Below are 70,000 nucleotides of genomic sequence, written 5' to 3'. Positions count from 1 at the left end.
CAACGATATTTGTGGTAACTCAGTTTTCCTTGATTTATTGTTCCCCCTTTTCCCACAAATTCATGACACCCAGGTTTGAATTACACATGAAAGGTGAAAATAACAAACAGTGATCAATCTCATAATACCAACAAAAAAAAAAAAAAAAAAAAGAGTTGGGCATACACAGACCCCTATCTTTGCTAGCCAAGGGTTTACGATCCGTTCCGCTTCTCTACAAACCCTTGGCAGATTTAGTGCGATGTTCGTAGCCTCAACTTTCAGCATATGATTGGACACAGGGAAAGTCCCCTGCTCAATCAGAGAACGTGTTACGTTAGATCACGTGCAAAACAAAGGAATGTGTAAATACCTACAACTGTCACTCGGCCGTGTATCAAATACATATTAATTAAGATCATGGTTAAGACCCGCTTACTTTGTTTATCATTATTCATGAAGGAGTACCATGGCGAAAACTGCTTGTTATGGGGTTTGAAAATCAATTGCTATTTCGACATTCCCCATGACCAAAAACAAAGGGAACTATTGAAACTATTCAGAAACCATCGTCTGAGGCGTCTATGTATGAAATTTTAACTTTTGTACAGTAGAATTGCTTTTATTGACCATGGAATAGCTGTTTCACCTCATCCTTTAAAGTTTCAATATGGTTGACGCGTTTGAACTCGCCAGTTGGTGAATCAAACATTACATGTACCAGTAACATATAACGGTCTTTAAATGTAAAATTAACAGAAAAATAAACTATGCTTGGGGGGATGGGGGGGGGGGTGAGATCCCCTCCCTTCTACCTCTTGCAACATGCCTGATTTAGCCTAAGATACTTCATGGAAATATTCTTCGGTTTCCCAATTCTACAATTTCTTTTCTGCCGATTTCTAATGATGAACGAAGTAATGACAGTCTAAACAGTACCAAAAGTTCAATGCATTAGCACATATAATATCGCGGTCAAAGATTGTTCAGCAAAATGGAGAAAGGTGTAAAATGTAAGTACGTCGAATCCTAATTTATCATCTAGAGTAAATCATCGAGTGTAAAGAGAAAAGCATGGTCGTATTTCAACACGTCGGTCGATCCTCTGTATATTGAAAATGCAAGGTGACATTAAAAACAGGCCCACATATTTTTCTGTTCACATGTAAGTTGAAACTGTGATAAATTCACAGGGAATAATAACGTATACAAAATAGTACTGAAGTAGGCGTTGACATATATTTTGAAGGATGTTTTTTCTTTTATTTCCGGAGACCTATTGAAAAAGGGTGCGCTAAGGAAGACGACTTCGATAATTAATCTAATTTTGAGAAAATACAAAAAAAAAAAAAAAAGGCACACACTCTCTCTATCACCTTCCCATGTAATTCAAAGATCCACGACATTAAATAATTGAAGATATCTTTACTTATTTGAAGATATCATCAATTCGCGCAATAATTGATTTTTAATGCGCGCATTAATTCAAATGATGAGAGTAATAATTGATTTGATGCGCTTATTGATTCAATCATTTCTAGCATCAATTCAATGGATGAGCGCGTTAATGTGGTGGAATTATTGCTCGCAAAATTGCATTTGGTGCTCGGTATAAATGATCCGATGATCGCTTTAATACAATTGAAGATATATTTAATCATTTTATAACCTTTTTTTGTATAGGAATTAATGCATGTATCAATTCTTTTAAAAAGAGCTTCAATTATATTAAAGAGATCATAAATTCAGTTGAATAGGTATGTTAAATTGAAGATATTTCTAATTATATTGTTGCTCTCCTTAAAAGATTTATTACTCGCATCAATTGAATCAATGAAATCATTAATTCAATTATTGCGCTCATTGACTGAGTTGATGCGTGCATCAACTCATTTATTGATATCAATTTATTTGAAGAGAGCAACATTTCAATTATAGTGTTCACCAATTGAGCCGAGTAATCATTGCTATCAATAATTCAATAAATGCAGTGCAATAATTCAGGATTAAAGATATCTCTAATTTTTTTTAAAAGATATCTTTAATTGAATTGTTGCACGTCAATTGAATTGATGATATATTCAAACAATTAAAGATATCTTCAATTATTTGAATTTATGTTGATTTGGTGCCCTATATACAATCTGTATCACCTTTCCAAGTAAAGAATTTATGATCCATCACATTTCTTACAAAACAGATTACATCGCAGTCGGAACTTTCATTCTAGCAGAGAGAGAGAGAGAGAGAGAGAGAGAGAGAGAGAGAGAGGAAATTCTCGACTTCACGGAAAAGTTTTTTTTTCTAAACTGGGTTGTTAACGAAAAAAACCAAAAACCTATGTAACAAAACATGGTCTAAGTAGTAATAGAATTACATGCTTCTAAGTCGGTCGGAATCATACTTCAAGGTATATTTAGTTTGTATCTAGATATCCGAAAAGTGTTTGAATTTAGAATGTTACTGGTGTCTGTCCATAATCAGCTTTGTTCTATATCATTCATTCCTCTCTTATCCATAACTGTTCATACTGTAGAAATTGCCAAATAATTTTGAGAATATTTGAACAAATTTTGGTTAAAGGACACATCGCATAATTCTAAACTTTTAAATTTTTCAGCAAAATTAATTTATTTCATGCCTAGAACTACTTTACATGTGTTTTAGATAAAGCAGTTTGCGTAGTTTTCGAGTTTGAAAGCGATGAAAATCAAATCTTGCGATATGCATATTTTCTTCGATATTTTACATGACGTCATATGCGACCTCAAGCGAGAAGAATTGAAAACAGTTGTTAGCCATTTCATAAACAGATTAGATTTAATTGACAACAAAATAATTATCACCTCAACAGCTTGTAAATAACACTGCATTAGGGTGTTTTGTGTCGTTTAAGGGTGTACTTGCTGTCAGTAGAGAGGAATTTGAACTGTGTTTTTTTTTTTCAATTTTCGAAGAAAAGTATGAGGGACAAGACGTGAATATTTTTTGTCGGCACAATGACTTTGCCATAAAAAAAACCCAGTAGAATTTGTCCCTGTACCTTTTCTAACAAGCACTTGGACAAAAACGTAGATAAACTGCGAGAAAATGGTTCTCTCGAAGCTACGCACAGTTACATATAGGGCTACGGCATATGCTTTCCGTTCTGCTCTCGAATTCAATACACACTCGAACCAACTGATCTTCACCTTGTAACAACATATAGGCAGAAACTGTGAATCGCAGTTTCTACCAACTGCTAGTTTTAAAAAAGAAATTTAAAGATAAAAGATAATTGAACTTTCAATTATGAATAATAAAATATGATATTTTTCCAAACTTTGAATTGAATTATAATGCTTTCATTTTTTTAAAGCTGCATACAGTATGACCCGATGTGTATTATTTTTGTACATAATTACTTTAAAGCAGATTCATTACTTTATAAAGTTATTAACTTTCCCTTAATTACATGCTTGAAAACATCTGCATGTAAAAGAAAACAGTGCGAATATTATTAGAAAGTAAATATGGTGGCTACATATATAAATCATCCCAGAATAGACGTCTATAAATAGACCCACGCGCGTCAGGGGAATCCCAACATGATGTATTACTGTCTAGTTTCACAGGTGCTTGTGGACAGGACTTCCGGTACCCCCCTTCTTTTATTTTTAAATGTTCAATTCCTTGGGTATTTCGGACGTATTTTTGATAAAATATGTAACTTCAGAGTTTATCTATTTCAATGGAATACACAAATTTCGCATAGAAACCGTTTTTAAAAATGTCATATCACCGATCATAATATATATAATATATATTTGTTCAAATACGTCATCGTATGAACTGGAATGTCTACAGATCTGATGCTGCTATTTAATTGCTTAGGGAATGTTACCTTATACTGAAGTAAGTTTTTTTTTTTTTTTTACCGTTTCCCATCTGTTAAGCATCTATAAGTCGTTGAAAAACGTCGGAAGATATTGGTTCTGCTTTTCTCGTTTTATTGCCAAGTCCACAGGCACTTGCTTCTGTATATAAGTTTTGACGTCTGTATACTAATAATAACTATATTATTATTAGTATACAGACGTCAAAACTTATATACAGAAACAAGTGCCTGTGGCCAAGTCCTCGGGATTTTAGATTTCAGAGATCGTTTTAAAGCAGTTTTCTACCTCAAAATTGCCGTAAATTAACATTTTGATCTCCATTAGGACCGGGAATTTCTAATAATGCTTCAGTATCACCCTCCATAATCCTCCTACTGTTTTCTGTCGCCATGAACGTTGATTGTTTTTTTTAAATGAAGTTAAACGTGTTATTGTTCTAAATAGACAATTATTACTTGGGTTACCCCCCTTTGCTTAAATGTTTTTGAAAACGTTTTTATTTAATTTTTCTGCTTAAATTAAATTTTGTCGTGAAAGAAAGTATTATATTTGAAAAAAATTGTGTCTAACATCATTTTTTCATGTAGTTATGTTACATTTCAAAAGATTAAAGAAGAAATAGCCATTTGAAATTTGAGGGCGAGACAACCCCTTGACAACGGGCCAAGACAGAGATATATCGAACCTTAGGGCGAGACAGCCCTACCTACTTGCAGCTGTCTCACCCTAGCCAAGATAGGTGTATCAGGGCTGATACACTACTAGGTATATGATTTACTTTGAAAACATGAGATGTGTCCTTTAAGCATGGAGAACTTGCAATTTACCGAACAGTTTTCAGCCCAATGTGTCAGCGAATAAGTACATAGGACAGGGGAGGGGGAGATGTTAATAGCAATGGTAAAGAAATATGAGGTCTTTGTGAATAATTCTCTTTATTCAGTAAAATTTAACAACAAATAACAACACAGAATATAAATAAAAACAACATGAGATTGATATATTTCTATTATAGCCTGATTCCCCTGCGAGAAAGTAAAGTCATTATGCAAATACACGGGCGCGATGCTGATTGATACTGTAAGCTGGTGGATGCAAAGCGGTCAACTTTTTATCTTTTACTCACATCCACACTCTTTCGCTACCATATTTTTGTGATGTTTCACGATGATTTTACCGGCTTCTGCATAAAGCATACTTAGGGGGGTTAGAACCTTCGGCACACAACAGGGCAGGGGGATTTCCCCCTTTCTATACTGTCGCAGGAGGCTTTGCATCATGGCGTGGTTCGTCACTGCCTTCACTTCCGCTACTCTCGCGGCACAGATACCCTTACACACCCTGGCGTTGAAAGCATCTGGGAAAATGATATACTTTCCCCACCCAAGATGACTGAAATTGATATGCATATTGGACAAGTGACAATCTTTTCTGCGTCGTCGGGTTGATCGTCTGCTCCGTGAATGAAGTTCATTCTCTACTTCTGAGGATACATTACTGATGGCCGAAAGTTTGTTAAGATGTGATTTGTCGTTTGAAAATATCAATAATATACCATTTTCTTTCGGAGTTGAAGTTTGTTTGACCTCAACATGCAATTTGTCCTCGTTTTTAGACACCCAGGGTTGTATGACCGAGGTGATGTCGCTGTTATTTGAAACACGGAATGTATGTGTTCGAATAGTTTTGTTACTTCGCTTGATCTCTATTTGTAACCATCTCCCGCGAGCTGTATTGGAATTAAAGCGAAGTTCGATGTGGTGGATATCTTCCTCTGGCTGAAGCGCTGGAATCGTAAAAACGGCAGTCCTTAAATCACCTACAAATTAAGATCAACGCCAATTATCGTTAGCTATATTCCAGTAATTGTCATACCGTACAGCTTTGGGGGGGGGGGTGTCATTGAATTGTTGTAATATGTATGTATGTATATATATATATATATATATATATATATATATATATATATATATATATATATATATATATATATATATCCAAAATTGAAATAGAGTCTCCGTAATCGGATAATAATATTTTTTTTTAAAATATGAAAAGAAAACACAGAAATCCTCCGTAAAACTTTTTCATTACAACTTCAGAAGCTTTACAAAAATGTATACATTTGTGTAAAGCTTCTGAAGATGTGATGAAAGCGCTAAAGCTTTAGCGATGGTTTAATTAATCTGTACCAAAAATTGCACTCACCAAAAGAATTGGGGTGGGGTAGACTCATAATGTCTAGACTTGAGACCAGCTGAATGATTTTATCATTTGGCAATTGGTTTATTATAGCACACAATTATATGAAAATTTGCACAATTTTCTTCATTTCTACGATAGTGTATTTGATGCAAGTCGCCGGATGTTTGTGAAGGTTGGCTGCGACACAGATTAATAAGATTACAATGTAGAGGTATTAGATTTATATTGTATATACAATCGCCCGAATTAAGACTGGATTGATGACAATAAAAGCTAAAAGGCGACGAGTGGACAGATCAAAGATTACAGGGGCGTCTGATTACCTTGCGCTGAGCATATTGATACGGAGTAAGAGGATTACTAGAAAGAAAAATGAGCTGTCTCGCGCCCTGAAATCGTGCGAAAATTTTCAAAATCGCAAACTCATTAATAGCTCATTAAAGTGTTTGACATTTATGTAATCTTAAATATCATTTTTTCTGTATATATTGCTAATCCTACAAATGTGCAATGCATTTCGACATGATGGAAAACGGTACGAACATTTTATATTCATATTTTATATGTCTATCATTTAGACTTGTTTAAATCCTCAAGAACATACATGTTAATTACACATGATAATGAAATTATCACAAGACACGTTCTCCACATATATATACACTTTCGCTTGAGCTGGAATAGTAACGTAATTAATGGAGCGGATCCATGAGTGTGGATATGAGGAAATTGGAACTACCAATAACTATCCAACGCAGTGATCATTTTGTGTTTTATGACAGTATTTCCAAGATGTGCATTCTACTTCCAAAATATGACATTCATTCACACTTCTAATCCTGCATGTAAAAAGCTTACATTCTTGATTATGTTGGAGTAGTCCGACATTTGGACCGACACGCTTACCCCCCCCCTTTTTTTGTTAATGTGTAAAATAAAACTAATGACGGGTATTTCCTGTAAATGCATGGATTCTATGTCTATTATAACTATTCAGTTATTTTTAAATTCCTAATGTTATTTTTCGCTTTTAGTAAACTCTTCAGATATACAGGATTACTAAATATTGCTTATTATTTTTACCCAGTGAAACATGGAATTTGGTTTAAGAAATGTCCATGGCAGTGAAATTGGTATGAAGCCTTGCCATCCATTCAGAAAATCAAACTCAGAATATTAGAATGAAAATTTTTCCACACAACAGTTGAGCTAATACTAGTCTGTCCTCCAACCCCTCCGCCCCGTTTTCTAATCAAAGAGCAAAATAAATAAATAAACAAAGGGGTAGTGTGGCGGGAATCAAATTATCTTATAACTTCCAACAGAAATGAATTTTTTTTTTGGTCCAACACCTTAGCATATTTTGTTTCATTGCAAATATTGCAAAATCGCTAAATGTATTCCAAAATAGAAGTTAGAGCTCTTCCGTATAAGTGTCTTGCATTCCGCGGTGCATTCAATATGAACTGATCAAGTGATCGCAAACTTACAACAGATTTAATGGAAATTCGAATTTTCTATTTTTTTCTAGAATATTTCATTAATATGAGCATTTTTCTCGGGAAATAAATCGTGTTGACCACCCTTGTTTTAGCAGGATTTAGGTCAGCTTGTTACACTTTTCAGTTGTTGTTTTTTTTTATTTTGTATGTTGTTGTTTTTTTTTAAATTTATATTTTATCCTATTTTTGAAAAATTATATAAAAATACAAGTCTAGTTGTAGTAGCTTGAATAAATAGTCGATTTTTTGTCGTAAAAACTATGTTGTGCGTATAAAAGCATCCGATGGTTTCCATTTAAAATGAAATGATACAACATATCATAGTTCATTGTTTTAAAAACAAACCAGATTAAATATTCTAAACGCATCTTACAGCAGATTTAATGGAAATTCGAATTTTCTAATTTTTCTAGAATATTTCATTAATATGAGCATTTGTCTCGGGAAATAAAGAACACACGCAGATGCATTGCAGGTCTTTCACAGCTACATCATAGCAAAAAAGTGATACAAACATGCAGCTTATTTTCCATAGTATTCAAAACATATGTTTAGGATAATATACCAGATATACTTATGAAAAATTAGAAATGTATTTAATAGATACACTATTTTAATATTTATTTAATCATTCACTTACTATCATTATTTGTTTTTCCTAAACGTTTCAGTTTTGATTCTATTTTGATTTTTAAGTGGAATAGGGACCAAATATGACTCTTAACCCGTCTTGTCTTTTTCATGTGAAAATAAACATTAAAAAAATATTGATATAAAATTTATCTGATATATTATCTAGTATATTTAAAATTTCTGAAACTAACCTGTGGGTGCAATAGCTCGTATGGTGTTGACGTCTCCTAAGTTGTTTCTCGTCTGGGCAGCCTGTGACAGCGAATGTCCATCCAGCAAATTCTGGTAAAAAGTGGAAATAAATTTGGTGGAAGTGCTCGACAATTGTGCGGTTCCATCCAAGTGTTCATCCAAAGGAAAGGGCTTAGCAGACGACAACAGTGAAACGTGCGGGGAGAAATCCTCAGAAAAATGTTCTTTTACAGTGGCACCACATACAGAATGTAGAAATAGTGTAAAGTTAGTCAGGAAAAAGAGTTTGGCCATGACAGAAATTTTTCGTATCCAACACACCCAATTCAGATAAATTTCAAACTGAAGTGAAAGGGGTTAGGAGGAATTACTGGGGATCACAGTCGTTCCTCTATCGCCGTCGCTTTTGGTGTCACTCCGATTCAGGGCCCGTCGACCTAATCCCGCTGATCCACTTCTGTTGTTATTGGCATTAAATTGTGTAAAAGATACATCGATGTGGACTACCGCTTCAGCTCTCGAAGTAAAGGGGTTTTATATGCTACGCTAACAGGTAAGATGATGCGCGGACGAGATTGGCTCATCGAAATCTACTTTCTCAGCTGTAATTATTCAACTGACGTAAAACATCTTATCGAACTGATTGGTCATGCAGTGTTTTATCATAAGGCGGATTTTAAGGTGGATTTTTCTCATATCTGTTGAACATATTTTAATTAAATCTCATGACATATAGAAATTTGTGTTAAGGAGGTACGCTACACCAGAGAAATTTGATGAAGATGAAAAGTGGAGAATATGTACAACAATATTTTGAATTTTCAAATTTTCAAATTTACTTTATTTTTTCAAAAAATACAGTTTTAGTACAAGGTAATCTGAAATTTTTTTAAAACCCCTGCTGGACTCGAACCTGCGATCTACAGTTCAGCAGTCGGTATTTTAACCTACTGAGCTACTCGACTAGGTATTTAAATGGAAAAGGAAAAGTCCAATAGTCCTGATATCGATTTTTTCATCCATGTTTTTAAAGGAAGTCAGCCATTATGACAATGTAGAGTACTACCTTAAGGTTAATTCTAGGTCACAATTTTCTTTTACCAGAGGACCTTGAAATTCCATAAAACAGACGTAAATTGAATATAGTTTTGTAATATACAGTGTGATCGTTGAGTTTTATAGTGCTGTGCCTGCACCCTGCATCACAGTACAGACACTGAGAATTTGTGTACTATATTTAAGGAAAGGCCGTGCTTTTACGTATCCGGTTTTAAATTTTAAACACCGACTAAAAAGTTCCGGTTATAACTTCTTGGTCGATATTGGGTGAAGGGGATAAAAGAAGGACCATATCCTTTTCAAAGGGAAGATAATCACAAAAATGCAAAAATATGGCGAGTTCATTAAAACAAATTCTTCTCAAGAACCACTGGGCCATAAAAGCTGAAATTAACAATAGTGGAGATTCAGGTTTACTCAAATCATGAGCATCACGACCGGAGGTATGTTGGGGCCACAATAGGTGATCAAAGTTATGCATGCGAATATATAAAGAAAATCTTTAAAAGTCTTCCCAAAAATCACTGGGCCATAAGAGTGGGTACTTACCTAAAAGCTACCTGGTATATAGTAGTTTTAAGTTTGTTCAGATCATGGCCCCGGGGGTAGGGTGGGGCCACAATAGTTGGGTCAAATGAAGGGTCATGCCCCTTCAAAGGGGAGATAATCACAAAAATGCAAAAATAGGGTGGGTCATTTAAAAATCTTCTTCTCAAGAACCACTGGGGCAGAAATTTCATGAAAGCTTTCAGACAAAGTGGAGATTTAAGTCTGTAAAAAACATGACCCCTGGGATTAGGGTGTGGCCACAATAGGGAATCAAATTTTACATGTGATGGGAGCCAAGCACAAAAAATCTTTAGATGAAATTTGTTAATATGAAAGGCCATACCCGTCCACAATGGCATATGGTATCTAATGAATTTGTTGTCAAGTTTAAAAATTAAGTTTGATAATTACTGAATTTTTAGTCATTATAATTGAAAAGATTTTTATAAAACAAGCTGTTTGAATAAGAATAGTTTTGATCAAGCTTGTTTATTGCTAGGAACTGCTGCTCAGGTGAGCGATGTGGCCCATGGACCTCTTGTTGTTATTTGTTTTACATATGGGCAATATAAACCATTACTTGTTTGATGTGTTGCGCCATTTAAGAATTTGAATTTGTGAAACAAATTTAAGTGATATCTTTAGGCTACTTGTGATAATATCAATACGTGAAACCCTTGTACTATATAATAAGCCTGCAAAATAAGAATCAGATATAGCTACCTGTAAATTATTTTATTATTCTTTAAAAAGTTAATCATCAGGGATATCATCTTCGCTAGCCAAGGGTGACGATACACGGTGAAAGAGGAACACCGTGTATCGTCACCCTTGGTTAGCGAAGATGCATAACTACATACGTGCGATGATTTATTTGCGAGATGGAAAAAAATTTTGTAATTCGGACCATACAGCTTTAAAATAGAATTGAAATGAGACTATAAAGTATTTTATAAATACATGAATTGGTGACCTTTACATTCAACTTTCCCACTCTTAAGTCTAAGGTTAAACGCGGTCTTTTCAATTATATCATTTAATAACTTTTAAAGTGATGACTTTTCGTCCGGAATATTCAGGCACGCGGGACTACTTTTCTCTGGAATGTTTTCCCTGTTCTAATTCTAGCGCTATTTATAGAACGGGAATTTCCAAACAAGCATTGTAAACGAAATGTATTCGGTTGATGCTACCAAATATAAACACAACCAAAGATATGAATAAAATACAAATTACTAACAACACACATACATATATAGGCCTAGTGATGACGTGGCAGAATAGTCAACTTGATGACGTAGCAGGACACTGACTGGTAGAAGTAGACATATTGTAAACACCACGGGCACTGGAAGTGAATGTAAATATATAGTATGTGCATGCATAAAAAAGGAAGGGTAGGACACTCTTTTTGAGGCAAATTCGGGTTTGGGTTATTGTGGGCGTTTCTCAAACGGCCTGACGCGATGAATCGTTCACATATACCTTACTTTCAATATATGTACGGTTTCTTTCCGTTCCAATGCCGTTCATTCGAAGAAAAAGATGTTTTTACACCTCCAAGTGCCTAAGAATTTCGCTAGACTGTCTTACTGCCGGTTTAATCGCACTGAATCAAAAGGTATGTTCTGATTGGTCAATGTGATAAACATTTATAAGTTTATGTCATATTGTTATTGGTTCTGAAATAATAATAAGAATTTTTGAACTATAAAAACAAACATGGCTCATGTACTTAACCACTAATCTCTAATACCATCATGAAGTAATAGTCATGAGAATTATTGTCTCTACATATGTATTTATGGATTAGATAACGTGTGTCAATTCAGACTTCAATTTTATTATTGACCTATCAGAACTTATCTTTCGATTCAGTGCGATTAAACCGGAAGTAAGACAGTCTAGCGAAATTCTTAGGCACTTGGAGGTGTAAAAACATCTTTTTCTTCGAATGAACGGCATTGGAACGGAAAGAAACCGTACATATATTGAAAGTAATTAAGGTATATGTGAACGATTCATCGCGTCAGGCCGTTTGAGAAACGCCCACAATAACCCAAACCCGAATTTGCCTCAAAAAGAGTGTCCTACCCTTCCTTTTTTATACATGCACATACTATATATTTACATTCACTTCCAGTGCCCGTGGTAAACACGAGTTCCCGGTATGTATCGTCTGCTTTACGAGTTTGATAACATGACAGATCAAGCAGCGACTTTTGATCTGCGATATATTAATGAACTGCGTTATATGGGGCTCAGTCAACGAGGGCAATTTAGATGAAGAGGTGTTGAGCTTTTTACTTCATGGTAAAATGGAGCCGAGTCGCATTCCACCGTCCCTACGACACAACCAGTGTTAAACGTCTCCTCAAACGCAAAGCAGCATACATCCAGTCATCACTTGTTCTTTTCCTTTATATCCAATTCAGCGTTTAACCATTGCACCTTTAATTTTGGTGTATAATCCATTTAAGGATGTTAGTTCCTGAGCTTTTGAGTACAACTGCGCAGGATGCTACAACTAAGTATTTACTGATTCAATACTGATCCCATTGGTGCAAATATATTACACATCTATTGCTGAACCCTATCCTGTTGAATTTTTTTGTGTCAATTCAAATTTTGACAGGGACTATATTTTGTGGCGGAATTTTAAGGATTCATTAATCAAAAGTTCTAATTCTGCATGATATTACAGTTTCTGTTTCATCCAATGTATCGTCTAATTTTATACCTCTATAGATCTACGTGTATTTCAGTTTTATAATTTATGATACAGGTAGTTGAGACTTGGAACTAGTTCAAATGTTGCGTCCAAATTAAATGATATTCCTCAAAATTCTTTCATATGGTGTATACTTCCATAAAATGGTTATGATGTCTTCATATAAAGCTTTACTTATGTATAATACATATGTAAATACAGTATAATTTACGATAACGTTGTGCCATTTTGATGTTACTTTATGCAACGTCATGAACAAGAAAACTATGTCATGAACTCAATATGAAAATGATCCAATTTATGTCGCCGTATGCTCAAAGTTTTATTAAACAAATGTACACTATGATTTTTATTTGAAAAGTTTAATTGACTATTTTCGAAAGTTTTAATCAATTGTAGATAATTCGATGCGGCGGATGCTGTGATTTGAAGGACGATTAGTGTAATTGTATCTAAAAATTGTAGAGCAACCCATATATATTCATTCAATTTTAACATTGTATTTACATTTGCATCCAATTTGCATTGTTTTATTCTAAATTAAATGAATAACCTAACAAAAAATAATCTTGTCGGTATTATATTCAATGTTTTAGCATATACACTTGCATCTATTAATTACACTCTTTATTTGAAAAAAAAAACCGTACAGGCTCCTGACAATTATCTTTAAATAACAAATCTTTCAATGCATTATTATTTACGCAAAGGAAAAAAGTTTGAATCATAAATCATATCATTGTCTCAAACCACGTCCGAAGTCCGCATGGGAGAGGATCGTATATTTTTTAACCCCCCCCCCCCACTCCCCTTCTACCTTTTGATACATGCCGATTCAGTCAGAGATATGAAAACAACTTTGGTTTCCCTATCTAATAAATCATTCAACAATTCCTTTTCTGCCAGTTTCTAATGATGAATGAAGAGAAACTGTCTATTAACAGTACCAAAGTCAATCACTATGACAATGCATCAGCATACATGTATATAATGCCGTCAGTCAAAGATATTTATATTTTCCAGCAATTGTCAAAATAATGAAAGGTGTAAGATCTAATCAGTTTTTGACGCTAAGTTTTTTCACTATACTAGTGAAAAGGACTACTTGAATCTATAATTTACTAGTCCTGCTGATTTGTGACTAGTCCGGCTGCTAAAAGTGGACGGCCGAGTCGCGATGCGACGAGGGGAAGAGTGCGAGAGGGGCTTGTCCCCTCTTAAAGAGGGTGGGAGTCCGGGGAAAAAATCTAGATGCAAATTGTTCATTTGAGACACATAAATGAAAATTTTATGACCAAATCTAGCCTCTTTTTCCTGAGTCTCTCATCAAACCATCATATTTATGCTTGAATATCATGAAGAATACGTCGATGTGTAACATAGTACCGTATTTTGTCGAATATGATATGCACTATTTTTCAGGGATTTTTGGTGTAAAAAAGGGGTGCGCATTGTTTACCAAATAGTTTTTTTTTTTCAGGTGAAACTCGGCGGTTAAGTAATGTTTTACTCGGAGACATATCGTATGCTTGTTCACGTTTTTCACCTAATCGATCTCAAGAAAATTACTACAGAACGTAAAATTGTAGAAAATATTATACTTAACAATATGTAAATAATTAAATTATTATAAAACAGCCAATTAAGTTTTATTCGATCTTACATGCACACGTTTTTCGAAGCCATCGTTGTGTACAAGGACCTCGTCACTTGATTTTGTCAGACACCTATTCAGGGTACTTTCTGCATGCTGCACGATTTCCATGGATCTGGGAATATGTGATTTTCTTTTGTAGTAAATGACATGCGACTGACGTACTTCATCTATTTAAATGCAGCGAAATTTCGGAGAGTTGTTTGAATTCTTCATTTCACTACCGTCTCCAAATAATGGTAGTGTACGATTACAACACATTGAACAATTGTTCAATATTTTTACTTTATTTCTATAAAGTCGGCTATTTGAATTATTTGAAGTTTCAACAAAGAAAACATCGAGTGTTCAAACTTTAATGCTACATAATATATATTGTCTTTAGAGAAGTCGAGAGGCATAGCCTATATCGACTTCTCTTCGCAAGCATTCATGTTTTGATTCTGGAAAACGTGTAAATGCCGGAGTCGGTGACGGTTTATGCTTCGACCGACATTTCGACTCAGATGTGCCTGGATTTACGCAATAGACAAGTTGTTTTCAAACATTTAACAGTATTGCTCAAAACTGTCACAAAGAAATCAACACGTACTTGCTTTTAATCCATTTTCAACATGTCTCCTGTCCCGGGTTTACGTTAACTGGTCTTGGGAGCTGTCACAATAGGGGACCAGTTAAGAGAAAATCAGGCTGACGTAATCAGAGTTGTGATTTAAACCCGGGACAGGGGCATGTTGAACATGGATTACAAGCAAGTAAGTGTTAATTTCCTTGCGACGGTTTTGTGCATTGCTGTTAAATGTTTGAAAACAACTTGTCTGTTGCGTAAATCCAGGCACATCTTAGTCGAAACGTCGGTCGAAGCATAAACCGTCACCGACTCCGGCATTTACACGTTTTCCAGAATCAAAACATGAATGTTTGCGAAGAGAAGTCGATGAAGGCTATGCCTATCGACTTCTCTAAAGAGAATACATAATATCATGCTTTGCTAAAATTAATATATTATTACCGCGTTGTATTCAAATTCCTGTGCTTTACTGAGAACTTACATTATTTCCACAAAGATTTCTAGTAAAAATTTAAATTGAAAAAAGCCAAGAATACTGCTTGGTTAGAATGTTTACATTAATCACCGCTAATTATGTATATTGGGAAAAGGATATCAAACAATCGTCCCAGTTTTATACAAATGGTAATATTGTGCTCTGGTTTAGTCCTCATTACTTTGTGCACAAATTACTTGCAACTTCAATTCCAGAGGGGAGGGGGTGTCCGGACCTCCACTCTAGATCCACGCATGATTCGGATATAGTCATTAAGCGGTGTTTTGTGCAAATGTCACTAAATGTTAAGTGACCGACGGTGAGTGGGATGGTTAAAGTGTAAATGCAGGAAGAGAAAGTATTCCTTATGTGTGAAAATCGCGTTCCACGATTTAATGATGAAAATAGTAACCAATGACTAGCTATCATGTATTTTTAAATAAGACTATATCACATAACACGTGCGTCAGTTATCGACAAATGTAAGGCAATTTTATAAACAAATAATTATTACAGCGACGTAGCAACAGGGGAATTTGGCCCACACATTCTTTTGTTTTGAGAATGTAGTTTTTCCATCAATTTTACATTCGAATTTTAATTTATCCCCACCAGCCTTTATGGTAATACTGAATGTTTGCGAAAATTTAAGTATGAAACGATTAGAGTTTGGTTTCCAATTTCACAAGGCGTTAGACAGGGTGGTGTTTTGTCAACCTTTCCTTACCTTGTATTTATCGACGACTTTCTGCACGAAATTCAAAATCTGTGTACAAATACCGGTATTTTCAGTATCACAAGCTCTAATCCAACGCTTGCGGATGACATTTGTTGTGTTGCGCTCACCCCGCATGGATTACAGAAAATTCTACGCAAAATATACGAGTATTCAACAAAATGGAGTTTTACATTCAATGCAAACAAATCCAATGTACTCTATTTTCACCCAAAAAGGGCAAGTCATACGGACACATTATCCTGGCACCTAGGCAAGAATGTTATTCACTCTTCCAAGAAATACACGCACCTGGGAATTTTACTGAATTCCACATTTGATCCCAGTAGCAGAACTTTGAATGCTTGCATGAAAGGATGCCAAACATTTTTTGCACTAAAAGCATCCGAACAGCTAAACCCAATCACGATCTCCAAGCTATATAAGAAGGTAGTTCTCCCCTCTGTATTATATGGATGCGAGCTCTGGTGCGACCTACGATGAAAAGATTTCGAAACCCTCAATACATTCCAACATTTTATTGCAAAACACGCAATGGGTCTTCATCAGCAAACAAGATCGGATAAGTGTGAAAGCCTCCTGGGTCTGCTACCTATTACTGCAGAGATTGACATCAAGAAACTGCAATTTTTTGGACGTCTTTGTGAACTGGACACTAATTATCTCACAAAGCGTACATTCCTCACTCGTCTATTCTCGTATATGATGAACCCCTGTGTCAAACATCAGGACATCATGCCTTTATTGACCAAATACAATTTGTATCCCGCTTTAACTCGATATCTTGAAAGTGGTGCCTTTTCCTCAAAATCAGAGTGGAAAAGAACTGTTAAATCCTCTGTCATCATTTACCATTCCGATTCCAGACGACAACGCATGCGTGCTGATCCTGACTTTACCCGATTTATCATTCTTTGCCATGGAAAATCACCAACTCTGTTATGGAATATTCCGCACAATAATTACGAGATTCTTCTGTGCAAGTTTATTGTAAAATTATGGACTCTTCTGGATACACCACCCGAAATTTGCTCACTGTGCGCGAGACCTTTCACGAATGTGTTTGAGCACGTATCAACTACTTGTTCTGAAACAACCCTATATCTCGACGCCTGGTGGGAAACTCTAATTGAAGACTTTGACATTTCTGTGGCTGCCGACCTATGTGGGCTGTCCCAATATGACTTGTATTTATTTATCCTCGGCGCAAGAAGCATAATCTCAAGCTTGCCTGATTTTAACATTCCAGAACTACATCTTCTGAACTTTCGATTTATAAGAGATGCAGCAGCAATGTATTATAACAAACTTCGAGTTACACTGTAACTAAATATTGTATGCTTCTAACATGTTCTTTAGGAATTTTTGTATTCTTCCTCTCTTCCATTGTAATCACTTGTATTCGTTATATTATTTTACACTTTTGCACATGTCTTGATTAATGCACTACTATTGTACTTGTAAGAATCTCCATCTGGAGGAAATAAATAAAGAAAGAAAGACTGTAGAAATCAAAAATACACTTCCCAAAAAAGTGTCATTACTCCAAATGTCAGGTGCGAACCTCTTTAATTCTGTACAGTTACTCTACCTGACTTGAACGCACAGCCAGTTTATTTTTGCGTATACGTATTCCTACACGCCATTTCAAAAACGTTATTTCAAGCTTTTTGATGAGAGAAACTATTTGTTTTTCTATTATATAAACATGATGAAATGATAAGACCTAAAACCTATAATTCTTTATTTGATGCATGTATGAAACGAAAAATTGGACGGAAAACTTTTTCATCAATGCGCTCCGTCCAATTTTTTGTTTGATACATGCATCAAATAAAGAATTACAAGTTTCATTTCTTAAATCAAAATGTTAATACGAAACGCTCATTGTAGGTATGCTCCCAAACAATTGGTATTAGTATATAGTTGTCATGGCGACACCAGTTATGCAGACGTAAGTATTAAAATCTGTTATACGAAGGTGCAAATCGGAAAACCGACTTTTCACTTAAAGCACAATCCCTACCTTGTCTATTAAATAGGCTGACAAGATCTGAGTGAGAAAAAAAAATCAAAATAGCAGAAATAAGACCTTTAACCGATTTTTTCGTTGAGGCTGACAAGGCCTATGTAACTCGCCTTATTTACTTTATTCAATGTCCATCTTGAATAATCTATCTCGTATTTCGCATCTTCCGGTATCCATTAAAGCAATGCATGATGTAACTGACGGTATATTTTCAACTAACCAATTATGCACCAAATAATACCTATCAATATAGCTAGTAAATATAATCCCCAAGATCTGAAGAAAATTTCAGCAAAATAAACAAGGGAATGTTGTTTGAGAGCATGCGTACAATGAGCGTTTCGTATATAAACAGCCTTTGCGTCTTTGTGAACTGGACACTAATTATCATTCCTAACTCGTCTATTCTCGTATATGATGAACCCCTGTGCCAAACATCAGGACATCATGCCTTTATTGACCAAATACAATTGGTATCTCGCTTTAACTCGATATCTTGAAAGTGGTGCCTTTTCCTCAAAATCAGAGTGGAAAAAAACTGTTAAATCCTCTGTCATCACTTACCATTCCGATTCCAGACGACAACGCATGCGTGCTGATCCTGACTTTACCCGATTTATCATTCTTTGCCATGGAAAATCACCAACTCTGTTATGGAATATTCCGCACAATAATTACGAGATTCTTCTGTGCAAGTTTATTGTAAAATTATGGACTCTTCTGGATACACCACCCGAAATTTGCTCACTGTGCGCGAGACCTTTCACGAATGTGTTTGAGCACGTATCAACTACTTGTTCTGAAACAACCCTATATCTCGACGCCTGGTGGGAAACTCTAATTGAAGACTTTGACATTTCTGTGGCTGCCGACCTATGTGGGCTGTCCCAATATGACTTGTATTTATTTATCCTCGGCGCAAGAAGCATAATCTCAAGCTTGCCTGATTTTAACATTCCAGAACTACATCTTCTGAACTTTCGATTTATAAGAGATGCAGCAGCAATGTATTATAACAAACTTCGAGTTACACTGTAACTAAATATTGTATGCTTCTAACATGTTCTTTAGGAATTTTTGTATTCTTCCTCTCTTCCATTGTAATCACTTGTATTCGTTATATTATTTTACACTTTTGCACATGTCTTGATTAATGCACTACTATTGTACTTGTAAGAATCTCCATCTGGAGGAAATAAATAAAGAAAGAAAGACTGTAGAAATCAAAAATACACTTCCCAAAAAAGTGTCATTACTCCAAATGTCAGGTGCGAACCTCTTTAATTCTGTACAGTTACTCTACCTGACTTGAACGCACAGCCAGTTTATTTTTGCGTATACGTATTCCTACACGCCATTTCAAAAACGTTATTTCAAGCTTTTTGATGAGAGAAACTATTTGTTTTTCTATTATATAAACATGATGAAATGATAAGACCTAAAACCTATAATTCTTTATTTGATGCATGTATGAAACGAAAAATTGGACGGAAAACTTTTTCATCAATGCGCTCCGTCCAATTTTTTGTTTGATACATGCATCAAATAAAGAATTACAAGTTTCATTTCTTAAATCAAAATGTTAATACGAAACGCTCATTGTAGGTATGCTCCCAAACAATTGGTATTAGTATATAGTTGTCATGGCGACACCAGTTATGCAGACGTAAGTATTAAAATCTGTTATACGAAGGTGCAAATCGGAAAACCGACTTTTCACTTAAAGCACAATCCCTACCTTGTCTATTAAATAGGCTGACAAGATCTGAGTGAGAAAAAAAAATCAAAATAGCAGAAATAAGACCTTTAACCGATTTTTTCGTTGAGGCTGACAAGGCCTATGTAACTCGCCTTATTTACTTTATTCAATGTCCATCTTGAATAATCTATCTCGTATTTCGCATCTTCCGGTATCCATTAAAGCAATGCATGATGTAACTGACGGTATATTTTCAACTAACCAATTATGCACCAAATAATACCTATCAATATAGCTAGTAAATATAATCCCCAAGATCTGAAGAAAATTTCAGCAAAATAAACAAGGGAATGTTGTATGAGAGCATGCGTACAATGAGCGTTTCGTATATAAACAGCCTTTGCGTCTTTGTGAACTGGACACTAATTATCATTCCTAACTCGTCTATTCTCGTATATGATGAACCCCTGTGCCAAACATCAGGACATCATGCCTTTATTGACCAAATACAATTGGTATCTCGCTTTAACTCGATATCTTGAAAGTGGTGCCTTTTCCTCAAAATCAGAGTGGAAAAGAACTGTTAAATCCTCTGTCATCACTTACCATTCCGATTCCAGACGACAACGCATGCGTGCTGACCCTGACTTTACCCGATTTATCATTCTTTGCCATGGAAAATCACCAACTCTGTTATGGAATATTCCGCACAATAATTACGAGATTCTTCTGTGCAAGTTTATTGTAAAATTATGGACTCTTCTGGATACACCACCCGAAATTTGCTCACTGTGCGCGAGACCTTTCACGAATGTGTTTGAGCACGTATCAACTACTTGTTCTGAAACAACCCTATATCGCGACGCCTGGTGGGAAACTCTAATTGAAGACTTTGACATTTCTGTGGCTGCCGACCTATGTGGGCTGTCCCAATATGACTTGTATTTATTTATCCTCGGCGCAAGAAGCATAATCTCAAGCTTGCCTGATTTTAACATTCCAGAACTACATCTTCTGAACTTTCGATTTATAAGAGATGCAGCAGCAACGTATCATAACAAACTTCGAGTTACACTGTAACTAAATATTGTATGCTTCTAACATGTTCTTTAGGAATTTTTGTATTCTTCCTCTCTTCCATTGTAATCACTTGTATTCGTTATATTATTTTACACTTTTGCACATGTCTTGATTAATGCACTACTATTGTACTTGTAAGAATCTCCATCTGGAGGAAATAAATAAAGAAAGAAAGACTGTAGAAATCAAAAATACACTTCCCAAAAAAGTGTCATTACTCCAAATGTCAGGTGCGAACCTCTTTAATTCTGTACAGTTACTCTACCTGACTTGAACGCACAGCCAGTTTATTTTTGCGTATACGTATTCCTACACGCCATTTCAAAAACGTTATTTCAAGCTTTTTGATGAGAGAAACTATTTGTTTTTCTATTATATAAACATGATGAAATGATAAGACCTAAAACCTATAATTCTTTATTTGATGCATGTATGAAACGAAAAATTGGACGGAAAACTTTTTCATCAATGCGCTCCGTCCAATTTTTTGTTTGATACATGCATCAAATAAAGAATTACAAGCTTCCGGGAGCTTCGCCCAATGGGTCCCCACCAGGGCTTTGCCCTGGACGCATTGGGGGCCTTAAGGCGGCACTTAAAGCCCCTGCCTACTCGGGCACATCAAAACTACCCTAGCTACGCCCCTGGTCGCAGATGAGTGACTTCAAAGTCAATCTCTATCTCTGAAGGGCAGCGAAATACGCATTGCATGCATGGTCTACAAATATTTTCTATCAAGACGAATTTCCCTTTCGATACAATATTTTGATAAATAGGCTAAACCCTGTAGAACATAGATTAAAGATGGCGACTTTCACAGCTAGACGCTTCGTCGTTGTTCCTAAGTGAATCATTGCTCGGCTCAGTTGACTTGTATATTCCCAAGTTTATATACATTTTGACAAACGAAGGTTAGTATCTTTGTCTCTTGCATTAAATTATAAGGAATTACTTTAATTCTGGGGCAAACTATACGAGTATAACCTGGTTTGGGTCAGTTTACGCTTTTTTATAATCCGCTTATATTCGTATAATTTACCCACAGGCACTTGTTTCTGTAAATAACTTACGACCCCTGTATACATGTACTAATAATAACACAAGGTACCGGTGAAGTGACACAGAATGGCACCCCCTGAGAATGTCGGCCTTTTGAGCTTCCGGGGAATATGCTATCTAAATGTACTTACTACCGTTCTCTTGTACGATCATTCAACTAAAAAACCATGTATGGTATGACTGCATTTATTGCCTATTATCGCCGAAAATTGCAACAAAACATGGGTCTACAGCTTGATTTTCCGTATTATACATCAGCTGCTTACTACATGTACACTGTACATAGTGCCAGTGAACTTACCCCAGAATTAAAGTCATTCCTTAAATGTTCGACAAATATCTCCTCAGAATCTCAGCTACAAATTATTTATCGGGCCAGTCCATAGAAATTGAATGATATTGGGAGAAAAAATGTTCTATCAAAAGATAACCTTTGTATTTTACAAGGAAATAAACCGTAATCTACGTGTAGCGACCGTGGGTGCATGAGCGGATTAACAGATCTAATTTTATATACATGTAATTAGATTGTGAAAACCAACACCAGACACCTAATATACCTGTACTTGGTTATAAGTGTTTAATTATATATCTTTCATTGAAAAAATGCCTTTTTGAAATTTTTTTTAGTCTGCACAACGTTATTTGTACCCCCCCCCCCCTCTGACATCTAGATACAATATCATAAAATGTAAATTAGGGCTATTAGTACATGTAGTTTCTTCATAGCACTCATCAGATTCGAAATTGAAATATTACGGCACAACTTCAACGAATTGTAGCATTTTTTGGTTTGAAATTTCCATTCAATATAGTTTAATTTAATAGATAACCAAAGAAAATGTATATGTTGCCACCTTTTTAAAGATGTCAGACATACAAAAACAGAAGTATACATCAACATCAGAAAATCACACATTTTCGTTAAACCTTTCAAGACTTTAAAAACGTTAAAAATTGGTACTTTCAAATAAAAGTTCTTAAGAGTTATCTCTCTTGCTATTTCAAAAAGATATACTTTGTCCATGGAAGGCATATTAAGTTTTGTTCGTCATTAAAATACTTCCATTTTCTTCACTGCCGGTGTCGAAAGCACGACGGTGAATTAGACTTAATTTTAGAAAAAGTCCTAAAACCTTTCTATTGGTCAATAAAAATCAATGAAACTTTTCAGTTAAGATTCATTTTGTCTTGAAAAACAAAAAAGTTGGTGACCTACTTTCGTTCCCAGTCATTTCCGAGATACAAGGCCCTTAAAATTAAAGGGGATGACGTTTACAAAAACTAGAAATAAGAATCCTGATTTATTACAGACAAATATTACTGTTGATAATGATAAATACAATCTGTCTTCCAAGTTTCAATTGAATATCTTCAGTACTTCCGGTTCTATTAATCGTTGAATTTGTACAGGGAGGTTTTCATCTTGAATTGTCATAGCGTGTGTATTGAGTTATCTCTCTCATATCTCATAATTAGGTTAATCATTAATTAGTCTTTTGCCTGGTTTTTTCTTTGTACCTGAATGGTAATTGATTTTTAACCATTCCTACCAACTAATATGGCGGATTAGCAGAGAAATATGGCGGACATATAGAATTATACTATATTTATTAATTCATTTCAGCTTTAATACATGTAAACACTACAGTTATCCTACACAATGCAAATGTCACAATTCCACACAGAATCCTCCGTTAACTTTAGATAGTCCTTGCAGGATAAGGTGGTGCATTTTCGGTGGTACCATTTTCGACAGGCATCACATGCAACCCAGTGCAAAAACTTCGAGCCAACTTTCTTGCATTTAAAGCATGTGGTGATTGTCTGAAAGGAAATCATAGTATATAAAATTAATTAACAACTCAATGATTTCATATTTTGCGCAAGTCCACTAACTTTGCATTCTTTTTTGAGATTAAAGAAAATGTGCTAAACGATAATAAATCATTACTCTCATCACTATATACAATCTAAGACTGTGGATGTTTGCATGAAGATGCTGGGGGAAGTGCTCATATATGCAATTTCTCTTCTCAGCCAAAAATGGGCTAATATCAGTCAAAATTGCCAGAAAGAATACACATGTATATGGGTTTAGGAATTTGTCCACATAAAGTGACCCCACCCCCACCCCCCTCACAGATGAGATATCTTCTCGGGAATAAATGTGCAGAAAAATGGAATGGTTTTTTTTGTCATTGGGGTGGGGGTGGGGTTCCAGGTCTTTTATTTGATCAGACTTCACAACTAAGGTTGAATTAATGATGGTGGTAACATTATTCCTGTGCTGAATTGAATCAATTTACATTTATATACTTATTAAAGTAAACCTATCCACTATACTTGTATCTATAATTGATTTAGGGTATGTATGTTTATTAATTTGAAGATAGATCTTAATTTCAAAAGACAGCTTAATACAATTGTATGTATGTAACACCACATGCCCTATTCATGGTGATACAGATTGATAGAAATAACTACTCCTGAACAATGACAGGGTCAAGGTTAATTGGGTGAGCAATGTGGCCTTCTTTTACTGTCTCAAACTTAGATCTGAACATAATTATTAATGTCATGGACTCACCAGCTTGCACACCTAAAGTGCAACTGAGAATAGTAAACTCAATATGAAAGAGTTGGCACAACTTGACTTAAATAATTAACATTAAATGGCATAAGAAAGTACACCACGACTGAATCTTAGAAATGGGGAAAATGTGAACGAGTATACGTAGAACAGCATCAGCATGTTCCCCAGCAGGATTCCTACCAAATCAGGGCAGACAAAGCAAATCTAGATTATATTCCTTCAATTATGTTCCTGTACAGTCAGACATTGAAGTCTCACTGTTGTCAAGGAATTGTCTTTGTTCCAACAAAACAGCCTACCTTTTCCTGTAACTTCTGAATAGGAAAAGGCAACTGCGGGACAGTTCTATGTGTTGCCTGGGCAGGTAAAGCTGCCTCGTCAGTTGTAGTTGGAGGAGGTACAGCTGCCTCGTCAGTTGTAGTTGGAGGAGGTACAGCTGCCTCGTCAGTTGTAGTTGGAGGAGGTACAGCTGCCTCGTCAGTTGTAGTTGGAGGAGGTACAACTGCCCGGTCAGTTGTAGTTGGAGGTGGTACTGCTGCTGAAACATTTCAATGATCAATGATTTGAACTGGTACCAATGCCTAGTGACATCTCAGGCAGATCTTTTTGAGTGACTGACAGATGACTGAATTGAAGATAGTATGTTTGCCATTTTATTGACAATTTTCATTGATTTTAAATCAAAGGGATTGGAAATAAATTTTGACAGGTCTTCAATGGCTCAATAGCATTAGGCAAATATCTGACTTAGAATAACTGACCTTTTAACATAGCCGATGCCACTGACTTCCATTGCTCTTCGGTCATGAAAGTCTTTGGAATGGTGACACAGTTTTTCGGTTTTCCATTTAGTCGCACCAAATGATTCAGTTTGCCTCCCAGAGCCTGAATTTCCTTACGAAGGCTGGGGTCTTTAATACTGTCACTCTTGACAGCCAGTGTCGAATTAACGATGGTGGTAACACCATTCCCTTGCTGTGGTATAAAATGAACGTATATTACAACTTGACCCCCTCCAGTTCTTCATTATATACACACCACATTCTAATGTCATTTGGTACACTAGATGGTAGTGATCGAATTGCAGGGTTATAGTGCTTGTACAAGTCTTTTGAAAGCATTACTGTTGTAGATATATACCTGTGATGTGCAGATGTTCAAAAGAGTCTTCATCAAAGTAGATGTTGGTGTATCTGCAACATCCCTGATGCTGGGGTTTATAATTTCCTTATAATATGGAATAAGGACATCTTTAATGTAGTTGAGGACTGTCTCCATTAAATCGTAACGCCCTGCAGCATTTAGAAACTACAATAAAAATAATCTAGTATAATAATAATCTAATATAGAACTAGAACTGTCCTTTTGGGACTATTACCCCCGCGGGCACGCTATATAATGGATAAAACAGACATCCTTATATAAATACAGAAGTTGTGTAATCTCATATTTCATAATAATCCATGCAATAGATTCTTAGAACATGCCTTGACAAATCATGCCCATAGTTTCACTGTATTTTGTAACAGCTGTATTTGAACAACACACTCCAAATTTATGAGTTTAGTATACATGTATATTATGTAAGCAATAATTGAGGTATGTTATTGTTTCCTAACTGTTGACCATGTATGAATTGCAATCAAAGTTTATTATATATCACATTCAAGGATACTTAAGTACAATTAATAATTGTGACTGTGCAAAATTGAAATGCTGTTTTTTCCAAACATAAATAATACAATGTGTATTGTTTACATAACACAAAATTAAGGCTCAAATATTAAATTGCTGTTATCCTTTCATTAAAACAAATCCCATTTTTGGTTATCAACTTTAAATGATTTATATATAAGCTTATCTGAGCTGGCTCATGTGAGCTTTTCTGATCAAAATTTGCTATCTGCCATTGTCGTCGTTGTCCTACATTTTTATACCCCCCCCCCGAACATCGGGGGTATATAGGAATCACTCTGTCTGTCTGTCCATCCGTCGGTCTGTCTGTCTGTGCTGATTTGTGTCCGGGCCATAACTTCATATGTCATATTTATTAACATACCATATTAACATATTAGCATACCATATTTGGCACACAGGTGGATCACCATGAGACGATGTTGCGAGAACCCTCATGACCTCTATATGACCTTAACCCTTGACCTGAAGGTCAAACTTGAAGGTTTTTTTTACAATGGATTCGTCTCCGGGCCATAACTTCTTTGTTCTTTGACATAGGCATACCATATTTGACACATGAGTGTATCACCATGAGACGATGTATCATGTACTTTCATGACCTCCATATGACCTTGACCTCAAGGTCAAAATTAAAGATTTTTAAAATGGATTCTGTTATGCCGTGATCCTTTGGGGCTAGTTAAATTGGGCCACAGTGTGGGAATAAAGATGTTGAAAACTAGAACTGCTAGGGCTTTGGTACTGTGTAGCCCATGAGCCTCTTGTAAATGTTAAAACATCAAAAATAATTTGTTTGGTTAAAAATGTGAACCAGTCCTTTTAAAGTAACTTTGTACAAATAATACTAAACATCAGACCATACATGTAGCTGTAACTTCTGAAGATAATCACCTGTCGCGCCAGGATTGTTGGCAGGGCTATTCCCTCCAAAATACGGATATCCATCTCCACTGTCTGGATTTTCTCCACCTCCTTGTGGATATCATCATGGCTCAGCCCTGACATGATGTTGAATATTAATGGAAGTGCTGAGGATGCTGCCTTAGCAGCCTCTTCCAATATTCTGGCATCACCAGTCTTTTTGTCCTTGAGTGGATAAATTTTCAGGACAAAGAGTCGACTGAAGTATCTGTATAATAATGCATTTGATTAAATCTAAATGAAAATAACCTTGGCATATAATAAAAATATATCTTTCTGAGGAATTTTATGAACTAGACAAAATAAAATCTTTGGTAAACTATTGATAGTGATAAGGTTTACATGACAGATAATCAATTACTTAATTTTTTTTTTATAATTGTTGTCAAGGACAATAGGTCCTATGCTGGTATTTCCACTAGTGTAGACCTAAGTCTAATTATACAATGATTTCCCTAATATGCACGATATACTCAGGTACTATTACTCAAATATATATTATAGAGCAATTGCCTCTGGCTTCAATTTTAATGTTTTGTGGCCTCATTTACAAATCACATATGAGTCATTATCAAAATCGGCAGACATTTAACCTTCTGAAAAATGACAATTTTAAAGTTTCTGAAATCTTATTTTTTAAATTGGATGAAATAAAACACATAATAATGAACCTAAGAAGATACAACTCCGATCAAGAAACAGCATAATTTTGGAATATGATGATATATAAAAGACACCACTCATCATAATATGTCCTTCCTGTTACAAATTTTAAAATGCCAATAAAAAAATAAAAATCATTATGGAAACTTTTGCAAACTGCATTGACATGATGGTGGAAAGGTCTTCCATAAAAATAAATTAAAAAACACTTCTCACAACAACCAATGACAACAATTTATACCTATGAACATTGCAAAATGTGACAATTTCTAAGCAGCAAGATAATCTGTACATTATTAAAATGATTAACTTATTAAATTTTTGCAAAACAGTTTTAAAAAACTCTTTTATAGTAGATATTAACAACTTGGAAATATTTCAAAAGATTTTGGTGCACAAAATGATATTAAATGAAAGAAATTCTAGTGATTATGTTACCTGTAACAGGAGAGACCTGCTTATAACAAGAAAGACAGTCATCGTAACAGGACAGACAAATTAGTGACTTTTCATAAATCTATAATCTATCAATAAATTTTATTATCTATATCTATTACAGATGTATCATGGAAAAAATGAATAATTAAATACAGAAATGTTTGAATTAAAATTATGAGATTATTAGAAGGCGGATTTTGATAATGACTCATATATGAAATCTTGTATTATATGTATTATAGTGATATTTTATATATATATTGAGTGGGGAAAAAATTGAGAGAAAAAAACATGTCGCAAGCCTTCTTTTCATAACAAAGAATTGTGAGTGCTTTCTTTCACTTGCAACTCAACAATTGGCAGTCAAATGAGAAATGAGAAAATTATAAAAATAAAAGTTTTCATTTTAAATTGTATTCATGCTCCTATAAAGTTGCTAAATGCTTACTTGTAAGCTGCGCTGAGGTCGAAATTTGCCGTCACAAGACAACCGGTTAAAGGTTTCTTGGTGTCTTCATTCGCCCTTCCACTCACCTAAAATATATGAATAAAATTGGTAGAATTTCATACATTATTACAATTACTACGCTTGAAGTTATGGGTTTTCATTATTAGTTTTCAGTGGTATTGACACAATATGCTATGCAACCTAGGCAATTCAGGCTGTATCCATTCAATGTAAAATGTAGTTGACCAGAGACAGGGTATTGTTATTAAAGTTTGGGAACAGTTTTATCACTCAGTTTCTTCTTATCATCATTACTAAGGTATTCCTCTTCCCTTTCCAATTTGTTGGCGCGAGATGTTAGAAACAGTAAAACATTGGCCTACGGGATAGGTTGGGGCCACAATAGAAGTCTTCAGATAAGGGCAAGGTGACTCAGGTGAGCAATGTGGCCCATGGGCCTCCTGTTAATGGTATCGTTTGACGTTGTTCCAAAGATACAAACAATATAAATGTGTACATACTGTCCCGTTTCCAAGATTTATGGCTAGCTGGGCTACCTCTTCGCTTGATGTTGGGTCGTCCCACACAAATGGCTGACTACTTGTAGTCAACCATGACGTGACAAAAGCTAGGGTACACCTGAGAGGGGAGTAAAAGTTGCATAATATGTCATAATAAAAATTTATAATATGCATATCACAAAACAAAGTTAGAATTTACAAAAAAGCTTCCTGACATAATGCAGATACTATATAGGGGATACAAGTTGTACATGTGATGCTTTAACTCTTCTCTGAAGAACCAGAAGAGTGGAGATGAAAAATGAGACAGAAACGCATCCAGATATAGAGCAGATTCTAGATTCTTAAAATAATGGCCCCGGTGGTATAGTGTAACCACAGTAGGGGTGAAAGTCGTAAATTCATGTATTCATAGGAAAATCTTCTCCAGAACCACTGGGCAAAATTCACCCGTGCAAAATTAACTTAAAAGAATAAGAGCTCACACCAGTTTTAAGGCTAATGCCACGCCCAGAATCATTCCATATTCACAATTAAGTTACCAATGTATTATGAAATCATACTGAGAATAGCATTGGTATATAGGCATATATCATATAGATTTGCAATCCGTACAATTGTTATACAGTGCTAGGTATATTGCACCCCCCCCCCTCATAACACCACCCCCGCTTATTGCCTGAAATTCCTAAAGACCAATTTTCTCCCTTGTTAACACTCCCGTTATAATGCCACCCCAGCATAATGCCATATGCCACTGACTTTCACCAACAAATGGTCAAATTTTATAGGGGTTACCCTTGATAATAATGACAATTACCTAACACACATAGGTAATCAATCACAACTGTATTTTGATACTGGTGCTGTGAAGTGTCCAGTTTGGACAAGGTATTTAGGTGGTATTGGATTTCTTTTTATTGCTCTGTGAAATGTCAGTAATGGTGAATTCTTTATAATGCCACCCCCCGCTTTATTGCCCAAATTCATCTTAAACAAAGGTTTAAAGAGGGAGCACTGTACATGTATTGTATCTTAAGACTAAAAGAATAAAATGACTGTAGACCATAATAATATATATAGATGCAAAATGATCCAATTACCTTGAGGCTATGTGCAGCTCACTGCAGCCATTCATCCATGCGGCACATTGAGCAATCAATGTTTTCCCTGCCGTTGGTGGCCCATACAACATTGGCAAATTGAAATGCCGAATGGTGTCCATCCATTTCTGGTAAAGATTTAAGCTGTATATACTACTCCATGCTAGGATGGCTGGACCGATATTCTCCTTTAAGATAACTTCTGCTTTTCCTAAAAAGGCGGTCAGTGTCGTGAGACCTATTGGTGTCCTTATCTCATGCACTAGATCCATCTTGGGTCCTCTCAGGTTCACAATTTCGCCCTTCGGCCACATGAATGGGCAATCCATGGGATGGATCTAAAAGTAATTCATTTCAAACTCAATGATTTTTGCATCAATTGTGTTGGAGTTTTTCCCCATAGCTATTGTAACATATCTTGTTAACCATAAATTATTTCAAATGTCTAAGTTATATATAAATAATTAATTATATGTTTGAAAATATTGAATCCAAGGGCAATAACTCTGTTTTCATAGAATCCTTCATAAAAAGTCCATTATGCAATATACTCCCTATGTTTTTCACAAATATTTTGTATATTTTTTTAAAGAAACAGTTTCATGAAATTGTTATGAATACTATTATATCGTTTTAACCAGTTTTTGTGAAATATTGATAATGCTATTTAAGGAAAATTGCAATTTTTGACGTTGACAACAGTATTTGTGTTCTAATTGATACATTTTTTTTTATTGATACCGCAACATACTAATTTTAGCCTTTCTTTGCTCAGTAATTACCATGGCACCAGTTGAAATGTCCATAATCTGATTTGGACTAAGGAATATGATGGATGTTCCTTCTTGTTTCCCCGCATTTAGCACCATTCTTCTCCTATATGTCACTGCCTCTGCTCGTCTTCTGGCCTCTGATGCCATTTGTGCCACCAACTGCAGTAACTCCACTTGCTTAAAATGGCACAGCAGGGTTCCAACTTTAAAAGTGCGGTTAAGGGAGGTTTGGAAATCTTTTGGATTATGCAAGTCTCCAGCTTTGAAGAAAGCCTCTCTGAGTGGAATAAAATGTTTGGATTATTCTCATGTCATGTGGTGTTCAGCGAAGTTTGCTAGTATGTTTTAAAAACATACAAATGTTTTTAAGAGGGAGCTGGTCATTGCAATGCAATGCTAATAGAAGGATTATGTCATTAATTTCAGACAATTAATTCACCTATTTCTCAGTCAATGGCAAGTTATAAAGAAATTGAAAAATAAAAGAACATATAGAATGACATATTTGTGATTGAATATGTAATGTCATTAAATCAAAGTGGATCAGAAGCAATGAACCAGTACACAGACAATTTAAATTCATAAATGATTGTCTTTCAGTCAGTAATTCATGTTCATAATCTTCTATGTGTATTGACCATGAGCTTGAACTGATGAAGTTTAAAGAAAATATATGGCTTGCATATATATGAACATGAATAACTTTTGATTAATATCCTTCATAGCCTTTCATTTCTTAGTTTGGATGGGAAGGAAAAACGCTCTTCATTACCATATAACAAAATACATTATCTTGAATGAATATGAAGCTAGCTCCTTACCCCTTCTGGCCACTGTCCGTTGTCACCTCTACCACATAAATGGAGTCTTGTGGATGAGCCACTTCATATAAAATATCGAATATGAAATTTGATCTCATGTTCCATCTTTTCCCATTTCGCACATGCCACTGTCCATCCAAAATTTTTATGTTGTCCATGCTGAAACCTGAAGGGTTATTCAAGGAACTATTATTTATGCTATTGGTATTCACCTTGCGCAAAAATAAGAAATTTTTTGCATTGAAAAACAGGTGTTCTACACTGCATATATTTTACCAACTAAATTATACCCCAGTTGGGGGATGCACCTAATTAGTGGTATGGAACATATTTGCAAGCAAAGCAAATGAGCGGCCAGGATTATACCCAGCTCATCTCCATATGCTTCCGAACACACTATGTTGCTTAACTTTACCTGAATTAGTTATTGTACTTATTACATAATTATTGCCTAGTCTTTCTTGAACTAATGTAAATATATAATTGCGATGTTCCATTGAAAGCGTTAAAAGTCTGTAGCAGCAGCTTGTACTGGATTCGCTGTTCTACAGGGATCCAATGTAAATTTACTAACACGGGTGTTATGTGGTCATATTTCTTTGTACGTGTAATGATCCTGGCGGCAGTGTTTTGAATCCTTGGGATATAAGTTCAAATACATACAACCGTAATTAATGAAATTACAATTACTTTGTCAAATTCTTCAATTAAATTACAATTACTGCAATTTACAAATGATAAGCTTTTCAAAGGTTAAGTAAAAAAATTCCTGGATCCACCTATGGTATATACTCTGATATATACCTTTAGAAATGGTAGGGATCACCCTAGTTTTGACAATTCTTAGTACAGAATGTATTTTGATTTTCAAATAAATAAGTACAGTAAAAATTCAGTGCAATTGTTAAAGTCATGTTTTGAATATGAAAGTAGAAAATGATATTTCGACCAGAGTACCAAGCCCTTCCAAGTTTTAAATCCAACTTTTTTTGAAAATAAGGGCGTGATGGCTCGATCAGTATATTGAACCTGAAATTTGCACTATTGTTTATGTAAACACAACACTCTTAAGTCACTGTTAATATTTGTTTACAGCTTAGCATTTTAGCAGTATCTATATATTGGCTGTATAACCACATTTTTAGCTCTTCTTCTCAAGAACCACTAAGCCATAAAAGCTGAGATTTACATGAAAGCTTCCTGACATAATGCAGATTCAAGTTGGTTAAAAATCATGGGCCCCGGGGGTTGGATGGGGCCACAATAGGGGATCAAAGTTTTACATACAAATATATAGGAAAAATCTTCTCAAGAACCGTTTGGCCAAAGAAGTTGACATTTACATGAAAGCTTTCTGATGTGACGTAGTGTAGATTCAAGTTTGCAAAAATCGTGGCCTCCAGGGGTAGTTGGGGTCATAATAGGGACTAAGGTTTTACATGCAACTATATATGTAAAAGCACACTTTTTGGGTTACATTATTTATTTTAGGGAGTATAGTTTTTTTTTTTACTTTTAGAGATTTTTATTCAAAATAACATGACTGGGTGAATGGGGAATATTCGCGTGGCCATAGCTGGGTAACGGAATCCATGGTTAATGTTGTAATCATGACTAATTACCGACAGCTATCCTCAACTATCGTTTTACATTTGTGTAACATGAAAAAATTATATTGTCTTTTTGTAGACTACCAAAAAGCGGTTGCCTCTATAGATAGAAACTTTGGTACAAATTGTTACATTTAGGAATACAAGGAAAATTCATGTAAAGATTATACAGTCTCTTTATAAGAATGTAAAGTCTTGTGTAAAGTAACTTTTTAAGTGAATACTTTTGTAATGAAGTGGGCCTTATGCAAGGTGAAGTTCTATCACCAATACTTTTCTCATTGACTGGTTCACGATTTTTGAGAAAAATAATTTTCATTTTTGATGTTAAAACATTAAAAATATGACTCATTTAATGTTGAGAGCCAAAATTTTGACTTTCTGAATGCAAGAATAAAAGCAATATTTTAGCCTTAAATCTGTGTTATGTAAACAAAGACTGGAGTCTTTTAATGTATACAAACAAACCAGTGAAACAATAATTTTGTAATATAAAGCATCTGCAGAGTCACATCAAATTTTAACTTTTAGATGACACATTTTACCCAAAGAATGGTTGAAATGTGAAAGATATGATAAACTTTGATCAATATCCATTTCTTTTGAAAATTTCGTAAACAATGATATACCACAATCTTTGTTTACAAAACAAATAATAAACTCTCTAAAATGAGCTTCTGTGATAATGTATAACCTTAATTTTTATGCGAAAACTTTTAAACTTATTAGACAGTAGTTTTTGATCATTAAAAGTGAAAAACAAAATTTTAGGGAAAATCGTGAATCAATCCCTTTAACGATATTGAAAATAGCTTTATACGAGAAGATTGCCCGAGTATTGATGTACGCTGATATGGTTTTGTTGTCTGAGAGCGCTGCTGGCTTACAAAGGATGTTAAATACTTTATCTAATTGCGAATATGTGTCAGTTGTTTGCCCTATTTCAAACATAGGTGGCGCAAGACTCGTTTACGTCCTTGTTGACTTCCAGTGTATATAAGATTTATAAGAGAGTGTAAGGTTTTTGTTGTGTAAACAAGGAGCGGGGGTAGAATTCCCAAGATATGAAGCTTTTAAAAAAAATCAATTGGTTCATTGTCATCAAATGTGACAGCGACAACGATCGTTTTAAGTTCCACTCAGCGCCGTGCGCTATAAACTTCAGTCTTCAGTTCAGTCCAACTTCACAGATATGATATCAGATGACGACTTCGTTGCAGATAGTATTTACGGGGGATTAAACATTTGCTCTGTAGATCGTAATATCTTTCATGAATGTTTTATGCTGAAATTTTATTTTTCCTTCGTGATACAGTCATCAATGATCTTATAATTCCATGAACCCCCACCCCCCCCTCATTTTAGACTAGATCTATAATAGAACAGGGGAAATTTGAGTCCTCAATATATAAACCAAGTATGGTACAAAAATATATTTCATATGTCATTTAAAAATTAATTTTAGAGTTAACCAAGGTCGTCAAAATATGAATGAACGCGATTGCTAATAGCACCCCACTCCCCACCCCCCTCCGTCGTCACTCGGTACGACGACACGACTGTAATGGAGGGGTGGCTATAATCAGACTGTAACTATAAGGCAGTGAATATTCTTAGGTCTTGTTTTCGTTTTTGATGACTGCATTGTAAATTAATTTCAACACTTTACTTTCATTGTTAATTTTGTTATAATTCAAAAAGTGTTGTAAAATATTGTTTGAATTTCAGGGAAAACGAGTCTGGATTCTTCAATAGTCAATACGTATGAAATTAATCAAAATATGAGATGAAATTGTCAAACTTTCATCTCTTATCAAAGTTTGCATTATCATAGTTATGTTGTTATGTCATGTTTATCAACTGACCCACGGAAGTACAGTCCAATACGTCAAAGAAACGAATACCAGTCCTAGCCTATTTTAACTGTTGACGCAAACCAGAAGAAAAATGCATCTCAAGATTCTGAATTTTTTAGAAATAAAATTTGAATCATATCTACTTTTATCAAAATTAAATGCAAATTCATAAAGCTATAAATTTATCCAAGTGAAGTAAATTACAAATTTCACTATCATATAGACAATGGTGTGTATATAATAAAAGCGTTTTTCAATATTCACTTGTAACTTCGATTTCAATCTGAAGTATGAACAATGACCTTCAAATTGAAAAGTGTACTACATTTGTTAAGTGATGTAAAGGTCGCAACATATACATTTTCTTTGGTTATTAATTAAATTAAACTATATAGAGTGGAAATTAATAAAGTTTTTCCACTTTTAACCATTAATATTGATAAGTCACATGAGGATGGAGCTACCTTAACTTGAGGTTAGAAATGCCTTGGACGTTAACGGATCGTGCGCCACCTGTAATCAAGGGCGAGTAATTTGAAGTTTTATTTGCCATTCCACGAAAGAATGGGATTTGAGTGTTAATGTGCATAAAACAAAAATAATGATACTTAGAAATGGTAGTAAAGTTGACGACCACAAAAAAATGGTATTATGATGATGTTCTTTTAGATATTGTAAATGAATTTAATTATTTAGGAATGCTTATGTGTTACAACGGGACATTTTTGAAAACGCATTAGGTATGCTGCTGAGCAAGGTAGAAAAACATTGTTTGCAATCAATAATAGTCTTAAAAATCATTGTCTTAATGTAGAAACTAAATGTTCCGTTTTTGACATATATGTTAGTAGCGTATTATCCTATGGATCTGAAATAATGGGGATTCCATAAAGCCCCAGGTGTTGAGAAAGTACACATTGATGTTTGCAAGAATGTCCTGGGTGTAAATAGAAATTAAGACATGTGACAATATGGTTTACTGCGAATTAGGAAGATTACCTTTATGTATTAAGAGAAAATTAAAGATTTATAATGATAACTGGTTAGCTAATATAAAAAGAAAAGAATGGTCTAATTCTTGTGGGACCACATTAGGAACCAAAATATTTATAAAATTATCGAACACAAAATGTTAGATATATACAGACAAAAGATAATGTATAGTTTTGAAAGTTCATCAAAGTGTATGCTATACCGGCACCTAGTTGACAATGTTTGTGTACAATATTATCTAACAAAACCAATAGACTCGTATAGTAAGCAGCTTATTACTCGTTATAGAACATTGTCACATTCATTATGCATAGAAACCGGTAGACATAATAATATTCCCAGAAATATGAGGATTGGTAAATACTGTAATTTAATCATATTGAAGACTAATTCCACTTCATTCTAAGATTCCCTCTTTAAATGAATTAAGAAAAAAAATATATTAAACAATAGGATTACTTAGAACCCAGTTTTTACAAAGGGACTGTGGAAATCGGTCAGTGTCTTCGACCTTGTTTGGATTCCGACATTTATAAAACGTACAGGCTGAGTTATACTACTAGATTTACCGCTTTTTAGCAGATGAAAACTCTGGTTTGGTACTTTTGTAGAAGAATTCTCAGAAAAAGTTTATTTTTTGTGTGTACCTAGGTTACAAAGAGTAACCTCTGCAAATTGTGAAATCTCGAAATCTCCGGGACTTACGGCTTTCGGCCATAATACATTTACTGCTTACCAGTTATCAAAAAGTTAAAAATTTCTATTTTTTTTACACATGTAATAACTGACAGTTTTGGCCATGAAATCCAAACCTAGTGCACATAAGAAATTCAGAATGGAGGAGAAACAGTGCAACTGGACATACATACATGTAATAATAATTTAAAATCTAATAGCAGAAAAACATTGTTTGATCTGATACACACATACCATGAATAATGTTTTATTCCCTAGACCCAGAATTTAAACTAATCACCACTACTATCTCACTTGGTTCGTACTGTTTTGATAAATATAAATTAATTGAAATTATTTCACAACAATTAATCTCCCGATTAATTTGCAGAAATGATTACAACTGGAATTACAAGTTATCTTGAACAGTAACAGGCAGTAAAGTAAGATGAAAACTATTAGGTCATTTGGTATAGTTGCACAACAATTCATATCAAAGGTTACAAAAATTATAAGCTATTGAAATTGGTGACTTACTGTATTCGGTGTCTTCATAAAAGTGATGAGAAATGCTAAAGTTGTTTGGTTTTTATGCTTTACCAGTGTGTATGGCAGGGCTGGCACTTAGGGTTTGGGACCCCCTTGACACTCTGATTTTGTAGACTGAATAACCAATATACTTTATTGTAGTAAAAACAACAGGTCTGGCTATGGGTATCTGGAGGTACCATGATATGGTGTTTTAGCTGGGGTAGCACCCCTCCACTTGATTGTAGTAAAAACAACAGGTCTGGCTATGGGTCTCTGGAGGTATCATGAGACAGTGTTTCAGCTGAGGTAGAACCCCTCCACTTGATTGTAGTAAAAACAAATGGGTATGGTTATGGGTCTCTGGAGGCATCATGAGACAGTGTTTCAGCTGGGGTAGAACCCCTCCACTTGATCACAGTGAAAACAACTATAAAACATGGCTTCCTTCCTGTGGGTGCATGGACTAAAAGGTATACAAAGGTGTCAAGTGGGGTTGGGAGGGGTGTGAAATACTAACTCTCTTTTTTGTGTAGACAATTCTTGTTAGAAATTGTGATTTATTATTCCAAGGAGAGAAAAAAATATGGTTTATAAACTTTTGTGATTAATATTTTCAAGTTAGAAAACCTATCCAGAGGCTTTGAATGAAGTAAAATTACATTATTGTCTTCCCGTTCAGAAATTGATTTCTATATAATGTATTATATTCAATTGAACCAAAATCTTTATTTTGATAAATACATTATAAGTAATTCTTATACAGGTAATTAAGTGTAGGTATCACAGATATATACAGCTAAGTGTAGGTATTGAGTGATAACATTTAAACTTGATTTTATCAGTGACTATAGTTAAAGTTACAAACTATTGTAATGGCACATTTCTAAAATGAATGTAGGACAGAAAGTCACAGGACAGAAAGTCACAGACAAAAAGTCACGGACAAAATGACCATGGACAAAAAGTCACAATAAGAAATTTATGAAAGTAGGACAAAATGTCACAGCACAAAAAGCCACAGTTTATAAGAAAATAAAAAGTATTGATTTTTTATATATTTTAAAAACATATCTGTTCTTTTTGTAAAGTTTAAGAAAATATATATGCAAAATTTATATTTTCTATGAGATTCTGATAATAATTATAAAATTGTTATTCCTTTTATCATATTTATTGTAAAATATTTTGATTTTTAAAAAGAAATATTTTGCATTGAGATAAAATAAGAATAAGCTTTATGATCATTTGGTTTAGTATACTACATATTAATGATCGTCAAAACAAAATCTGATGGCAGAATTATATGCATATGGTTGGCTTCCTTTCACTCCAGATTATTGTCAAAACAAGAAGTGAACTGTCATATGATAATTGCTATATATAACAGAGAACGTAGTTCTTTATGGCTTCCCCCAAGTCCTCCTCAGGAACATCTTTTAATTCAAGATACATGAGTCGTACAACTTGCATGAAGATATGTGAGGGACTCTCAGATCTAAAGTAGAAGAACATTTAATTTATGAATTCAATAATTGGTTCAAACTCCATGGAACAGTATAAAATTGACAATATTCTGTATTTCACATTGTAATAACCCAATTAATCAGTCTTGTTCATGATTTAATTCCACAATATCATAAGGGAGAAATACTCACTTGAAAATGGGATCAAAATATGATATGTGTCCTCCTCCAGTAACACACACGAAATGCCCCCCCCTGGACATCTGCGTAATCGTGCTTTTTCACCAGTATCCTTGTTGCATAGTTCAGCTGCCACAGAGTTCTCCTCCCACATGTTAATGTTCATATTGGATACTATTTCATCTGTTCCTATAAGTAACATATGGGATTTGGGTTTTAAAGGTTCTTAAGTATGGGCAGAGAGGGGTCACAAGTTCTTTCTGAATATCTCAAACACCAAAAAGAAATCATTCAGCAATATTGAAACATTTCTAGGATGATTGTATAGCTAGCATATACATGTATATAGATGGGTGGAACAAATGAGACATTCACAGGAATTACTCCTCAGATATTGAGAAGTATGATTATAAAAGAAATTCTTTTGTAACAGTTTCTGTTAGGAGACTAGCAACTTTAAAGCTGTCTTAAGCCTTATTATGAAATTAAATATCTTGTCTTGAAATACATACCTTGGTAATGCAAAGCTGATAATCCAAGTCTTCTTCCAGAAGAATCACAGTTATATAAATGTGTTGCAAATTCTAGTAGCTTATCATCCACATGTCGGATGTCAGCAGCAGATTTTGGGTGAACTGTAGACCATGAAAATGAAGACAAATACATACAGTTTGGTTTATTGTGAAATGTCAGATGTTTTGCCGCTAAATGATCGGACAATAGGCCCGCGAAAACTACATTTTCTGATTTCAATCAATATTTAGCTTCCACTTTAGGCGCAAAATATTTATGCAAGATCAACTTTTTAAAATTTAATTCAACCATGCATGGCATTGATTGAAAAGATTTGAGCTTATCGAAGCGCATGCAGGAGTGAGAACATTTTCCGCACGGACTCTCTAGAAAACGTTGGCTTGAAATTCCAATTTCAAAGTTGATTTCCAATCCACTTGATATGTTAGCTAAAGCCCCATTGAATCTATCCATTATCAGAACAGGATGAAAAACAACAACCACATGTGTGGGAATTATTTAATAAAAGTTATTGGCCATATATAACAGAAGCATGCAATCTGAAGTTAAAGTTAGCACTACACAAAGTTCCTTGTACATCATATTTTCTTTCTTTTTTTATTCGTGTACATGTACATCTTCATATTTGTATTCGTCATTATTGCAGTATATGCACTTCTAATGTACTCTTTCAAGGAGGAATAAAGTAAGTAAGTAAATGATTTATTATAGTGACATGTGTTTTATACATTACAGAATTGAAATATATATTAAACAGAATAATAGAAATTTAAACGCCCGGCCCATCGGGCCTATATGTCACTTTTAACAGAACCCCCCCCCATTAAATAATAAATACAGTGGTACATATATTACGTATGACTTTTACTATTATGGTATATGCTAGACTGCCTGTAGGTGTATGCTGAGAACAGGAATTTTGCAGTTTGTCTTGGAAAATTTAATAATAGAAATTTCGTTTTGTCTAAATCTGGCATATTGACCACAGTGGGGTTAAATCTGATACTGGTAAACAAGATTACTCTAAGATTTTAAAAAGAGGAACAATGAAGTAAAAAGTGACATTCATCTTGAACTACACTATCTGAAGAACATAAAGTACACAGTCTATCCGATAACGCCTCCCCTTTTTCAAGCAACGCATGAATGAAGAGAAACATAATTATTAGTCCAACTTTATAATCCATCTAGCTGAGTACATCTCGGCCAGAATTTTTTTAAAATGTAAAATTCAATTCAACCACGCATGTGACCCGTATACTCATTAAAGCATATTTGTACCGTTAACATTTCAAGAAAACGCTGTACATGTGTATATGGAAGCCGATTTACAAAAAAGAAAACACCAAAAAACTGTCCCCATTTCTTATGCATGTATCATGTGTATTACTATCGCAAAAAAAAAAAAATTGCAAGAACTAGCAGCGCTCTAAGTTATGAAGAAGACTGTTAAACTATATGTGTATAATGTATATCATATATATAATAAACATTAATTAAAATAAATTTCAACACATGCGCTTTAAATTGTACGTGCTGAAAAATATATCCATTCGTACGGAAGCCGATAGGTGCCAGGGTATAGTAACTGGCGGCTTAATTTATATGGCGGCCGCCACTCAATTTAAATGTGTATCATGTATGATCCTCTTAAGTGTACGTTAAATAACTGTATCCCATTTCCATTCTCAATGACCGTGTAGCGTGTGACAGCGTGGCGAGAATTCCATCGACATCGAAAGCAAGTTTATTGACTTGCCTAGATGGTCGAGCGGTCTAGCGCGCTGGTTGCATGCTGTTAGGAGATTTGGTTCCGCAGGTCGTGAGTTCAACTCCGGGTAGGGGCGGAAGTGGGTATCCCAAACAAGTGAAATTATCTGTGCTTTCTATATATATATATATATATATATATATATATATATATATATACAATTATGAGCATTAAATTATTGTTTTTTGCTTGTACTGTTAAAAACGTAAAACCACGGGGCTGACCCTCCATTTTTTGACAACGTTCTATTTCTATTATTTTCTCATGCAAACTGAATTATTTTCACATGTGAAATAAGATTAATTGGCGGATTGGCCCCCACTCCACTCTTCTGGTGGTAGTAATGGATGATAAAAATGTAATAATGAATGAACTGATCAATTGAAGGATGAACGGAGCTCCCTTCCTCCAAATTATGAGTACGAAGTTTGGACAAAAGAGACATTTTAGGTTCCTTTTCTGCTTGTCAACAATAATTGTAGAAGACAATTCCCGACTGTCCCTATACACTTTAAAAAACGATGATGCGTGTTTGCGTACTAAATCTTTCCAAAAATAATCACTCAGCGATACGAATTACACTGTTTTTGCAATTGGCAATGTATTATTTTAAGTGGCGGCCGCCAGTTAGATATATATTAATTCTATTTACCCTGGCACCTATCGGCTTCCGTACATTCGTGCGCGGCGAAAAGCTTCTTAAACACCCAGTGATGAACATCACGAGTGCTGTATATTTCATTTCTTGCCACTTTATGTTCCCTGGTCTTCGCAAGAATGCATCGCAAGTTAGGAAATCTACACATAAATGCAAATAGTGCATTGATACTTCCTGTGAAACATTTATTAGAATTCCATGAATAGTTTATAGGATTTCTTCCAAAATTACATTCAAAGATTTCATTTGAAGGATAATCTTTTCTAAAAAAAAAAATAGCAGAGAGAGAGAGAGAGAGAGAGAGAGAGAGAGAGAGAGAGAGAGAGAGAGAGCACAACAAACATGCCCAAATTTTAAACATCCCGTACAACACAAACACCTGCGTTATTCCCACCACTCGTCGGTACATTGTTTCACAGCGCGTGCAGCACAAATTCACCAAATAAGAGAATGATCATGAACTATCACAAGGTATGCATTTCCTGTAATGGCAATTTGATATATAGCAGTGTACCGTGTAAAGCAGGGGGGGGGGGGTACGACAATTTGTAAAACTGCACATATAGTGCAACCCAAGATTTTATAACGCATGGAAATATCACGAAGTAAACAGAATAACCAGTGACTCGCAATCTTATCCGTCGTCTGAATGAAAGCTACTAGTTTTTGGTCAGCTATAATACCCGAATACGGGAATTAAATTCATCTCCACTAGCCATAGGTTTTGGGCCCACTGTGCTCTACGTAGGTGAATGGTTTTGGCTAACAAAGATAGATTTTTTTTAATTGCCTAGATGGTCCGATTGCAGAAATATGACATGTATTACGGTCTTCCCACGTTGGGTAGTATTAAACTCGGGTCGTATAACATATTTATAGGTTATAGACTTTGTATGGGAAAATATGACGACCGAGTTTTTTGGCGCGTAGACGGACCGAGCTTGCGAGGTCCGTTCGCGACAAAAAACGAGGTCGTCATATTTCCCATACAAAGTCTATAACCTTTTTATTATATACTTTCAATTTCATTTAGGAACTAACAATAATTTTATTTTTAACAATAACTTTATCGGTTTAACTGAGTAAAAGATGAAAAACACGAAAAATTTGAAATTTAATGGCGTAGAAATTTGATTGTGACGTAATGTGTGCGGGCAAAAATGTTTCCGGGCATATATCGTGTGATATATGCCCGCAAACTTTTAAAGAAAAAAGAAGAGATGAAATTGAAAGTATATAATAAGTGTCTATATTATTAAGAGGCCGTCCACGGAGATATCAGGCAGTAGCTATAATACGGCTGGCACATGCAATTCCTCAAAATTTTATTCATACCCAATAAAAGTTAAGGTCATACGCCAATTTTATCGTATGTAAAGTGAATTTCACAAGAAACATTGTTAGATGCCAAAACTTGGCCTATTTCATAAATTCGAGGACACTATATAATCTATAGAAAATGATCATTTTGTAAAGTTAAATAATACCCAATACAATAAAATTTGTCCAGAAAGTATAAACAATATTTGAAGGAAATTCCTTAATAATTAAGATGAAACAATAAAATTGCTGGGAAACAATGCTGTTGTTGAGCATTTACTGACAGAAGTAGCCAAAAAGCCAGTAATTTGAGTTACCTCCCTTGGCGTAAAAAATGTAAAATGATCCGAAACTTGCATAAATTGTAATTTTCGAAGAAAACAGTATTTATTTAGAACATTTTTCACTTATCTCGATTTTTTTTATCAAGTGTAAACGTGGAATTAATTTTTTTTTTAATTTGATGGTGAAAAATAAATATTCAGCCCGGACCTTATCAAAGTTTCGTGGGTAAACAGATATGGCTGACAAGTGTTAGAAACGTGAAGTTTTTCTAGGAGTGGTCCTTATTTTAGGGACTTGTCAATCCTTAATAATTGTTCAAAAGACATAAGTGGATATTCAAGATATTTTAAAGTTGGAACTGCGTGTAATATTCAACCGAGATTGACCCCCTGCTGTACAGATCGGGGTACTTCGAATTCGACGTAAAAGTTTAACTGTTTAAACTATCGTGCACGGTGCAGATGCTTACTAGTATGCCGAGGTCATTGCGATTCTTTGGGGATTTACTGGAGGCAACCACCACCAAATATTGTTATCTACTACACAAAGGAAAGTGTAAAGTAGACAGAGCAGTAAACTTCAATGTTTCAAGGGAAATATTTGTTCCCGTTGGAAGTGGTAAGTATAAATGTCGAATTTTCTCTGTTATTTTTCTTTGAAAACTGTCTTTGATTGCTAGACAATTTTGATGCAAGTTCTCATGATGTGTCAATGCAAACAATTCATTTGATGAAATGATTCTTTTTAAAATAATAATGATTAAAATGATAAATCCCCACAGTAAAAAACCCATTAAATCAATCGGGGGGGGGGGGGGGTGTTAATGTAGGGATTTTTAAAATCTGTACTACAACACAATGTTTATCCACAAATCATTGAATTAAGAAACAATAGAATCACACAAAAACAAGATGAAAGTGGTGAAAAGTGTTTATTGTCCTGCAAGCTATGTACATATCAGCATGCATGCATAAAAAATAATATATATTAAAATTATATCAGATTATTTTTGACTGATTTTTTTTTACTAGCTACTTTTCACATGTGTTTTTTTTTTTGGGTTCCTAGATTTAATCACTATTAAAGGATGAATGAATCAGTGTGAGAGGGTAGTATATGTACATGTATGTATATGACAAAAACCGAATAATAAATATAAAAAAATAATGTAATTATGCAACTATAAGAACCATTGTGGGGGTGGGGGTGGGGTGTGTGTTACAGGTTGATGTATATCATTAATTTCTCTAAATTTAAACTGAATGGATTATAAAATTCAGATGGTTTAACATGACACAAAATCTGATGATTTATTTGCATGCACACAGGTACTAAAGTGTATTAGTGTGACATACATGTATATAATAAAATTACCAAAGCTCGATAATGAATACAACGCCCATTTCATTACAGATTTGGAAAATAATTATAGTCAAATCACCCCTACTGCAAGCCAATTATCAGACTGTATCAGTGAGTATATTTATTTATTTCAATCAAAAGATTTTAAATTCAGAACATGGTACATCTGACCTTGTCATATTGTCATAATTCATAAATTATGTAAGTTTAGAACTATTACAGATATGAGCTTAATTCCACATTTGACATGTATATTTCTTGAGACAAATCCTGACCAAAGGCATCCAATGTTATGATGTCACAATCCTTTTGTTTTAACTCACTTGACAGACATACATGTAGAATATAAAAACTTTAACTTTGACAATAACATAAGAATGGTTAGAGATGGGGGTTGGATATTTCAGAAACGTGTGTTCCTTCATGTCATATGATAGTAACATTTTTACCTTACGACCTTGACCCTTCATATTGAAGTTTTATGTGATGTCACCATGCCACACACAACACATACATGCATTTTTAATTCATGACTGTTATAAAAGATTTTAACCCACTCGACAAGTTTTAAACTCTCTTCAGACAATTCTTGTTTAGATAATTTCAAATACTAGCTCGTATATATATATATATATATATATATATATATATATATATATATATATATTAAAAAGAAATAGAATACACAGTACACAAAATTAAAAATTTAACGCAAGCGCTTTCATTTTATAATCCTCAGGCGTTACATTTTAAAATAGTTTTGAAATGGTTTGACGTCATAAAGGCGTCCTAACATTTCACGTACATAACGACGTCATAAACGAATGAAGGGAAAAGGATTTTACGTTAAGCATATTATGACGTCATAGATAATAACAGTAAACATATTTTACAGTAAGCTATTGAGAGCCGGTTTTAAAGTCTTAATAAAGTGTCTTTCTTTTTCTCGTCGGGAAATAGTATTTTCTGTATACAGTTTATAAAACGGATATACACTGAATTGTCCGTGGCCACACACATCTATATGTTCACTAACTTTAATTTTTCTGTATTCGGGTGCTGAAATGTGTTGTTTATGAACTCGTATACGAGTTCGCAGAGTAGTTCCAGTTTCACCGATATAATGTTTTCCACAGCCAGCACATGTTATAACATAAATTAAATTTTTGGTGGAGCACGTCATATCTGAATTTACCGTAAATTCCTTGTTGTTAAATTCGAACGAACTTCCTTCCCTTAAGTATGGGCACGTTCCGCATCGCCGATCGTCACATTTGGTAACGGTGAAAAAAATTTTGTTGGACTTTTCCCGAAAATTAGATTTACATAACAGTCTCCTAAGATTTTTCGGTTGTCTCTTGCTGTTGATAAAAGTATATTTCTTCATAATTTTCCCCATTTTTTCATCTGTTTTTAGTAGGTCGTTGAGTTGCCGAACGATAGGTGTAACATTAGAGTTCCTTGGGTTGTATGTTGTAACAAACGGTAAAATGTGTGAATTTGTTGTGGGATTGATTTTGGATTTATTGATAAGATTTTCTCTATTGAGTTCTCTGGCTTTCTTGATTCCGTCGTTTATAAGTTTGATTGGATAATTCTGTTTTTGTAAATAACTATTTAATTCCCCTAAACGTTGTTCTCTGGTAGGTTCTTCGCTAACGATGGTACATATTCTTCTGGCGAGGTTGTAAGGTATGGCACGTTTTGTGTGTCTTGGATGCGAGGACGAAAAGTGTAAATACTGGTGAGTGTCCGTGTGTTTGTAAAAAAAATATCTGTAATTATTTTATCCTCCTTTTTGATAACAGAAACATCCAGGAATGGTATACAAGATGTACTGTAATCCATTTTGAATTTTAAATTGATATCCAATTCGTTTAGAATGTTCTTAAATTTATTCAAATTAACCTTAAAAATTATTAAATATTAAATATTAAAATATTAAAAATTAAATATTAAAAATCCTGAGGATTATAAAATGAAAGCGCTTGCGTTAAATTTTTAACTTTGTGTACTGTTTATTCTATTTCTTTTAATATTGTATACCGGACACTGTGATTTTTTTTAAAAACACAATTTGGATATATATATATATATATATATATATATATATATATATATATATATATATAAGTCAGAGGTGATGCTTTGAAATCAGAATGTGGTTTAATTTTTGAATCGATGAATATATAGTTTTTTGGTTGTTTTTTTAGCTCACCTGAGCTGAAGGCTAAAGAGGCTAAAGAATTAGGGTACGGAGGAGATCAAAGTATGATGTGGGAATATACAGGAAATTAAAACAAATTCTTTTTAAGGTTAGCAGGGCCACACTAAATCCTTTCAAACTGCAAATGTTCCTAATTTGTGTTGATTCATTTTTCATTTCTATGCACCCATGACTAAAGTCGGGGGGGGGGGACAGGGGGCAATGTCTGTCTGGAACTTGCTCATGTTAGTAATAAGGCTCTCATATTTTTATTCCTTATTATTTTGGCACACTGATTTTGATTGCGGATAACTCCGTTTACCTGATCAGGATATGGGGCTCACGGCGGGTGTGACCGGTCAACAGGGGATGCTTACTCCTCCTAGGCACCTGATCCCACCTCTGGTGTGTCCAGGGGTCCGTGTTTGCCCAACTATCTATTTTGAATTGATTGTAGGAGTTATGAGATTGATGACTGTTCGTTATCTTCACCTTGCATAATAAAACATTTCTTTTGATATCAATTTTTTTTTTCACTTTTGTGCTTGGCCTACTTTTAACAAAATATAACCTACAGTAGGCAATTCTCCTGAACTATATATAAGGTAGTCTAGCCTTTTATGTTTAGTATTTAGATATCTTATGGCAAGAACTTTCATTTGATACCATACTGTTTGATATTGTGACCTTGGTTTTGAAGTTTAACCCAGATTTTATTATATTGATATTTTACATAAAGATATACAAAATATGTATATTCTTTATTACCAGACTTTTAATTTAGTACCTGACCTTAGTCTTTAAAATAGCATGATTTTCAAAAACTTTAAATTGATATATAGTTTCTCAGCCACTTTGGATTGGGCTTTGATATATATTTCACATATTATAGATTACTAATGAAAAGAGCTTTACTTTTGAACTTCTGACTTTGACCATGTTGACCTACTTTTGAAAAACATTCATTATTACCAGATCTGTTATATCTTGAGGGATAAGGTATTGGGTTAGTTTGTTTCACATGAAATGCCTAATGACCAGAATTTATTTTATATCATGACCTTTGACCTTGTGACTATATCAAACATATGATCTTGACTTTCTTAGTGCATTGCTTACAGTGCTATTTAAACATGTTCATCATTTTATTTCCATTAATTTACACAACTGTTGTTATTTAGATCTCAGCTGAGTCCAAGATAGGAAGAGGCTTTGGAGAGAACACAGAATTACTACAGACAAAAGACTTGTGAAGTTATAAGGGGAATTGCAGAACTCATAGCTCCACTTCAATCTAGATATGTTGACAGTTATTTCACAGAAACACTTTGCAGCTGACAAAGATAATCAAATGATGACCACTACTTTAACTCTATGGTTGCAGCACATTTCAATTTTTGAAGTGACAAATTTTATTCCTGTTTGTGAACCAATATTCAAAAGAAACACTGCTATGGCATTAGACATAAATTAGAACAGAGTGGTGGGGTGGCAAAATAAGATTCCATACTGTGAAATGTATCAATTGTTAATATACATGTATCAATATAAATTCAGTGCCAATTTTCATAATTTCTAGGGGAAAAGGTTGTTTGTAACAAATGTCAGAAATATGCACTAGCTCTTACTTTGCAAACCATGCTACTAAGTACCAGGCATTAAGACATGATTTGTTTATTGTCATTTGTTAAACAGAGACAGAGACAGTGATTTGAAGGGGGGGGGGTTCCAGAAAAATGATCTAAAATCTGCATTAGGTCATATCCGATGAATTGATCAAGTAAATATGTTTGTTATTGATTGCTAGTTACATGTAACCTTTTATGCATCAGTTGAAGATACTTTATGAACATTTTCTGTCACTGGGTAAAATTCAACAAACATTTTGTGTATCTGGAAGTGGTCAATATATATTTCAGCATCAGAGTAAACATGCATTAAAGCAAGTCTGCCAATCTGATGTAGGCAGAAAATGGAATATGGCATGTTATTTCATGAATGCAAAGGGAAATGCTTTACAAGAGAGTAAAAAAATTTCTGGTTAATGCTAAATAACTATCTAGATGTCCCAGAGAAAAGGAGAGGGTGTTTTCTACCCCTCCGCCCCAACCCCCTCGGGATCTGCCAATGTCAAGTTTGTAATGTGAGTGAATGAATTTAGATTCTTCATGATAGGCAATTTATTAAAATTTGATATACTGATAATTTTAACTTCATATATGCGTGTTAATTAATTGACTATTATCTCAAATCCTGTGTCAGAAATGACCTCTAAAAATCAACATTGTAAAATTTTATACAATGAATTACATAGGCATTTTTTTTTTTTTTTTTTTTTTTGCCTTTATTATATAGAATGTATACAAAGACATGAAATTTATTTCTGAATGTTCATATGTTCTAGTAATTTTTCATGAATTTTAATCATTTAATCATTGATTTGTTATATCTACTTCATATTTATTTCTATTTATGTAGTTCAACAATCATCATTTAAGTAGTTGACCTTTTTGCACTTATTGAAAATTTTGAGATTTCAGTTCAACTTTTCACCATCAAACCTTGCTTTTCCCACTGAATTTATTTTTGTAACTTGAAATACACCTCTTCAAGTTTCTGGTTATACATAATCTATTTCTTTTGAGACATTGTATTGGGTTTTGTGAGATCTTATATTTTGATCATTATTTTGTAAAATATATTGGTGTGAAATATGTGCAATTTTAACAATTAATAAATTCATTCATTGGATGAATATACACACAAAAACCCTCTCAGTTATTGCATATAGTGTATATCTAACATATAAAATATTGCTTTTCTCTATTTTTTAGTTATATGACATTTTAGAGCTGTTCAAACATAGCACTTTTTTCCAATATTTCGTGACCTTTTTGCACCGAAAATTATCTCAAAGTTGTTTTTCCATGTTGAACCCAAACTAAACATGATAGAAACTTTTTATTTGGCAAATTTCATATTGGGGTCAGTAGGAACCTGTGCACAAAGTTTCATGAAAATCTGAGAGATAGCATGTGCCGAGCTCTGCCTGATATCATAATGGACACCCTCTTAATTAGCGATATGAAAATACTATAATACCTGCACATCCTAAGAACTTGAGGAAATCTTCTTTTTTTGTTGGAATGTTGTGTCTTTCTAGCAGGTTGAAATGTTCTTTGCAAAACACAGACTCGTGTTTCGGTTCCAATGTGCACACATTGGGAAAGGTTAGCAATGGATAGCCCCCAACTTCCATGGGAACAGCAAACATGCAGTGGCACATGCATACCTGGACAACAAATATAGCAATGTATTGGCAATGGCTTCTAGAAAATTTCTATCCTTTTTCAATCAAGTTACTCTCTGCAATTTTAAAATTCAAATAGATACAGTCACAAGTTTTCCAATGCACATGTAAGCATCCTCAGTGAAATCAAATATGTTCAGACCATTACCCTGTGGTTTTTACGTGGGTCGCGGGTTTACAAACACTTTTTCTCACTAGAAAAACCCATCTGAAAATTTGACCGATGTATCTTGACAATGTATATACTAGTCTACTCTGTGAAAATTGTTTTTCATTCAACAGCAGTTTTTTTTTTTAGTAATTACTTCTATAACATACCATTGTGTTAGTAGCGACACTGTTTTCCGTTGATGTCGCACACGCTATTAGTCAGAACATCGATATGATTTACGTTAAAATAAGTTATTAGCTGCAATAATGTAGCCCTTTGATTTTTTTTTTTTAGGGAGAGGCCAAAAACGTCAGAATAATTATTGCAGCTAGTTTTTATGATAGAAAACTATATAATTTTATTAAAATTTGAATGAAAAGCCAGCACAGGTGATCAATGTTCATCTTTCAATTTTTATTAAGATGCCTGATTTTTAATTGTAAACTTGTTGACATTAGGCTATTCAGATAAATGTACCTTCCAGCAACTGTCAATCACACGGAGATTGCTGCATCCCTTGCTTTTGCATAGAGGTGAACAATCTTCCTCCCTGTGTTCATATAATTCCTCTTTTCGAATGCTGTCTATCTGCTTCATCAAATCTGCAATGAAAATAACATGTGAGGCTGCTGTTTTAATTTTAATAGCAATTATTTAGCATTTCCTTGACAATTTTTCACTCTCAACCTTGTTAAATTATAATTACCAAGCAAACTGAACTTGCATTGCACTTGGCATACCTTTTTTGGAAGAACAATCTTTACGCAAAAGGATTTACGGTACAGGTGATTGTAAGTTTAAGGTCAAAATGCAATGAAAATGCCCAAAATAATCCAACAGCATATGCCTGTATTGTTTTTGCAAATTCTAATTTTCTAACACTGGTGCAAGGCTAGAACAAATAATTCACATGTGTACTAATATCTACAACAATACATATTCTATTCAGATATGTTTAATTGTAATGCAACCGTACCGTACAGAAATGTAGAGTTTGAACTTTTGCATTAAACCTAAAAGGTTACATTTCATTCAATGTTTCGTTGATGTTGTAATTCTTAGATGTACTGCAAGTATGATTTATATTTCTTTGTAAGTTAGAATTTGGGAATTACACAAGAAATCCCAAGTCTATTAAGATTTCAAATATTTGAAAAGTATTTTAAGATCATTCACATTAAAGATAAAGGCAATGAATGACATTGATTTCACCAATAGGTAGTGATGGGAATCGTTGAGAATTTCATAATCGATGATTGGTTTACTTTAACTAATTATCGATTATAATTGGACATAGAAAAATTCTATATTAATTTTACATATGTACTGAAAAAGTGTAAAGAAATATTTTCTACGTTTAAATTTGTTGTTTCTATAGCTGAGAGAGTGTAAGTGAATATTTTGTGTGTATTTCTTTTATTCTTTTAATTACATATATAAAAATCGCCAAAAAACAGAAATCGTTTGCTTCAGTTACGGCCGTATATCAAAGTTAAATGTCATTAACTGACGATGACCCAGCTTAATTAAAATATAATTAGGGCCTAACGTTCAGCAAAGCAAAATGAGGAAAGAAATTCATTTTCTTAAAAACAAAAATTAAAACAGATAAATTATAAGAGATTAATTTTTATTGTCACCAACTGAAAACACGATACACACGTGCGGAGTAACAGTGGCCTTTGAAAGCGGTTTTTATCTGTGTAATTCACACTTGGCTTTGCTAGTATCAAGATTCTCTTTGATAATTGTGCTTCGTTTACATGCCTGAATCAAAGTACGTCTATTTCAGTATCGGATCAAGTTACTCCCCGTACAGGTATGAATACTTTCGTTTTCGAGTGCGCCGCCCTATTACGATAAACAAAACTTTTGGTGTACTAGATAGGTCACGATAGGAATATTCTTCAAAAACTACAGTCGTTGAGAAAACAAAATCTAAAAGCTGATTAATTGAAATAAAAAATTTCATAATCAAGCGCTTAAATTACAAATTGCCAACAATCGATTGATTTTCGATTATAATCGATGATTGAAACACCACTACCAATAGGTACCTTCTCTTGTCTTATTCTTTGTGATATAAATATCAAACAGCCCTCTTTCTCTGACTTCATTTGCTATCTCTCCATTAAAATATGCAGCAGCAGCATTTTTCCTTGTCATGGTTACCTGGAGACTTAGTCCAGTTGAGTGGTCCTCAGCCACAGAAGCTACTAATGCAAAACATGTAATGAATTTGTAGTAAGGGTAACTCCATATCTGCATTAATACTACATGATTGAAGTATGAAGCACATTTTTAGCCGAGTTGCAACGAAGTAGAACTCGGCTATTGGTTTGGTGAGTAGAAGGGGGGGGGCTGGGCGTCAACAATTGGTTTCCGGATGATAACTCGAAAAGTTTACAATGCAATCAAATGAAACTTTGATATATTGTTGGGTATCAGGTAAGGAAGACCCCTATTAATTTAGGAGAAAAATGGTCATAGGTCAAGGTCACAGTGACCGAAAATAGAATGAAAATTTCAGAAAAATTTGGTTTCCGGGTGATAACTAAGAAAGTTTAAATCCTAATCAAATGATACTTAAAGATATTGTTATGTATCAGGTAAGGAAGACCCCTATTTATTTTTTTGTTTTTAGAAAATAGGTTTAGAATTAAGAAAAGAAATTGGTTTCAGGAGGATAACTCGAAAGATATTAAAACTTGTATTCATAACTAGAACTTCAAACAATTCCTATTGTAATATAATCAGGGTGTACGAGTTTTCAGCTTTGATTAGCGGTTATAAAATTTTCTTCTGCAACAGTTCCTATTGTTTTCTAATCAAGAGGATTTTAAACTCCTGGAGATACAACACCAATTCATTTACTTGTATTTAAAATTCATTGATGACTTAATTGGCATTCATATAGGAGTATTAGAAGAGGTAATATACAACAATGAAAGATGCCCATTTCCAAACTCCTTTTAAAGATGTATTCACAAGAATTTATTACATTATATCCAACAATTAGTTCTTCACAATTATATAAATATGCCACATCATTCCTGACTTTACAATGTATCCCATGCAACTCGGCTCATGCACCCCTGGGTGCATATCTTGATTTTTTATTATTTGTACAGTATGTTACCTTGAAGTGACTGTGTTTCTTCAATTGTAATATCACCCTCATCGCTGTTCAGGGTATCATTGACATTGTCTTCCTGTGTGCAAGGAATGAGTTCTGCAATCTCTACGTAACGTAACAGTAAAAATAAATTGATATTTATCAATACAATAAACAGGTATATTTAATAATGCCACCATTGAGGGTATTTTTATTTATTGACCTACCTTTATTTTTAAGCATAAAATAACTATAATAAATTCTTTTTCTGCATTTCAAATTGTTGATTGATTGATTGTATCTTGTTGAACGTCAATTCGTAAATCATAAAGGGCTGCAAATTAATTCAGGCCTTATTATGATCAATGCTAACAGCTAGTCTTTGATCAGGAAGGGATCTTTATTGTGTCACACCTGCTGCCTTATACAAAGGACTGCCCCAGTAAGCAAGCAAGGGGTAATGATCAATAATGTAACCCAGATCCCCACAGAATAAGGTAACCTGCTTCTTAACTAATAAAGTTGCACTGGGAATGATTTTCATACATACCCTTGTATTCTGACCCAACTCCTGCTGACATCATTTGGTCCTTCCACGCATAGAATTGTGCTGTGTCCGGGTGACTGTCTGAGTATACACAATTGTATATTTCTGCAAAAGCTTGGTGTGATACAAAGGCATGATTGCTGTGAATGAAAAAATAGGAACTTTTTATCAACTCTGCACCCACTTATCAAATGATACTCTGTTGGCTTCAAAAGATTTTGTTCCAAGACAAATTGATATGATTGGCGCAATCAATTATCCATGAGATATATATATGTATATATATATATATATATATATATATATATATATATATATATATATATACATATATACACGGTATATATAATTTCAACAAATATTGATTTACTACGCAGTTGGGAACAGAAAGAAAATCCACACATGACTATTACTGGGCATATGATTATGTCACTAAAACCTCATTTGCAAGACATACCTACAGCTTGAATTCCATAATGTTTGCATCATTTATAAGAAAATGACTGTGATTTTAAAATTTTCCAATTGTCCCTAATACTAAGGAACAGAGTAAAACAAGTTTGGGAAACATAAATATGGTATGTAAGTAATGGACTCATGCATGATGCTATATACCTGGACTCGCACATAAATTCATGCAGATCTTTATGGAAGAAGACTTTATTACTGGCACATTTCCAGTCACATGTTATGGGCTCAACATAAAACATTTTCCCTCGATTAGGAACTACATAACCAGTTAAATGGTAATAAATTCTGCATTTTTTGCATTTTGAAATGCCTCGCTGGCCAGGAATAGGTCCACCAAGACTGTAAAATGTCACACAAATTCGGGAATATGGATATAAAGTTTCACCACATTCAACACACTGTTGAACAGGTGGGTTTACAAATTTTAGATAAGGTTCCTTCCAGTCTTTAGAAGCCTGCCATAAAATTCCGGAAATGTCTTGTGGGTTCTCCCTCCAAAACTGGATGTAGTTCTCGCAATTCTTCAGAACTGGTATTACATGATTTAAGGTCGCAGGAGGAATATCCTTAAAAAAGGGAGATGCCATGCATATATTTAAAATCAACATTATGCTGTTTAAGAAGTTAGCAGGCACATGGTTTATGGCACTTGAAAGGATGGCCAACTGGGGTGGGGTGAAGTATAGGGAAAGCACTCTTATTGTGTCTTCATTGGAATTCAGTGGTAGTAGGTGAATCTGCTCACAAATTTTTCGTCTGAGTTCTGAAATTTCAGAGGTAATGACTTCTTTTTTCCACATTGTGCTAACCAGTGACTCTATCTTCTTGGATGGTGTCCCTTCACATGCTTTGGACAGTGACCTTTTTGCTTTTGGTGTCCGGTCTCTTTTCTTCACATCCCTCAGTGTCCGTCTCTTCTGTGGAGTTTCTGAAAATTCATTGAAAATAAGTGATAAATAGGAATATGAATATACATGCGCAGTACCTATAATGAGTATATTCATACTATTAGCTAGTCTCCACAGTAAATCGGGTTAAAATGAGGAATTCATACAGTCATTGTAATATTGTACTCGCAGATAATTGTACTAGCATAGGACTGAAATGTTAATGTTAATGATGCCCTGCATTGAATACTCATATCGATGTTAGGCTTTTTATAGATACAACCCTGAAAAGAATATTCTGTGAAAGAATATTTTGTGTCATTTATAAAAAGAAGGCATACATGTATGATCAGTGTAAAAGACTGTTAACAAAAGTCGGTAAAAGAAACCACACAGGGTAACCACTAACATTGTCACTCAAAAGTCTATTTGAAAACCACATTTTCATACAGATTTATTGAAATTTGTAAGACGTAAGTTCAAATGTGACATTTCACCAGGCACCGTTGTCTTTTGATTGCTACATTGTTTTCTACAAATCAATTTTAGTATATTGTAAACATTTAGTTAGTTTGTTTCATTGTTGTTGTTTTTTTTTTGGGGGGGGGTGGGGGGTTCTTTTTGTATTATCCTTCTAACCTTTCCTTTGATCTTTTTACATATATACACACACCTGGCTTCAGTTAGGACTCTGTATATTGTATTGCATATTGCAAGGATTTTCTGCTTTAATACCTTGCTCCCTTCAAAGACAGGTGTACCCTTTGAAGTACAACAGGTGTGAAAGAAGAAATCTTATTACTGTATATCTACAATATGTTGGTTTTATAATCTTCTGTGTCATTTAGTTTAAACAAAATTTTCATATTCATTAAATAATGTTGCATAGGGTTAGGTAATAGGTATCATACATGTATCTTATAATTACCTTCTCCTTACAATGTCAAGGTAATACTACATATATATCATATATCAAATAATATTTTATGATATGATATATTGGTATATTACATTCATGAGTCAATAAATAATAAAAAGGAAAGAAAGTAAAAGAAATTAAGTTATTTACTACTTATATTAATAATTGGTAAGAGCAAGAGGGAGAGAGAGATCAGCCCATTCAATGAAAGTATGCAAGAAGGACATTCCATTAGTCTTTTTTGTTTAGCATTCACCTTGGATTTAAATTCGTATCTTTCTATCTGTCGTGAGGGGGGCGGACACAAATTGGTAGAAAAAATTCCACATTGTTAGTGTAATGATACAATTTCTATCAGCAATTGGGTATTTCCTCCCTAAAGAACTTTTGATCATGATCAGTCAATGCACCTTATCCAACTGAAACTGAACTACACATTGTATTTTGTTCTGTCATTGTAATCTTGCTCTAAGCTCTCTTTGTTATATATAACACATATCACAGAGAGAATGCAGACTGATAGACCTTGCCTGAGAAAAGGGAATACGACTATAAGATGCAGTCACAGAAATCATTTGTAATTGTTCAGTCAATAATGGTTTTCCCCATTTCAAACCTTTTCCTTGCAAGACTTTAGTGATGAAGTCATTTCGTAATGTTATATTGGATCATGATCAAACCAAGATGCAAATTTCAAACTTCATTTTTTTTTGGCTATAAAGTTCTCCCAAACCCTATAATCATGTTAAACCCTCACCTTTCCTTTGATCTTTTTACATATATACACACACCTGGCTTCAGTTAGGACTCTGTATATTGTATTGCATATTGCAAGGATTTTCTGCCTTAATACCTTGCTCCCTTCAAAGACAGGTGTACCCTTTGAAGTACAACAGGTGTGAAGAAGAAATCCTACTACTGTATATCTAAAATATGCTGGCTTTATAATTGTCTGTGTCATTTACAGAGAAATATATTTTGATTATAACTATTAATCATTGTTACCAGCAAAATATTATATTAATATACTTTTAAAAAATTGTCAGAATTGTTGTCCATTGGATTCTGTCATATCCTATTCAAATATTTCTGTATTTTTTCATCTGTGGTAGATTCTAGTGAACTTAGCTAACTATGAATATATTTTAAAAAAAAAAAGAAGAAAATATTTCTGTGTCATAATTCAATTCTCTTGTCCCACAATCTAGTGTGATGAACATTCAGCATCATATTTTAAATATGCTAAGTCCATGTAACTATATTCTTTTTAAATCACATGCAGATACAAAGTAAACATTAAGGAGTCTAAAACATGTAGTATAAATAACTTGGTAACTTTGAATTTTTGTAAACAAGCCCCAAAACATTTTGCTCCATCACAATTCCTTTCTAAACTTTAGCAAGGAATAGAATTAGATTAAAAAGTTCTCTTTTCAGAAAGTTAGAACTGATAACCTTTTCAAGGATGGAGAGCACTATTCCTTTAAAATTACATGGACATAAAAAAAAATTATATAATGGTACAAAGTGCACACACATTGTTACTTTTTTTCTGTCAACACTTTTACCATTATTACTTTGCTAAAAGTCAAAATGTAGTTCTCTGTCTAAAAAACGATAAATTGATATTCACATTTTTTCACCAAGAACACCCCCCCCCCCCCATTTTCTTTTTTTTTTTGGTTACTGTCATTCACCATTGCTTTGATCTTTTTACATATATACACACACCTGACTTCAGTTAGGACTCTGTATATTGTATTGCATATTGCAAGGATTTTCTGCTTTAATATCTTGCTCCCTTCAAAGACAGGTGTACCCTATGAAGTACAACAGATGTGAAAGAAGAAATCCTACTACTGTATATCTAAAATATGCTGGCTTTATAATTGTGTCATTTACAGAGAAATAAATGAAAATTATTAATTATTAATCATTAATTGCACTCCAATAATTTGTTATTTGCTTAGATAGCCTATATACAATGCTATTTCTTGACTGGAAGTTGTAATAAAATATACATCTACACTCAAGGATCATCACATTTTCTCACTTTTATATATCACTATACATACATTACATGTAAAACTTTCATATTTTAAAAACTTCACAAACTTTTGACAAGTAATTTTCATCATTATGAATTTTTCAAAATATATGCAGAATTCACTCAAGACTCATGAAAAATGTTATATAGGGTACAAAAAATATCAATAACATATTTAAATCTAGGCGATTATGCTTGATTTGGGAATTTTTTTACAGCGATGGCTGTATGGATATATATAATTAATTAAGTGAATTAACTCAAACTAAATATTATATATTAATTTTTTGACATACATATTTTAATTACTGCAAATAGAGTGTAAGAACTGACCCATGTTGGAATTAACTCCACAGTTGATTCACAATGCAGATAGATGGATGCAGATGAAGAACACAGCTGTTACATGTACTTGATTGTTCAGGTAGCAATTAAGGTAATAATCACAGGTAGCAGGAGATAAATAACTACTGGTAATCGGATCCAATTGACACTCAATGTATCCACTGTACCCCTGGGTATATATAGAGCTATGGAGGTGTGGGCATGGGACCACTGACCAATCGACTGCATCCTACTGAATGTAACCACTGTACCCCAGGTTACATAATACAGTCACCTATCATAATGTGTACTTTCATTTTCCATATGAGTTGTACTGTACCCTTTCTGTAACTTTCTAGTATAGACATGTATAGCATGTAACCTAGGGTACAAAAGTATCACCTTAAAACAGAGTCCTTATTCCTTGCCATATATGCATATGGGAAGGCATAGGATTCGTGTTTTTAATTACAGCGATTTTAGGAAACATATCCATTTCAGTAACATTTAATGGTACGTCTATTGTCTGACACCTGTATTAACACAAAATACTACTTGAATAGTGACCAATAAATCAAATGCATATAATTTATATACCTGACTATACTGGTGTTGTGAGAGTCACACTCACAGTAAGTTCTAGACCAAACAAAATAACACCGATCCTTTCCCTTTTGTTTTTCTTTTCTTGCTCTGTTCGACACAAATTATCTTGGTAAATTCATCTTTTCTTCAACTATGCAATGAAGTAACAAACAAACTACATATATAACCACCGACTGTGAATGTCAATTTACTACAGCGACCAAAATGACGTGAATTGAGTTGACATTTTAGATTTTCAAAACAGAAGAGCATGTAAAGGGGGATAACTGGTGTTTTCCACTCTGAGTACCTCCTCATAGTAATGATGTTGGTGAATTATGATTCTCCCTTGATTTTGATGCAATGAAAGAACAGAATTTATTTTTCTAATTTAGAGTAAAAAATAAACAAATAGAAGATTATTACAATAATCAAGCGAAGAAATGCCAGTCGATATCTAATAACAATTTAAAGCATAGAGTTTTATGAGGATATTTTACACATATGATAATATCTTACTACATCATAATATCTTATCTCTGCACAGGATGATTAAGAATCTCTTTCTCTTCCGAGTTGAGTATATAAATATGTTTTGTTCATTGACTAACGTAGAGAAATATTTGGATTTTAATTATTATTATTATTATTCGTTTTTAATAAATTGAAATATTTCTTTTCTTTGCCGGGTTATCATATTTTTCACAATATCAAAATGGATTTCATCTTCTATAGAATTAGATTTGCATTGGGCGCACAGTCGGCCCTTTAGAGGGGTGTTGGTAAACCTATCCACTTCAATGTTTAACCTGTGAGAAGAAATTCTTAATTCACACACTGATCTAGGTCTTCGTCTGTAGTGAGACATAAGGCTGGTAATCTTTTCTCGCCATTTGGGTCCTCCTTTTGCCAGCTTCTGTGCTTCTCCTCATGTGATCCCACCATCTTTCTGTGCTTCTCCTCATGTGAGCCTACCATCTTTTAGTTCAGTCTCTACCATTCTTCGTCTCGTTGTTTTTGGCCTGCCATGTTTTCTATTTCCAGGTGGGATCTATCTTAGAGCAACGTTTTGCAGTCGCTGCTGGTCCATTCGAAAAGATGGCTTCAACAGTCTTTCCTTTATTTCAATCCTGATGTTCCTGCAGTTTGTTTTCTTTGGTAGACCATTATCTGAAAATTTGTTAAGCCTAAATATTTCACAGATTTTCCTTGGGCATCCGTGATAGAAACTTTCAATATTCTTCATGTCATATTGTATAATTCTTCAATACTCATATCTATAACTGTTAGATAACTTGCACTTTGTTTTAAAAGAATAAAGGTTGGATTTCCAGAATGGATGTGAGGTTGTAAAAGAGGTCCTCACCTTCCCTAGTCTAGCTTTGATGTCTTTTTATGGGTTGCGTTGTCTGTACACTACTGATAAGGCTTCCGAGGTAAGTAAATTTCTCGATATACTCAATTGTTGCGGCTCCTATATGTATGTTAGCTTGTGTTGTAGAACTAATGTAAACTAACTCTCGTGGCTTTTGTTTTTGTTGTGCAGATGTGGAGATCTGTCTGATTTGATTTTTTTAGACTATCTGATTTGTCTTGTATGTTGTTAAAGTTGGTGGAGAGTAGCTAGTGGAAAGTATGACTAGGTAATCTGCCATAAAGTCCAGATCTTGTAGGCGTGACAACAGATCCCATTGTATCCCTCATCAAGAACATTGGTTTGTCTGATATTGCTTTCCTCATTATCCCGTCAATTGTTACGAGGAAGATGATAGGTGAGATGGCACATCCCTGTCTCACTCCAGATTCTACCTGGAACCAATCTGATGTTACATGTATTTAGTATTACATTGCATTCTTAATTTTTATAAAATTTCATGATGGTTGTGACATACTTTACTGGTAGTCCATAAAGGTATCTTCCATAGCATTTCTCTGTTGACACTATCAAATGCCTTTTTGAAATAAATGAAATTGATATAAAGAGGACAGTTCCACTCTATACACTGTTCGATGACGTTCCTAAAGTAAAGATTTGGTCGGCACACCTCTTCCTTTTCCAAAACCTTGTTCTCTCTTTTCCGAATTTCTTATCGATATTTGCTTCTACTCCGGACAGAGGTATTTTGCAAAAATATTTTACTAGGTTTTGACAGTAGGGTAATACCCCGCCAATTATCACAAACTTGGGGTCTCCTTTTGGGGGCAATTGGCAAATTTGACAATTAGTCATTTTGTCCAGTCATTTGGGATGGTGTCATTGTTCCATTCGTTAATTCTTGAGTAGACTTGTTAGCACTGATGTTGATGTTGCTATGTCTGTTTTTAACATTTCTGAATGGATCGGGTATATTCCTGGGATTTTCCCATTTTTTAGCAATACAATGGTTTCCTCACTTCAAATTCTGTTGGAGGGTGTACATTTAAATCTAAATGCATTTCTACTGGTTCAATGTCAGCTTTTTCGTCCAGGCTGCGTTCAAGATCGTAGCGGCAAGCCTAGGGGCTAAGCATGGTGGCTGATTTGTGCCATTTTACACTTTGATGTCTTTTCATTATTTTAAGGAGAAAAGTAGCGAATATTATCATTTTGTCGGTTTTTCGTTAGTTCGTGACGAAAAGTCGCTAAATATAGTTTTGTTGTCTTTTCGCCTCGAAATAACAGAAAGACAATAAAGTATAATATTCAATTTCAATTATTATTTATTGATTCACCAAGCATGTTGGCATACAATCATGTTACACAATATGAGATATATAATAACAATAAACTAATTGCTAACAGTTCATTTAAATATATGTAAGTACAAGTATATAATTGATGTGTACCTGTGATATTAGACTATATATGCAGTTTAGTATTGCATATTACATAAATTAAATGTAGTTATAGCACTCTACGTTTGGTGCGCAATTCAAAACATTCATGTAAAAATTCACAAAACCTTTTAGCATGAACTACATTGGCAAGGTTGTATAGTACTTTACAATGGTTTTCCTTTGATATATCATCATCTGAATTGTAGATGTTCAAAGGGTAATATTTCTTTCTTATATCTTTATACATGAAGCAGTCATATAAAAAATGTAACTCATCTTCAACAGTAGTTTTACAAAATTGACAAAAACGACATTCTTTTGGAATACATGGTTTTGAATATCTACCAATTTCAATTTCTAAAGGGTGGGCAGATATTCTTAGTTTTGTTAATCTAGAGCGTACTACTTTCGCAACTGGAAATTTCAAATAGTCTTGTAATTCATTACTGTAAAATAGCAACTTTCCACGTTTAGAGAATTCAGTATTTTGCAGTTGCGTGTTAATATTATCAATATAGTAATTCTTCAAGTAATTGTAAAATGTGCTTTTATCAATATTCAATGATGGAAGATTTAGCTTATTTCTTAACTTTATTATTTGTCCTTGCCAATTTTCCTGTATGCCAGTATTATAAAGGTTATCATCCTCCAGTTTAGCAGCCATAAGTATTGGATTTTTAATACCATTTTTATCATCATATCTTTTTAGTCTTTTGTAAAATTTGAACATAGAGAGGAGAGCTTTAAAGCAGATGGGGAATGTTCCAAGTTCATATTTGATGGCTACATTTGAGGCTTTTTTCTGTACACCCAAATTGTCTTTAAATATTAAGTGCTGTATTTTTTCAAAGGGTAGTTGGTCACAATTGTTAATGTTAATATTTAAGTATGAAATCCAAATTTCAGAATCATAAAAAATTATAGGTTCAATAAGAGCAGAATAAAGTTTTTAAAAGAGTTTTTACAGATAATTTATCATAAAAGGGCAAGTAATGTTTAATTGCATAAAAAGCTTTCCGTGCACAGTCAGCTAGCTGTTCAGCTGCGTATTTAAGTTTACCATTACAGCTGAAAATAATTCCCAAATATTTATATTCACGTGTAAGATGAATTATTGAGTGATTATAATAAAAATAGTGTTGGGCTGTGTCAATTTTCTTATTTGAGAAAATCATTAGTTTTCTTAAGGTTAACAGTTAATTTTTCCTTCATGCAATATTCTGAAAGACAGTCTATCGAAGTTTGAAGGCCTTCTTTTGTAGTTGAGAGGAGAATTAAGTCACCTGCAAAGAATAAATGACCAACTTCAACATTTTGAAGTCTAGGTGGGTTTGTGTTAAAATTCATAAGTTGTGAGTAGAAATCATCAATAAATATATTAAAGAGAGTAGTGGAAAGGTTATCGCCTTGCTTAACCCCACGCGTTTCCACAAATGGTTCACTATATCTAGATTCGTCTTTGCAGCAATATTTAGTGTTTGAATACATGTGTTTTATGAGATTGTAAAATTTCCCACCTACACCTTTTTTTGTATAGTTTGGTTAACAAAGAAGTTCTATCAATTGTATCAAAAGCTTTGGTGAAATCAACAAAACATGCATATATGTTTTGTTTCTTGTGTTTTAAATAAGAGTTTTAAAGATAAATATGTTATCTGTAGTGCGATGATTCCTCCTGAATCCAAATTGGTAGTTACTAAGTAGTTTATTTGTTTCTAAGTATGCGTTTAGGCGGTACTGTAGACGCCCATTAAAAAGTTTAATCATCTATAGTTGGTTGGGTTACATGGGTCCCCAGATTTATAAATGGAAGATATTTGTACTCAATTCCAGTCTTCGAGTATTTCCCCAGAAAGAAGAATTTTATTAAAATGTTTTGTTATTACAGATAAAGGTATACTTGAACTTCTTTTAATAAATTCATTGAGTATCAAGTCTTGTCCTGGCGATTTGCCACATTTTAGATTTTTTTAATACCAAGTTTAACTTGTATGTAAAAGGATAATCAAGGGGATTAAGGTTTTGTATTTCAGAGTCAACTACATCTTCATAGGCATTATTTCCCTTAGAGCATAATAAGTTTTTATAGTGATCCACAAACATGTGAAGACTTGGGGAAGAAGAATTGGAGTTTAAGTGCATTTTATTTTTCTTTAAAATTTTCCAGAAATCTTTTGAGTTATTCCGATTCAAGTTATCAATTTTGTCAGTGATTGTTTTATGAAATTCATGTTTTGATTTCCTTCTCATAATGTTAAATTGTCGTTTGGCATTTTTGAAAGCATGTAGAAGATTACAGTCTTTTGGTTTGCTCTGCACTCTTCTTCCAAGTCTTTGGACCTCCCTCCTTAATTGAGTTATATCATTAGACATCCATGGTTTTGGTTTAGGTTTGTTTTTCTTATGCTTATTTATTGATGGTTTAAAAAGAAGAGTTTAAGATGCAGCTGTTACATATATATGAGTTAATTTATTGTTAATTTCATTAATACTGATGTTTTCATTACTAAGGCTGTTTCCAAATCCAACTAGGCAGTTAGTGCTCTCTACATCAACTAAAGCTGTTTGATAAGCAAGTTTACATTGATCAGACCAAATATATTGTCCTCTCAAAGGACTAGATTTGCATATAATCTTTGGTTCACATATGAGTGGATAATCAAAGGAGACAACATTTGAGCCTAGTACATATAATACTATGATCTGACAATTATGTAGGGGGTAAAACACTAAAATACATCACATTATATAAAACATGACTGGTGACCAACATATAGTCTATACAACTAGAACCATTAAAATTATAAAATGTACAATAACCAAGAGAATCACCCAGGAATCTTCCATTAAGAATTCTAAGGTTTAAGGTTTTACAAAGAGTAGTTAAGCGTTCACCATGTAGATTGGTATGCTTATCAGTGTTATTGCGTGGTAACGTAGAATCAGGTGAATAATCTGGAGGTAGGGGGCAATCAGAAATTTTATCAATATAGCACAAAGTAGCCGCCATACCTAGCCCCTAACGCAGCCCAGGATATGGGTGGTTCAAAACTAAGTACTTTGAAATGCTGAACCCATCTGTTAGCTTGCTTATTTTCACTTGTGAGGATACTTCCCTGCTTGTATTTAATATTGGAAATGGTCGTGTTGTTGTTTCTGTATAGGGTTTTATAATGATCTTATAAAGATTTCTCTCATTTGCCCTTTGGTAGCAACTGTTTCGGCCTCGATTGATTGTTCATCAAGGAAGTTTTTTGTCCAGTTGTCACTTGTGCACTCTTTTTCACCTCCTCATCGGCCCATTAGTATTCATATTGCAGTTTCTCGTTGAGTCTGTTGGATTTGACAGTGGCGGATTTAAGGGGGGGGTGCAACCGGCGCCCCACCCCCTCCCGCCCCTAAAGTTTTCAAATATAAGGTAAATTGTGGTCTCTTGTTTAGAAAAATGTAAACGATAAAAGAAGCCATAATTTCTTCAACTCTCAGAGCAATAAATGACAAAATCTTGATATCTATTTAATCACATTTTTTGGGAGAACTTTCTTTTTTTCTCCAAAAACCCTTAAGATTTGCGTCATTTTATCAAATATGACAGAAAATAGTAATAAAAGTCCCGAAAGTACTGACTGATCACTAGATGCAAGGTGAAGACAACGAACAGTGATCAATCTCATAACTCCTACAAGCAATACAAAATAGATAGTTGGGCAAACACGGACCCCTGGACACACCAGAGGTGGGATCAGGTGCCTAGGAGGAGTAAGCATCCCCTGTCGACCGGTCACACCCGTCGTGAGCCCCATATCCCGATCAGGTAAACGGACTTGTCCGCAGTCAAAATCAGTGTGCCAAGAACGGCTTAACAATCGGTATGAAACACGTCAGACAGCATTTGACCCAATGCTAGGTTGTATTGATGAACTAGATCGTTATAACGACCATAGAATTTGCGAAATGCTGACTTCAATCGAGACTGTTGAAATCCTTGTACCATCAACTTGTTTGTCGGTAGCTTACCTCGATTTAAAAACTGACTATACCCAGAACAAGCTCTTGCATATCGAATCAGTTGAGATACATAAACACCATATGCAGGTGATAATGGAATATTGCTACATAAATGTGGGAAGTTGACGATGGAGAAGCTGAAATCATCCCGTTTGTCATACAGTTGAGTTGTCAGTTTGCCGTTAATGTCTATGGATATTTCCGTTTTCCATTTTTATTGAAGAAGCAACTGTCTATGATATGAAAAAGTCTAGTCTTTAATTCATCGTGAGGAATGGTCATGTATAGTGTTGAAAAGTCATAGGTTTTAATGTTATTGATTTGGGAAAAATTCTGCGATTTCAAGTTTACTAAAAGTTTTTTAGAATCCACATTTGATTAACACTACTTCTGGCATACATAGTCGCACAATAAGTTTGAAGTTTCTCCTTCACAGCTGTTAATATTTTCGTGAGGAGCAAAGATAGGGGCTTGGTAGAGCACTTACTGGATCCAGCAATGTATCTTTATTTGTCAGGCGTTTTATGTAGTTTAGGAATCCAGTATAGGTACGGTATAATATTCTAAAATGGCTGAATTTACAGCACTTCGTATCATATTGTTTCACTTGAGAAGACAGTTGTCTGGCTTGTGGACTTGTTTATTTATGTTGGACTGTAACATGTAAATATTTTTCATTGCATAGGAAACTTCTAGCCCAAATGTGTGTCAAAAAATGTGAAATTACTGTGTTACCAATTTTGTTACAATGTTTACAATTTACATATTCTTGTTTACAGTTTTAGTAGTTTAGAAAATTTTCTTTACTAAAGAAAGAATTTGAGTGTTTACATATCCACTTGATTTTAACCTTTCATGCATTATTGACAGGTTGTATTGTGCAATTCCAAAGTATGCCATTATCAATATTATCTTTAACATTTGGTTTCATTATGTTGGTCCATAAAAAATAAGCTATTAAACATAAACTGTCGCACGTCAACCTATCATATCCCTGTGAGCTCGAAATAAAGGACACCACAGAGTCGTCCACTTCTGCTTCAGACTTAGATATTTTATTGAAAGTAGACATTAACGGCAAAATGACAACTCAACTGTATGACAAACGGGATGATTTCAGCTTCTCCATCGTCAACTTCCCACATTTATGTAGCAATATTTCATTATCACCTGCATATGGTGTTTATATATCTCAACTGACTCGATATGCAAGAGCTTTTTCTGCGAATAGTAAGCTACTGACAAACAAGTTGATGGTACAGGGATTTCAACAGTCTCGATTGAAGTCAGCATTTCGCAAATTCTATGGTCGTTATAACGATCTAGTTCATCAATACAACCTACCATTGATTCAAATGCTGTCTGACGTGTTTCATATCGATTGTTAAGCCGTTCTTGGCACACTAATGTTGACTGCGGATAACTCCGTTTACCTGATCAGGATATAGGGCTCACGACGGGTGTGACCGGTCGACAGGGGATGCTTACTCCTCCTAGGCACATGATCCCACCTCTGGTGTGTCCAGGGGTCCGTGTTTGCCCAACTATCTATTTTGTATTGCTTATAGGAGTTATGAGATTGATCACTGTTCGTTATCTTCACCTTGCATTTAACCTGAAAATAAATAAGAAAAACGTCCACACACAAAAACTCGCCTTGTTGGCAACGCGACAAATTCCGGATACATTCGCATATTTTTGGTTTCTTCCGTAAAAAAGGCCGGATGTAAACAAAGCAAGAATATTTGTTCATGGAAACAACAATCGTTTGTGTTTGAAAGATAATTCAAATTCATCTAATAACTTAATGAAAAATAAAAAGATTGTTTTTTTTCTTCAAAATATTGATCTTAAAGCTCGGATGTCTCGCGCACACGTTTGTATGGAGCGTAGCGGAATCAGCCGAGTATTGCCGATTGCTGTGTACACACGTAGATTCAATTCATATGTTCTCGGCACGGCTTCCGTTTTGAGGCCTCGACTGACAGTAAACTAACGTGACCCCGTCTAAAAATGACTACATAGGAGCCTTCTATAAGGCTTAATGAAATATGTCTCCGAAATATATTTCAAGCCCTATAAAATCTGTAAAATCCAGGAGCTTCGCCCCCCCTCCTCAGGACACACTGCCTCATAAAGTTGCCCACCCCCCCCCCCCCCCCCCCCACATACTACCCATAGTCCTCTGCGTCTTGTGTGCAAACGACCTCTGGCGGAATTTTGCCCCCCCCCCCCACTCTAACAGCTATTCCTGGATCCACCCCTGTTTGGTATCCACTTCACTATCCAGCAATTTTTCCTTGATAGATATTTTTCAGAGTTCCAGGAGTTATCCTTCTTTGCATCTATTCTTTTTGAAGCCAAGTACTTTTTCTGCTGTTTTAACATACACCGTCTTGGTGTTTTCCCATTCAGCATTTTAAAGCATTTTCATTATCCAACGGGGGGGGGGGGGGGGGGGGGGGCTTCAAGCCTGTTCCTTAGTTCCAGCTGGAATTGCTAAAGCGGATCTTAGTTTATAGATGTACAGTTTCTTAGTTTGTTGGCTTGTAAGGTTCTCTCTCAGCTTTGATTTTCATGGCTGCTAGGCACTACAAGCTAAGAATCTGAGTTGATGTCTGCTCCGCGATAAACTCTAACATCTTTCAGGGATTTCCTTCAAATTTCTGACTACTGATAAATAATTCTCATAATCAGTTTTGTTTGAGTTTCACATATGTGCTTAATGTGCCGTCAGTATAGTTTTATAAACTTGAATACCAATCTCAATCTAATTAAAATGAGATCACCTTTAACAGTTACACTGGAGATTGCATTTGAGGTCATGTTATAAACCCCAGTCTTGTGACTACACACCATATTCACATAATCATCCAGTATGACAGACTAAATTGAAATTATGTTTCCCTATAACAAACAAGATTATTTCTGGTATTTAGTACCGAATAATATGTTGTACGGTGTGACCGTTGAGACGAGCGAAGCCCATTAACATCTTGCAACACGACTTATAGACATTTTATCCGCCTCTTCATTTAAAGGGACTGATTCACGATTTTCCCCCAAATTTTCTTTTTCACTTTTAATGATCAAAATCTATTGTTTAATGTGTTTAAAAGAGTTCACATAAAAATTAAGGTTATACATTATCACAGAAGCTCATTTTAGAGAGTTTATTATTTGTTTTGTAAACAGAGATTGTGGTATGTTATTGTTTACGAAATTTTTAAAAGAAATGGATATCGATCTGAATTTATGTTTGTTTGTATACATAAAAAGACTCGAGTCTTTGTTTACATAACACAGATTTAAGGCTAAAATATTGCTTTTATTCCTGCATTCAGAAAGTCAAAATTTTGGCT

At 34.3% G+C, this 70,000-nt stretch overlaps 1 protein-coding gene, 1 long non-coding RNA gene and 1 pseudogene across 2 annotated transcripts; 1 reads left to right on the top strand and 2 right to left on the bottom strand.

Moving 5' to 3' along the window:
• Positions 1–4,841: 4,841 nt before the first annotated feature.
• Positions 4,842–8,683, bottom strand: LOC130051498 (nodal homolog 2-A-like). Its single transcript, XM_056153462.1, has 2 exons — positions 8,389–8,683; positions 4,842–5,676 (listed from the first exon to the last, which is right to left on the bottom strand). Exons 1-2 carry the CDS (start codon positions 8,681–8,683, stop codon positions 4,976–4,978), a joined length of 996 nt encoding a protein of 331 aa, XP_056009437.1. The 3' UTR covers positions 4,842–4,975.
• Positions 8,684–39,052: 30,369 nt separating this feature from the next.
• On the bottom strand, positions 39,053–55,635 carry LOC130051497 (uncharacterized; annotated as a pseudogene).
• Positions 43,685–48,861, top strand: LOC130051569 (uncharacterized). Its single transcript, XR_008799831.1, has 3 exons — positions 43,685–44,507; positions 45,303–45,362; positions 48,639–48,861. It is a non-coding gene; the product is annotated as an uncharacterized LOC130051569 (long non-coding RNA).
• Positions 55,636–70,000: the final 14,365 nt, after the last annotated feature.

The sequence above is a fragment of the Ostrea edulis genome, chromosome 2 (genome assembly GCF_947568905.1).
Source record: "Ostrea edulis chromosome 2, xbOstEdul1.1, whole genome shotgun sequence".
In the NCBI taxonomy this organism is placed as follows: domain Eukaryota; kingdom Metazoa; phylum Mollusca; class Bivalvia; order Ostreida; family Ostreidae; genus Ostrea; species Ostrea edulis.
The sequence above is the reverse complement of the archived record's forward strand: the minus strand, read 5'-3'. Positions and strand labels throughout refer to the sequence as shown.

Bases quoted from the DNA above. Each gene is read 5' to 3' on its own strand.
- LOC130051498 (XM_056153462.1), bottom strand. From the start codon at position 8,683: ATGGCCAAACTCTTTTTCCTGACTAACTTTACACTATTTCTACATTCT. The intron at 5,677-8,388 runs GTTAGTTTCAGA...CTTAATTTGTAG, and splicing joins ACGAGCTATTGCACCCACAG to GTGATTTAAGGACTGCCGTT.